Raw genomic sequence first — 71117 nt, 5'->3', positions numbered from 1 at the left:
AGAGATGTTAGGGGTAGGTTCTTTACTCAGTGAGTCGTGAGTTCATGGAATGCCCTGCCAGTAGCAGTGGTGGACTCTCCCTCATTATGGGCATTTAAGCGGGCATTGGATAGGCATATGGAGGATAGTGGGCTAGTGTAGGTTAGGTGGGCTTGGATCGGCGCAACATCGAGGGCCGAAGGGCCTGTACTGCGCTGTATTCTTCTATGTTCTATGTTCTATGTATACACTATCATCTGTGAGGAAACGTTGCCCCTCTGGTCTCTTAAATCTTTTCCCTCACACCCTAGTTTTGAACTCCCTGCCTTGGGGAAAAGACGTTTGCCATGATTTTATAAACCTCCATAAGGTCTCAGCCTCCTACGCTCCAGGGGAAAGAAAATCCCAGACTATCCTTATAACTCAAACCTTCAGTCTAACTGAATCCCCGGTGCAGAATGAGGACATTCAACTCATTGAGTCTGCATTGACCCTCCAAAGAGCATCCCACCCAGATCCCCACTCTATCTCCGTAACCCATTTATCGTGACCAATCCACCTAACCTGCACATCTTTGGACTGTGTGAGGAAACCGGAGCACCCGGAGGAAACCCACGCAGACACGGACAGAACCTGCAAATTCCACACAGTCGCCCGAGGCTGGAATCAAAGCCAGGTCCCTGCCGCTGTGAGGCAGTAGCGCTAACCACTGAGACACCGGTAAAACTTTCTAGCACAAATTCCAGTTTAATAACACCATGTAAAAGTTTCAGATATTTGCATGAAGTATACATATTTGACCGCCATGTACAATTAATGAAGTTATCTCCTGAATAAAAAGTATTCCGGTAGATTCGAGTGGCACAGACTATCTCCTGTTTCTAAAGTTACATGGATATTGCTGTTGGGGTCATTTAAATCTCCTTTACCATACACCTATTACTAGTGTGTGTTGTCTCTTTCACCAAATGAATCATACACAAAAAAAAATCGTGCTTTCTAGCAATTTAAAAACTGGTACCGTTAAACTTACAGTGAACGAAGGTAAGAACAACGAATGAGTGAAATAAGGTGGGAACCGACAACATTTCATCTTCTGTATTAGCTTTTCCCATGTTGGCACCCGTCTTCTATTTACATGTATATTACTATAGGAGCGACAGTCGTATTGTGTGCGCCTACCTTCAATAGAGCATAGATACCTTCTTCCAGGTCCCGCAATTTGTCATACACCCTGTCTGAGGTTCGGAAAGCCCTGCTGTTCTGAACGGAATCGAACCAGGATCGAATGAGAAGCAGCGAGTACAGTAACAGCTCCTTATCCTGTGAGAGAATGGGAACAAGAGTTTTTGTTCCAATCACGTCGATACCGCTTTGTTTCTAACTTTGAACTTTGAAGCAAGAATTCAGTGGAAAATCTAAATTCCGTTACCATTTGGTTTTGACTATGTGTGGGGGCCGGTTAAGTAGTGGCTTAAACTGTGCAGTCACCAGGATCATAAACTGCCATTGCTGCACCAGACACATATTCCCCTCTTTCCTTTGTCAGCATTCCACAGGAACTTTAACCTCCGGGACATCGTTTTCCACTCCTCATCCACTCTCAACAGCTCCCCACACTCCCATGGCGCCTTCCCACGCAATCACAGAAGGCGTAACTATTCCTCCCCTCCTCACTGTCCAAGGGCCCAAACACTTCCTCCAGATGAAGCAGCGATTCACTTGCACTTCATTCAATCTAGTCTGCTGTATTCGCTGCTCTCAATGTGATCTCCTCTACACCGGGCGAATGCAACGCAGACTGGGCAATCACTTTGCAGAGCACCTGCCTTCTTTCTACAAATATGACTCCGGAATTGTCTGCCACTTTAACACGCCCACTATATTCCCTGGTCAACATCTGTGCCTTGGGCCTGCTGTAGAACTCCGGCTAGAATCCGTGCAATCTGGAAGAGCAGCTTTTCCTTTTCCGCTTGGGGACCCTGCAGCCTTCAAGACTCAATATCCAGTTCAATAATTTTAAGCCTGAACACCTTCTTCCATGTCCTTCCCCTGCCCCGCACACCTGGTCTTGTAATCACATAAGGTTTTCTTTTTCTCTACAACCAATCCATTTTCAGCGACTAATGGTGTCTATTAGCAAATTTCCTTTCTTCCGGCTCACCATTATCCATTCCTTTGTTGTAATCTCTCTCATCTCAATCTCCGCATATCATTTACTTCTTCCACCCGCACACCTCCATCCCTCTCCCACCTCCAATCCCATCCTATCCTCAGCACGTACACTAACCCTTTCCTAGCTACAATCAGAACTCGTAGAAGGGTCACTGGACCCCCAAAAATGTTATTCCAGCTTCCTCTCCACCAGATGCTCCAGCAAGTTCTGTTTTTGCTTCGCATGTAGTAAGGTGACATATTGTATTGAGGACAATTACTGTTTACCTTTGTTCAAGTGACAGAAGTCTTTGGCAAAGTATAGTGTTAAAAGTAAAGGGATGAATGGTGTTTGTATGTGTTTGTTTTCATTACCGATCGTTGCTGGGCATCCTCCTTGCCCGTTGGTGCTGGGATGGTTTCAGACTGGCAGAAAGCAGAGGGTGAACTCTTGTGAGAGTGGCGCTGCTCTTCCGGGATATATTTTCGTTCCTGTAGAAGAGGCAAATGAGACGCATGTCAGTGGTTGGTTTCTATAACAAGCTAATTGCTGCGGCTAATGATGCTTTAGCATAGGGATCGCTACGTACAAAATCCTTGCAGGTTTCCGCGGCAACGAGATGTAGATGCTGTGCCCTGTGCACAGCTTTGGCGAAAAGTTCAGACAGAGGCAGCAAAGGGTACGCTTCCAGATCTCTGGGGTACAGCATGGAAACCCACATCAGGGCCAAGGCAACGGAACACAGTGACAAACCTAGTGAGGAGGGGGAATAAAATAACAGTGCTAACTAAACTGAACATGACCTTTCGCGAGAAATACAGTGGAGAAACACATCAAAATAATCCGCACGAAGTCAAAGAAATGCGAAGAGTTACCAGAGAAAGCACGAGGTTACCTCACTGATTTTACTCCTTGTGTCTGAAATGGTTGGTTATGGGTTCAAGTCCCCTTCCTGAGGGGTCTTGTGGCACAATGGTGGTGTCCCTAATCCTGGGCTGGAGGGCTGGCTTCAAGTCCCACCTGCTTCCGAGGCAGGCCGTAACATGTCTAAATAGGTTGATTAAAAATAGCCACCCTATATTGTAAAGCTATTGTGTGACTTTGAGAAGGAAGGCACAAGGATTCCACTGCAAGCTTTGGTGTGGTTTAAAGTTGTTCACCAAGGAACTTATTCAATAAAATAGGAGCCTAATCCTGCTAACACAACAATGGATAGCTTAAAAATAATTTCCAGCAATGTTCAAGATTTTGATGGGCCCACACGTCTACATTGTCGAATGCTGTATTATCAACAAGTTGACTGGAAATTGATGGAAAGTAAATAATCAAGCAATAGTTTGGTGCGACTGGCATAGGAATAAAAATTGAAACACAACAGATACAGTTAAAACTTGGCAAGGTCATTGGAAGAGAAACTTGCGGAAGATGACAAAAAGACTCAATAGAAACTTTCTGTTAAAAGGATTTAAATCCCAAATCAAGCAGAAACAAGATAAACCAGGAGATATTACCTGAAGCCATCCTATCAATTTCCCTGTAAGTAACGAAAAAGATGCAAGAAACTATAGGCAAGCTTGGTTTGGACAATTGTAACATTGCCTTCTATCGTCAACATATATATCATATGAAATCCATGCATAAATTGAAATTTAGGCAAAAAAACAAAATGTTTTGAAACATAATGCATTTTTTTAAATGATTATGGAACTTTGGACTATGCACTTCCTAAACATGTTATTAGTAACACGACCCCTAATTTGTTTGTGTGTTCACGTCACTGTCATCTACCATCCACTAAATAAGTGAAAACATTGCACTTTAGTTCTGGTAACCTGAACTGATGACAGTAAGAAAAACACAAATCAGCATGTTTTTATTAAGTGATGTGACATGACCAGTGTTTCAACTGTGTTTCATATTGACCTGTAGAACAAAAACCCTCACATACTAATTGGTAAATATGTCAATGGTATACATTTCACAGGGTGAGAAATGAATAAGGCATCAATACTGAGCTGAGCTGGGTTGTGCATATGAAGTTTCAACAGCATCTTACTGCTTTGACATTTCCAATCAACCTACATAAAGAACATAACAATCAGAAATAGATGTACAACATGTACTCTTATCACCTTTGCATAAAGATATTTATAAAAACAAATTCACTGGAAGTTTGGACCACGTAGTGGGGCTGTATCTCTCACAACCATTTTGTGCCAAATCTTTTATCCCTTTTTGTAACCATTACCTGCACCAGTTCCTTTAAAAGAAAGTCAACATAACGATGTGTTGTTAAGACAACTCCACACCAGGCATCATGGACATGTTCAGTGCACGAAGTATTTTCTGCTTTAGACATTTAAAAAGTTATATTTTTAATGAACATTGTTTGAAAATCACCATGTATTTTCTGAACCATGACAGATGGAATTATTCTTAGTGTATTTTTGTAGTCCTATTTATCCCAACACCAGAAGTTACAATATAAGAGTGTTAGAACATAATATGATCTTTGGCAAAGAGGCTGTCTTATTCTCAAAAACAGAAATTGCTGGAAAAACTTAGCAGGTCTGGCACCATCTGTGGAGAAAAAATCAGAGTTAATATTTTGGGTCAAGTAATCCTTCCACAGATGCTGCTAGCTGAGCTTTTCCAGAAATTTCTGGTTTTGTTTCTGATTTACAGCATGTGCAGTTCTTTTGGTTTTTATCCCGTTCTCACCTTTGTTGCTGAGGTCTGAGCATTTTAAGTGTGCCTGTTTTATAACAACACTCTGGCTCCACCCAGGCATTTAAACATTATATGATCATATAACAACTCTATGTTAAGAAAAAAAAAGTTCTCATCAGTCACCTAAAAGATGCAGCGGAGACAATTTAATCTGTGCATGAAGTGAAGTCTATAAAGAGAGATCTGTTAACTATATTTCCATGCAGATCAGACTTGGTTCAAGTTGTGTTATATAGCTAGTCTCTCCTGACTGCAAACTACATTCAGCAGACCCTGGTCTTACTTTTGCATTAATTTTAGCAATTGAATTCTGGTGAGCAAGTCTATTTTCAACTGATGTTTGGTGTCTCTTTATACAACATTATAATGCATGGGAAAAACTGGACAAAAACTGGCCAAGACAAAAACTGGATACTTTTGGAGTCAGATATCAAATTGAATGTAGAACACCAAATTCACCATGTAAATTTGTCTTTAATCTACAAGAAAATAACTCTTCAGAAGGTTCACACTCACACAGACTTTTCTCAGTATTGTATTTTTATGTAGTTCTTTGGAGAAATCTTTCATTACATTCGTGTTTTGCAGCTCTAATTGAAAACTGCGGTTACTAGTGAGTGGAAAATTAATACAAACTTTTAATACTACAAAATGTACATGAAATGAATGAAGTGATAGTTATTGTTGCATAATTTAAGAAATATAATGCAAAGGGAAACTAAAATTAATAAATTCCTAATAATGTCATGATTCTGTCTGCGTTAGCATCAGTAGTTTACCATGATTAACATGATGCGGAGGTACTGGTGTTGGAGTGGGGTGGACAAGGTCAGAAATCACAAGACACCCAGGTTGTAGTCCAACAGGTTTATTTGAAATCACAAGCTTTTAGAGCGCTAACCCTTTATCAGGTGAATGTCTGAAAGCTTGTGATTTCAAATAAACTTGTTGGACTATAATCTGGTGTTGTGTGACCTCTGACCATGATTAACATGAGCATTAAATTATTCAAATTTAATACATGGATGGGCAATGAGTAACATTTACCCTGATCAATTCATTAGTTAGGAAGGAAAATGAGGTGGGTATCAGAGTTGACCATTAGACTAGAAGCAGGGTTAAATACATAGTCTGTCCAGCTTGCCATTAAATATGATTATGGCTGATCTTCTGACTCAACTCCACATTCACTCACACATCCCTTAGAAAAGATATCTGTGTGAGCCCTTAAAGTATTCAATAATAAAACATTCACAACTTTCTGGGGTAGAGAATTCCAAAGATTCACAGCAGTTTGAGTGAAGAACTTCATCTTCAGTTTAGTCTGAGACTGTGTCCCAATGTTTTAGATTCCCAGGCAAGGGAAGTATTCCTTTCATTGTGTTTCCTGCTAAAAATCTTGCATTTTTCAATGAGATACTTTTGACTTCCAAATACCATAGGATATAGGAGCACAATTATGCCATTCAGCCCATCAAATCTGCTCTGTATTCAATCATGACTGATATATTTCTCAACTCCATTCTCCTGCCTTCTCCCCATAACCGTTGATCCCCTTACTAATCAAGAACCTACCCATCTCTATCTCAGATACACTACATGACTTGGTTTCCACAGGCCTCTGTGGCAATGAATTCCACAGAGTCACTCTACTCTAGCTGAAGAAATCCCTCCTCATCCCAGTTCTAAAAGGCTGTCCCTTCAACCTGAAGCTGTGCTCTCAGGACCTAGTCTCTCCCATTAGTGGAAAGATGTTCTTCACATCCACTCTGTTTAGGCCTCTTGGTAGCCAAAAGGCTTCAATTAGATGCTCCCCCTCACCCATTCTTCTAAACTCCATCGAGTACAAACCCAAAGTTCTCAACTGCTTGTCATATGACAAATCCTTCATCCCCGGGACCATTCTTATAAACCTCTGCTGAACACTCTCCAACATTAGCACATCTTTCCTTAGATACAAGACCTAAAACTGCTCATAATATTCCAAATACTGTCTGACTTGAGCCCTTTACAGCTTCAACAGTACATTCCTACTTTTTGTTTTCTAGCATTTTCCTTCCTAACCGCCAACTGAACCTTAAGAGAATCCTGAACTAGGACTCCCAAGTCCCCTTGTGCTTCAGATTTCAGAAGCCTTTCCCCATTTAGTAAATAGTCTACGCCTCTATTCTTCCTTACAAAATGTATAACTTCACACTTTCCCACATTATATTCTGTCACTTCTTTGCCCACTCACCTCGCATGTCAAAGTCCTTCCACAGCCTCCCCACTTCCTTAACATGACCTGTCCTTCCATCTATGTTTCTATAATGTACAACAGTGCTCTCAGTTCCTTTGTCCAGATGCTTAATATATAATGTGTTGTCCCAACACTGAACCCTGCAGAACTCCAGTCACCATCTGCCATCCACTTTACACTCTGCCTTTTGCCAGTCAGCCAATCCTCTATCCAGGCCAGTACCTTGCCTCTATTAAAATGGGCTCTTAGCTTAAATAGCAGCTTTCTGTGCAGCACCTTATCAAAAACTTTCTGGAAATCCAAATAGATCATATTCACTGGTTCTCCTTTGTCCAACTTGCTTAAAGAATTCTAGCACATTTAAACCATAGAACATAGAACATTACAACGCAGTACAGGCCCTTCGGCCCTCGATGTTGCGCCGCCCTGTGGAACCAATCTGAAGCCTATCTAACCTACACTATTCTATTCTCGTCCATATACCTATCCAATGACCATTTAAATGCCATTAAAGTTGGTAAGTCTACTACTGTTGCAGGCACCATCTCACCTTGATGAAGCCATGCTGACTTCACCCCATTTTACCATGCACTTCCACATATTCCCCAATCTCATCCTTAATAATGGTCTCTAAACTCTTACCAACAACTAACAGGCCTACAGATTCCTGTCTTCTGTCTCTCTCCTTTCTCAAACAGGGGTGTTACATTAACTATTTTCCAATCCTGTGTGAATCTCCCTGACTCCAGTGATTCCTGAAAAATCATTACCAATGCCTCTACAATCTTCTTAGCTATCCCCTTCAGAACTCTGGGGTATTTTCCAACAGGTACAGATGATTTATTCGACTTCAGACTTTTCAGCTTCCCAAGCACCTTTTCCCTAGTGATGGCCACTACACTCACCTCTGTCCCCAGACTGTCTTGAAGTTCTGGTTTACTGGTGGCAGTTTCAACTGTGAAAACCGATGCAGAATACTTATTGAGTTCCTCTGCCATTTCTTTATTCTACATTACTTCTTCTCCAACCACATTTTTCAGTGGTTCAATGACCATTCTTGCTCTCTCTTACCTTTTAGATATCTATAAGTTTTATTTTATCTATATTACTAATTAGTTTGCTCTCATATTTCATCTTCTCACCCCTAATTACATTTTTAGTTATCCTCCGCTGGATTTCAAAGGCCTCTCAATCCTCTGGCTTCCCAGTTTTCTTCACCATATTGTATGCTTTTTCTTTCACTATTATGCTGTCCCTGACTTCCTTTGTCAGCCATTATTGCCTGTCCTCCCCTTGTTGTGCTGTGCCTCCAAAATTACCCCCAGAATTCTTGCCATTGCTGATCTACCATCTTCCCTGCTACGCTTCCCTTCCAATTACCTCTGGCCAGCTCCACCCTCATATCTTTTTAATTACCTTTACTCTATTGTAATATTGTTACATCTGATTCCAGCCTTTGTCTCTCAAATTGCAGGGTGAATTCTATCATATTATGGTCACTGCCCCCTCGGGGTCCCTTCACCTTCAGTTCACTAATGTCTGCCTCATTACACATCACCAAACCCAGAATTGCATGTTGTCTAGTGAGCTCTACCTCAAACTTCTCCAGAAACCCATCTTGTATTCATTCTTTTTCTTGAGATCTGTTACCAACTTATCCAGTCTATCTGCATAATCAAAGACATCCATGAGTATAAAAATGGTGCCCTTCTTAGATGCCTAATTGGTATAGGGGAAATTTACTCAGCCTCTAATTCTAGAGCACGCTGTCATCTTATGGGCAGAATTAATGAACATCACTATTCCGCCTCCAAATTAAATATATTCTTGCCCAAATATGGAAACTAAAACTTTCATGCAGTAAAACCAGGTGTGGTCTCAACAAAGCCTGTAGAATTATATCAAGATTTCCTTATTCCTGTACTCCTGTCTGCAATAGGGATCAAGTGGACATTTATGATGACCATTTTTTGTTCATTGTATGAGTGTATCCATGTCTCTGAACATCAATATTATAAATCATTTGACTTTTACATATGTTATGTTTTTCTATTTTTTTTCCTTTTCATCCTAAGTTCTCTAAGGCAAATCAAATGCACATGTTATGATCTCGACCATAAGATGGGCAATGAGGTAGGCCCTGAATCCATCTCAATTGGAATGTGTAGCAGTAAGTCCAATTTCTTTCCATCACATTGCTGACCAGGAATCTCCCACTCTTGCCATTTGCTATTGGCATAAATTGGAAGAATTTGCAGAATAATATTAAAACTATTTTGCCACATTATGAACATACCTTTCTTGAACAAAATGTCCTGGTTTGGGATTTAAACCCAGGGCTTCAGGCTCAGAGATAGGGATGCTACGCACTGCATGTTAAGCCCTCCCCAATAGTGTTATTACCAAAGTGAATAATCTCAAGCTTTCCCATTGTATATGCCACCTGCCACCATGGTGCTTAGTTACTTAATCTGTCTTTGTGTCTTGAAATAGTGTGTCGAATAGTTGTCAGAAGTAGTTCCTTCTGCAGGAATCAGACATATCCTATTTAATAGCTGAATAATTGCACCTGGCCTTTGGCACATACCCAGCTCTTACCTCTTAGATATGGTAACATCCAGGAACTGAATTGGTTCACAAGCCAAACCACTGAGGGTTAATTCAAGGCTCATGTCCACATGTAAAGGGAGAACATTTATTTCCAACCTTATTGCAGGTGGAGAACAAAAGCTGCCTTGACAGAGGTAGTAGAAAAAATGACATTCTTCACTGCAGCAAATGGGATTTGAATCCAAGTCCCCTCAGCCCAGAAGTAGGAACATTTCCACTGTGCGACAAGGGCCCTCCTCATTGCCAGTTACCTAAAATTGCCAAACTACTGGGAACAGATGTGCCAAACCAAGGGAGTGGGACAAGTCAAATGGGGCCCACATCCATTGTAGTCAACGCACATTGATATATAGTTTGAAGGAATGTCTAAGACCTAACGCAATGAGGGAACAGGTAATGGGTATATTAATGAAAGAGTAATTGGGAGTGAACTGGTTGCATAAATATGGGAACTAGAAATCAGTGGGGTGTGAGTTTTATGGGGTGTGGCTAACAGTAATAAAGGTTTCATTAACAGTGTGGACTCTAATTCCGTTTATATACAATTAACTTTTGAGTAGAACATCACATGCAGGTGCTTCTTGTGTGTCTACCTCACCAACTCTTTCACATGCATTGAATTTTATCTCAAAGTGCATTCCTTTGTTATTTATGCACACATTACCGTGGATTGTAGACATGATAAAAAGAAGAAGAAACAAGAACTCAGCTGTTTGGAATGTATGAACACTTTTAATTGTACAAAAGGATTTGCCCAAGAAGCAAACTCAACTTGTGACATTGTTTCTTTGAAAAATATTTTTTATCTTTTCCTTTTTCAGAAAACATTTTGTGGCATTTGCAAGTTTGAAAACACTCCAGTTCTGAAGCTTCTTTGCCATATGGTATGCCTTTTTATTTTAAATGCTAACATTATTCTAATTTCCTTTGTAAGACTGCTGAGTTTTTGATGTTAGATGGAATGTCGTTTCAGTGAAAAGTGCATGGTTTCTTTAAATGTGTTATATTGGATTGAATTTTTCCAAAAATTGGCTGTGTTAATTTCAGGGAGTTTAATGGATGGTTTCTGTTCTGTTTCTCTAGGAAGTTATCTCACACAATTATCTACTTCACCACATCTCTATGGTACTATTTTTGCGCTATCTTGCTCTTGGACATACCACTGCCAGGACTTTCCGAGAATTTCCACCAACAATGCCATATTTAAAGCTCTACTGTCCACTAGATTAAACATTTCCAACCATGAAGAACATGTCACACGAAGGCAAATGGCAAAAAGTTTCTGGGGACAGATAGGTGACATTTCATGCTGAATAGAAACTCACATTCATAAATGCATTGCCACTTTATATGTGATGCATCTGTCCTGAGGGGATGACCACCATACATTCCTAGGGAGCTAAAATCACATCTTCCTACTAAGGATACCCTCAATTCTGTTGTGTGGAACTACCATCATGTTGAATGGGATAGATTTCAAACAGACTCAGCAACTCATGGCTGAGCATCCATGAAGCACAGACAGCCTTCAGCAGTAGATTAGATTAGACTCCCTACAGTGTGGAAACAGGCCCTTCGGTCTAACAAGTCCATACCGACCCTCCAAAGAGAAATCCACTCAGACCCATTTCCCTCTGACTAAAGCACCTAACACTATGGGCAGTTTAGCATGGCCAATTCACTTGACCTGCCCATCTTTGGACCGTGGGAGGAAACCGGAGCACCAAAAGAAAACCCACGCAGACACAGGGAGAATGTGCAAACTCCACACAGACAGTCACCCAAGGCTGGAATCGAACCTGGGTCCCTGGCGCTGTGAGGCAGCAGTGCTAACCACTAAGCCAGTAGCAGAACTATATTCAACTAGAATCTGTAACCTCATTTCTGGCATATCCCCACCCTACAATCATCACCAAGCCAAAAGACCAACCATGTTTCAAAGAAGAGTGCAGGATGGTATACCAGATATATGTAAAAAGTTAGGTGACAACCTGGCGAAGCTGCATAGGATTACTTGCATCCAACCAGTATAAGCAGTAGGTGATTCTCAGAGCTACATAGTTCTAGGAACAATAGATCAGACCTAAAATCCAGCACAGCTAAGTGACCAGCTAAGAAATCATCAAAATAGAAAAGAGAAAAAATATGTTTTTAAAGTGTGGCTGATTCCCAATGAGTCTGCCCCAGTCAAAAACAAAGACCTAACTACTCTAATCCCATTTTCAGCACTTGACCCAGAGCCTTGTACACCTTGGCACTACAAGAGCACATTAGATATTTATTATACGTTATTAGGATCTCTGCCTCGACTCCCTCACAGGCTCTGAGTTCTAGATTCCCACTGCCCTCTGAGAGGAAAACAATATGTCCTCACATCTCATCCAAAACTGCTTGCCCCTCACCTTAAATATATGTCCTCTGGTCACTGATCCCTGCACTAAGGTGAAAAGGTTCTTCCTGTTTATTCTGTCTATGCCCCTCATAAACTTTATACATCTCAATCATGTCTCCACGTCATTCTTCTCCGCTCCAAGGAAAAGAACCCCAGTCCAACCAATCTCTGTTCATAAATAAAACTTGCTAACCCAGGCAACATCTTGGTAAATCTCCTCTGCACCCTTGCCAGTGCAATCACATCCTTCCTATAACGTGGATTCCAGACCTGCAAGCAATACTTTAGCTGTAGCCTAACCAATTTTTTCTCTAGTTACAGTCCAGTGTAACTTAAGCCAGCTTTCATCTACAGAGTTTATGCCTGGGACTGAAGGTGGTACAAGTATGTAACAACAGGTAATTTCAGTTTATCCAAGTCTGCAAAACTGACAACATTACCAGTGAACAAGTCAAGAGAAAATGTAAAGTCTGATGTTATCTGTTCATGTTGCAGCTAGCTCATCCCAAGAAACAATATATAGATAAAGAAGAGAGGGAGGCTGAAAGCACATCCTTTGGGAATCTGGGAGTAACAGTATGTGGTGAGAAAAGCCATTGCTGGAGTTGCCTTGACTATAATTGGATGGAACCAAGTAACAGAGGAAATATAATGGAGGATAGTGTCATGATTCCAACAATCAAAACTCGCAGAGAGGTTGAGATGGCTGAGAAAAGATAATACATCATAATCAGTCACAAGCAATATTTGTGACTTATCACCTATTGCAGGTCAAAATCTAATTGCATACTAAGACTGCAGGATAGATAGGTGTTAAGTATTATGTTATGCACTCATTATTTTAAGAAATGAATGTAATGTTTATTTTTCATTTGTCTTGGGGATAGCTTGGTTTCCATAAACAGTACTAAACATTAGTTACCTAAAATATTAACAAGATGTTTTTTGGCTGTAGTATTTGAAAAAAAAACATATGAAATATTCAGATTGCAACTCTTAAAAATGATTCAAAATATTTTATACACAATGAATTATACTGATAGTGTTTATTGTTATATATCACAATAGCATTTTACATTCGTTGTACAAATTAAGTTCAGAAAACCAAATTAATTTTCTACTTTTACTTGTAATTTCTCATATTTAATCAAGAACTATTTACTTCACAATTCCAACTATTGCACACCATTTTCTAAAGAAATACGCCGAAACACAGCAAGATTTACAAATATCATGAGAACAAACAGATTAATTCAAATCAAGATGCATATTATTAAGAGACAACTGTGAAGCTTTATACATAAAAGTTATTTAAAGGAAACTGTAAATATAACACAATTGACCTGTATTATTTCTTGATGTTAAATTACAATATTTAACGTTAAAAAATACAGATGAATTTTGCTTGTGGAAATTTTAGTGATGAGAACTACCTGATATAAAGGGCTTCATCAGATGGTCCTGAACGATTCCCTACAGAAGGCAATAGAGATCAGATCAGTTTACACAATGAAACATTTAACTAGGAGAATGGATTTTTGGCTTCTTACATACCATGACCTTTTGATCTGAACTTAACCCTTTTGTGTGTACTTCCTTCCATACAATTCCAAGGATACATTTTATTATCAGATGGAGTGTTTTGGAATGAGGGTGGGAGTGTGAGGTGATTACAAGGATGCTGGTAAATTGCATTTAGAATGCTGGATATCTTTTATTAGTCTTAATGATCTTTTGTGCATTTAAAAGAAGAAATAGCATGCATTTATAAAGCACTTTTCATATCTACAAGCTATCCCAAAGCACTTTACAAGGACTGAATTACTTTTCTTGTGAAGTCACTGTGAGTCCAATTATACATGGTAAGGTCATACAAACAGGAATGAGATTGTTAAATTATCTTTAAAAACTGCAAAATATTGTGGATGCTGGAAATCTGAAACAAACATAGAAGATGCTGGAGAAACAGCAGGTCTCGCAGCATCCATGGAAAGAGATACAGAATTAATGTATTGAGTCTGGTATAGATTTCTCCAGCATTCTCTGAGATGGTTAATAAATCCTCTGCTCTTTAAACACTATCTGGAATCTCAATAGTATATAAAATCAAAGCAGGAAATGCTGGAGAAACGCATTGAGTTTGGCAGCACCTGTGGAGAGAGACCAAGATTTCAGTCCAGTGTGATTCTCCTTCTTATGTTTACCTGAGTAAGCAAACAAAGCCTCAACATATTAAGACAAAGACAAGGGCAACAGACACATGAACAATTTCACCTGAATGTCTCCGCCAGGCTATACATCATCTTAATTTGGAACTTTATCACTGTTCCTTTAATATTGCTGCTTCAGGAATTGAGAACTCACTTCCTTAAAACACTGTAGTGTACCTACAACACTTGGATTGCCGTCGTTCAAAAAGGCAACTCATCTTTGCCTTTTCAAAAGGTAAATTGGCATGAGACAACCATAGTAGCCTTCTCAACAAGACCTGTAGACAATAACCTTTTTTTTAAAGGACAGAAGTCCTCTTATGGTGCAGTAATAGTGTCCCTACCCATGGACCATGAGGTCTGGGTTCACATCCTACTATTGTAGAGGTGTGTAATAACATCCCTGAATAGGTTGGATTAGAAAAATAGGATAATAAAATAAAGGACAAAAGCTCCTTCAGTTTTGCACTGAACTGTCAGCTTTAAGTTGTGTGGACAATATTGTGAATGGATTATATCCATAACTAGTCCATGTCAGAGATATGAATGCTAATATTAAGCCAGTCTGACAAGTACTGATTTGTCTACGTCATTGCTTTCCCATCACCTTTTTTTTGGTTGCAGATTTCTAATTACCAAATTAAGGCCAACAACAAACAATGGACATGGATATAGTTCTATCAGAAGGTGGAAAACATATCAAAGACTTGTGCTATTCATGAACATTTATAATCATAAAGAAAACAGCTGCCAATATCCAAATTGCAAAGCAAAAAAACACTCTAGTGGATTTTTGCACTTACCCTTCAAGACTTGAGTATAGCACATCAAGTATAGAAATAACAACTGAGGAAATCTTTGAAAAAAGCGTTGTTTAGAAGAAATTTAGAAGAAGCTGTAGTCGCATGGGATGGAGGCTGAGTGTCAAAACAGGTGGAATGGAAGAATTGTTGCTGTTCTATCCCCCTATAACACCATAGGGCCCATTGAAAAGAACCTTGTCAATGGAGACCATTTGATTTCTGCTTTTTGATGTTTGTGAGCAGTTGTCACAGGCAAGTGGGATATCAAATTCTACTGTTGAAGGGGTAATGGTCTAAACATTAAATTGCCTGCCCGACCAGCCGAATGTTTCCAGCTTTCTGTTTTTGCTTCAGATTTTAGCCATTGTTTTATGCCAAGTATATAAATAAAACACTTTAAAACAGGCTTGCAAACAAAATAGAACTTGAAAAAGGAAATACATCTGGACTTTCAGACATGTTATAAATTGTTTTAGAAAGTAACTTTGCTACTTGAAAAATCTCGTGATTGTTTGACATACCTACTTACGCTTGAGAAAAATAAACTCTTATAAAGGACTCAATCTGCCATTTGTACAGGTTTCAAGAATGCTGGAAACATTCGGCAGGTCAGGCAGGCAATTTAATGTTTAGACTGTTGTCCCTTCAGCAGAGTGGAATTTGATATCTCACTTGCCTGAGATGGTGTTTAATTTAGATAAATGTGAGGTGCTGCATTTTGGAAAGGCAAATCAGGGCAGGACTTATACACTTAATGGTAAGGTCCTGGGGAGTGGTGCTGAATAAAGAGACCTTGGAGTGCAGGTTCATAGTTCCTTGAAAGTGGAGTCACAGGTAGATAAGACAGTGAAGAAGGCGTAATTGTACGCTTTCCTTTATTGGTCAGAGCATTGAGTATAGGGGTTGGGAGTTCATGTTGCAGCTGTACATGACATTGTTTAGGCTACTTTTGGAATATTGTGTGCAATTCTAGTCTCCCTAATATGTGAAGGATGTTGTGAAACCTGAGAGGGTTCAGATAAGATTGATAAGGACTTTGCCAGGGTTGGAGGGTTTGAGTGAAAGTGAGGCTCAATAGGCTGGAGCAATTTTGCCTGTAGTGTCAGAGGCGGAGAGATGACCTCAGAGGTTTATAAAATCATGAGGGGCCTGGATAGGGCAAATAGACAATGTGTTTTCTCTGGGGTGGGGGAGTCCAGAACTAGAGGGCAGAGGTTGAGGGTGAGAGGGAAAAGATTTAAAAGGGACCAATAGAGTAACGTTTCCACGCAAAGGGTCACGTGTGTATGAAATGAGCTGCCGGAGACTGGTAAAATTACAACATTTAAAAGGGTACATGAATAGAAAGGGTTTAGAGACATACTGGCCAAATGCTGGCAAATGGGACTAGATTAGATTTGGATATCTGGTCGGCATAGACAACTTGGACCAAAGGGTCTGTTTCCATGCTGTACATCTCTAGGATTCTAATTTCTTGTAAAACTGTATATTTTAAACAGAAATTTTATTTTGGACACTGAAATCCTGCTTATAAGCATGTGGCACTGATATCTACAATCGGATTCAATGATTGCTGGATGAAAGTGAACACTGGAGTGAGATTTTGTATTTTAAACCAACCTTTTAACAACTGACTTTTGAGAAACTTTATCGCCCTCAGCAGATTCCAGTTGATAATCCATGGTAGAATAAATTGATACAAAATGGTGACGACAATACCTCTGAAATTGCATTGTGCTGACATGATGGAGTTCAGTTCATCACAGCAGAGTTTATGCTTGATGCATGGCAATAACTAACAATGGGTTTGTATCAAGAAAATGCTTGAGTCAAGTTATCAACTTGTCTATTTGCAACACAGGTGCTGCCCAGCTCGTTGTGTCTTATCAGCACTTTCTGGTTTTGTTGTTGGTTTTAAATGAGTTGCTTGTTAAGTATAGGTTGGTGCACAGAAGCTATGGGCAATTGTGTTAATTTTATGCAAAGTGCACATTAACCAGTAAAACCAATTACAAAGAGTGGAAACATTGAAGAAATATTTCATGTTTTATAATTTATTCTTTTTAGGATTAAACAATTTAAACATAAACATCAAAACAGAATACAGCACTGGAATTCTGTGTATTTATTAAGCTAAAAAAGCTTAATTAATACATTTTTATTTACCTTTGAGTAGCTTGACTGGATGCTTGGTCTGCTTGATGCTGTCTCTTGCTTCTTAGTGATTAATTTTTTTCTTCATCTGTAAATTGGAATTTTTTTTGCTGGCTTCTTCCTCCATGTTTGATGCTGTGATGAGTGTGGCAATTGTAAAGTTACCTGATCAGAATGCACTGTCATTTGAGCACAGTTTCCTGAGTGGTACAAATGGGCATTAAATACTAGGCTGGTGTGGATTAGGAACAGGAGTGGGATAAATTTACTTCCTTATATAGCACCTTAATTAATGCTTAGAATGTAAAGTCCTTGATCCATGTTGTATAATCTTTCTTGATTTCCTTAATAAATTCATCAAGTTTTTTTTTCCGGAACTTTATAAGAATTTTCTTCTAAAGTCAATGCTGTGATTAGGGCTATGCTACTTGGAGCATTGCAACCTGGAAAAGTGTGAAGTCATTGGTTTTGGAAAGATGAATTTGAATACAGATTACAGGGTTAAAGGCAGGATTCTTGACAGTGTGGAGGAACAGAGGGATCTTGGGGGTCCATGTCTATAGATCCGTCATACTTGCCACCCAAGTTGATAAGGTTGTTAAGGTGGTGTATGGTGTATGGTTAGCAGCGGGATTGAGTTTAAGAGCTGCAAGATTTTGCTGCAGTTCTAGTTACACCATACTTGGAATATGGTTTTCGGTTCTGGTCGCCTCATTATAGGAAGGATGTGGTAGCTTTAAAGAGGGTGCAGAGGAGATTTACCAGGATGCTGCCTGGACTGGAGGGCATGTCTTATGAAGAAAAGTTGAGGGTGTTAAGGTTTTTTCTCATTGGAGTGAAAAAGGATGACAGGTGACTTGATAGAGGTGTACAAAATGATGAGGGGCATAGATAAGAGTGAATAGCCAGAGACTTTTTCCCAGGGCAGAAATGGCTATCACAAGGGGGCATAATTTTAAGGTGATTGGTGGAAGGTTTAGGAGAGATGTCAGGGGTTGGTTCTTTACAAAGAGAGTGGTGGGCACATGGAAATGGCTGCTAGCAGTGGTAGTAGATACATTAGGGACATTTAAATGACTCCTGGATAGGCACATGGATGATAGTCAAATGAAGGGGACGTAGGTTAGTCTGATCTTAGATTAGGATAAAATGTCGATACAACATTGAGAGCCAAAGAGCCTGTACTATGCTATACTGTTCTATGTTCTATGATACCATATAAGCTTGGTCAAGACACAACATAAGCTATCAGGGAAAACGGTATCCTGCAATTTTGTTAAAGACTGGAAAACAAGGAACACTTATTAATTGTATGTTAAGGGTCTTGGAGAGAGACATTATCTAAAGAAAATAGCATCAAGTGAATGCACAGCAGAAATTTGCTGAAAAGAGATAAATTACAATCATGACAACTGAGCAAGAGGTTTTAGCAGGTGGATAGATTGACTTCACTGAGATTTGATTATCTGTAATGTTATTGCTAGGGTAAAAGGGATTATTAATATACTTAATATTTGTAATGAAATTGTTTCAAATGTGTGATACAGTTTGATTTTTTTCCATATGTATTAATGTTTTTTGTTAATAATACATGGTAGCCTCTTGTGAAGTTGTTCAATGACTGACATTTATGGTATCTAAAATTCAAAGTAAAACTTTTAAATTATTGAGCCAATTTCTACATTGGGATGTATCTTCTCCAGTATTAGCATCAGCTAAGATCATAACAAAGTGGGACTGTCTGTGGGATGAAACATCCTTGAATTTGAGAATGTTTAAAAAAGTTATGTGGAGGTAATGAGAATAGAAACAGAATAATTGATTTGAAACAAAAACAGAAATTGATGGTGAAACTCAGCAGGCGTGACGGCATCTGTGGGAAGAAAGCAGATAGGAAAAACTGGTAGACAGAGAGTAAAAAAAGAGAGTGTCTGTGTTTCATCATGTCCACACTGTAAACAGGATATCCAGTAAACTAGATTGAATGAAGTATACATAATGGCTGCTTCACCTGAAAGGCAAGATGGTGAGGAGGTAGGAGATAAATGGGCAGACATTACATCTTCTGTGATTGTGTGGGCAGGTGCTGTGGAGGTGTTGGTGTTGCAGGTGGAGTGGATCAGAGTGTCCTGGAGGGAATGGTCCCTGCAAAATGCTAACAAAGATGGGAGGGGAATGTGTGTCTGAATGTGGCATTTGGCTGGAGGTGACAGAAATGGTGGCTTATGATCTTATAGATATGGATGCTGTTGGGGCGGTAACCGAGCAGCAAGGGGACTCTATTAATATTAAGAGAGAGAAGAAAAGGAGTGGAGGCAGAAGAGCAGGAGATAGGTCAGACACAGCCAACGGCCCATTGTAGCAGGGAATCCTCGGTTGAGGAAAAATGTGGACATTTCTAAGGCCCCTCACTCCCTCCCACCCTGTGGAAGGTGGCATCATTGGAATAGATGCAATAGAAATGGAGAAAGTGGGAGAATGGGATGGAGGTCTGACAGGAAGCAGGGTGTGAGGATGTATGGTGCAAATAACTGTGGGAGTCAGTGGGTTTATAATGGATTCTATAATGAATTGATACTTACCATGAGCTGGAATTTTAGAATATTTTTGACTATTGCTAATATTCTTTTGGGAATAAATGTTGTGACAGTGGATTATTTGAAATCTTTGACTAAGTCTAAACTGAGTGAGAATTACCAGATAAATGGAAGGTAAAAATGAAAAGGATAATCTTGTAAGGATTTGGCTAATATTTAGTTAGAAATGGAAAAAAAATGAAATTAAAAGAGTAGAGCCTGAGAAAAACAGAAATGGAAGTAAGAAAATTGCAAGATATGAGACTGAAAAACAAAGAATCTGGATGAGGAGAAAGAAAAATAACTTTTAAGAGGCTAGAAAATTAAAGTGGAGAGCCTAGATAATATTTGGCAAGAGGAAAGGTTAGCGTAAAGAAAGAAAAGATAAGAATTCAGAGGATGATTTGGATTACAATGAGTGATTTGATTTAATTAAAAATCTTCAGTTTAGTGCTTAAATTTAAAGGATTGATTTGAAAAGATATTTAATTTCATTTGAAAATATATCTGTGTGGTTGAAATGGGCAATAGATGCTCTAAACTTAATATTACACCGTGTCCTGATAAAGTCAGCCAGTATATCAGAAGGGCAGTCTGCAGACTATTAAGTTGTTTAAAAGGGCAATACTCAACGATTGTCTCAGGAGGCTATCATTTAAACTGCAGGATTATAAGAAAGAAACCAAACCAGACATTTGTAAAGTTTAACAGAGACAAAGAAATGCTGTGGTTTCATTGGTTTTGCTCACTGAAGAAGTTGGAAAAGTTGAGAATGTGAAAGAAATCACCATTAGGGAAGAATTCCAAAAAGAATTGTGACAACCCTCAGTGTGTATAGATAAGTATCAAGTCTCAAATATCCGAGAGTTTCACATGTACACTGAGGAATCAACAAGCAAACTGCTGAAATAGAAAGGCTGGTGATAGTAAAAAGTATTAGGTTAAAGAAATAAACACCAGTGCACCAAACCAATAAAGTAAAAAGGCTAGAATCTAGGATTGATAGAAAGAACATAACATGCTTATATTGTAATAAGAGTGGGCATTCTAAATTTAATTGCTAAAACTGAATGAGGGACATATTGAATCACAGGAATACCTAAAAGAAAGGGTGTATTAGAAAAGAAAATTAATATTAAATCTGTAGCAAGTGGCACAGATGGAATGTGTTTCACCAGACATTAAGAAAAAGGAAGAAGTGATTTCTGAGAGTTAAGAAACAGCTTTCTTGACTAATACTAAAGAAATTAAGAACACTGGAGGTTCTGAATATGTATTTTTCAAAAGCAAGTGATACTTCCTTATTCTTCTAATCAAGGGGCAAATCCAATAAAAATATTGAGAGATACTGAAGCAAGTCAGTCATTGATGCTGTCTGACAAAACGATCTACTTTCCCAGTGGAACCACTGAAGGAGAAAATATTAATTGCAGGCATATATGGGAGTGCAAAATCAATTCCATTTGACTGGAGAATGTTTTAGTGGAAAAGTTGTAGTTGTAGTGCAACTAATCTTTGTCAAAAGGATGAATTTATCTTGGGGAAATGGCCTGGCCAGTTCACAAATATTGACCTCACTCAGGAGCAAATGGAGAATGCAAAAACAAACAGGGATGTGCCAAAAGGAACATCCTGGATTGTTTTCTAACTGTGTGTTGTGATTGAATGGATTCTGATATCCAATCAGACGGGAAGAGAAACAATCCATGCAAAAGAGATGTAGAAAAATCAGGTCAGCTGATAGGTTTTTAAAAAAACGTAAATGAAAATGAAGATAAAACAATGATTCTGACAGGCTAAACGTGTCTGCCTAGCTTCTTTAACAGAAATACAAATGTATTCTGAGAGAACTGTAACAATTTACCTACTCAGAAATTGAATCTGTGATGATACTATGGCTTTAAGAGATGTATTTTGTCCCTGGTTGTTGGTTTGAAGAGAGGTTTTAAGACAGGGGTGACAAGCTGTTTATTTGAATTCAAGAGAGTAAGCAGTTTGTGATGCTTTTGGGGTGTTTTAAACAAAAGCCTGAATGGGTGAAGCAAGCACCTCCAGAGACTCCACTTCCAACCTATGTGTTGAGTTTCAAACAGAAATTAACCAAAGCTTGTTATGTGGCCGAAAAGATGCTCAATAATGAAAACTAGGAAAGGTTAATAAAAACTAGAAGAAAGTGAGGACTGCAGATACTGGAGATCAGAGTCAAGAGTGTGGAGCAGGTTAAGCAGCATCCGAGGAGCAGGAGAATCGACATTTCAGGCATAAGCCCTTCTTCAGGAATGATTTTTAAAAATCCCAAGGTTCAAAACAGTGCCTTAGAGATAAGGTGCCTTATTGTTACTTGTTTCTATGGAACCATTAAAAACAGTGTTTGCTGGACTATATCGATTCAAAGAAAACACCCCAATAATGTGAATCATGCAATGAGTACTCCTGACAGAAGGAAGGATCAGCGAGTGTGTCATGTTGATGTTAAACCAATACTATGACCAGGCAAACTATTCGAAGAGAAGTATATTTATAGTAGCTAAAAAAGTAGGGAGTGAAATGAATCAGAAATTAAATGTCAACCCTGCAATAATCAGATTGGATAATACAGAAGTGATGAAATGTTGGATGAAATCTTATACTCTTGCCCAGAAAACTACGGAGGTGACTTAACAAGCTAACACTTGTCTCATGAATCCTTTGTGCAAAAAAGTAGGGGAAAATATCTTTGGCCTACATGTAGGCCAATGTTGAATTGCATTACCCATAAAGAAACAGTTTTACGGACTTATCCCAGAGTTTTGCTGAAGTGAGAGCAGAGAGCAAGCTCGTGATAGGAAATTACATTATTGAACCATGTCATAATATCTGGAATTCACATTGTGACAATGTTGAACCATATAGATCACAATGACATTGCACAAATTATTGCAACATCAACACAGTAACATCAGAGGACTGTATTAGAAGGATTGGACAAACATGGATTTTTGCAAAAAATAATTTAAAGAAATTTGACAAATTCCATTTATTGGTACAAAGATCTTTCATCTACTGTGACCCCAAATGAACTTTATCAATGTAAACTCACACAGTTTGGATTGAAAATACACCAACACTTTTAAAGCAATTAAAGAACAAGGCCATTGCAGGCTTATTGAACTGTCCTGTCTACATCGATGATTTGGCTATGTTCAATCATAAGTGAAAATAACTTACTTGGATCAAACTACAGTGCCATATCATCCAGAGAGGCAAAAATATAGGCTATCTTGGATTTTCCTGCGCCCAAGACAAAAATGAGAGGCATGAGTGGATTTTATTGGAAATGTGTTGTGATCTTTAGCTCCATGAACAAGCTTCTTAAAGAATGTCGAAAAGTTAGAATGGATATAGGAATGTCAGTGTGCCTTTGAAGGCATGAAAGTTGACGTTCACACTGGTTTCAGCAGAATTAAACCATGCCATTTATATTGATGCAATTTCATTACTGGAGGCCGACATGGGGACCAAATGGTCAGTCAGTTCCTTTTCTAAAAGAAACTGAATTTGTGCCAACAAATGTATTCAACCAAAAAATAATTTGATTTTGTCTCCAAAACATTTTGACAGTTAAATATCCAACTACTCCCCAGAGATTTACTTTCATGGATTATTATCTTCTAAAATGCATAACAAAAATCTGAGATTGTTTCATTGGAGTTTAATGCTATGTGCATACAATTTGAAAACCGTTCATGAAGAAGATGACATTATTTTAACAAGAACAAATATGGATGTCATGATCAAAATGGAGGTGCATGGAATTTGATGGATATGGAAAGTCCTTCCCCCTTTTGTATAACTGTATTGGTACTGTCCAAATAAATATGCATGAGTAAAATGGTAACGGTGATAAGAGGAAATTACAATAGGAAATGAAAATATTTTTTCTGGGATGGTATGATTAAGGTTTAGAATTTTGTTATTTGGATCTAAAGCAGAGGAAAAATGGATTTTAATTTTTACTTTTGTAAAGGCATGACTTGTTTTTTTAATGTCTTGATTCCTGAGTTCAAAGCCACACTTCCAAGAATGGATTTGATTTTAGCTAAATAATCAGTAAGCCACCAGGAAAAGGACTGCATAAAACTTGAGTTCTATGATCCACAGAAACAGAAGCAGGGCCAGAAGCAGATTCATTCAGAGAGCAGTACTCCTTAACAGCAAAGGTAATGTAGCTGTGTCCAAGCAATCTTGGGTGGTGAGAAGCCCTGAAAAACTATGAAGTCAGTGTGAAGTAAGTTCCCAAAGCAGATGCCAGTGTTGGACTGGGATGTACAAAGTTAAAAATCACACAACACCAGGTTATAGTCCAACAGGTTTAATTGGAAGCACTAGCTTTCGGAGAGCCGCTGGTGGTTTTGGAACCACCTGATGAAGGAGCAGTGCTCTGAAAGCTAGTGCTTCCAATTAAACCTGTTGGACTATAACCTGGTGTCATGTGATTTTAACCCAAAGCAGAAGGCTGTGAACGTGTCAGAGAGAAAACATTCTACAAGACTGTTGAGGACATGAGTTTTAGGAATCCATTTTAGCAAATAAGTCAGCTCACTTCGCAGTTTATTTTAAGGGTTGCAGGAAGATACAATAACTAAATGAAATGGCATTGAATGAATGTAAAACAGAAATTTGCCAAACAGAAATAGACTTAAGCTGTTCCAGCTGAATAAGAAGCTTTAATATTGAGACAGGGTGAATCTTCACTGAGGTTTGAGACTCTGTACTCTTGTAATAATTTGAATAGGTCCTGTATAGTGCAATATAGTCCACATTTTATTCCTGTTGTCTATCAAACATTTATAGTTTTTGGTTGAAAGTAAATTGCCTGCCTCTTGCAAACATATGCAGTGACTGACTTCCACAATAAACAGAAACAAAAATAAAAAGTTATGGTCTATCGAGCCAGGTTTCACTTTGGGATCTGACTTCTTCAGTATTACCATCAGTTAGGGTAATAAAATTGTGCGGCAACACAAATGGAAATCACTTACAAGCTTCAAGTTTTTATGTCAGTGGAAAATTTAGACTGTCGTCTAAATTCTAGATCAGAATTTGACCACAGGTTGTATCTTTTAGCAGGTTGCAGAAATGCAATTACACTATTCTGCTAAAATATCCATTTATTTAAAATCTAGGATAGAAGTGCAGTAACAAGGAGAAATATGCTGAATTTTAAAGTTCCTGTTGAAACACTCAAATAAATTTGGTAAACCAAAATATGTCGATCAGATATTCCTTGAATTCTTTTGTGTTGATTGTATAAATGGATAAATGGTAAGGTTACATTATTTTAGAGATTGCTTTGCTTTGGTTATCCAGCAAAGATTTCCAGTATGAAAGTATTTTCACTTTAAAAGGATTACTCCAATTACTATCAAAGTTCCACCTAATGCACAAAACCAACACTAATAATTAAATCTATTTGAGTTCACTTTATCTCTACATATAGATAAATCATGATCAAAAGAAAGCCAATTGTTTTGCACTTACTAAGAGAAGCCATTGGAGTATGTGCTACCAGAGCATGATGAAACACTGCCTCCTACTGGCTGAAGTTACACTGAAGGCAGCGAAGTTAGGTGCATTTTTATACTATACCACTTGCGCCTGTTCACAGGATAGATATTAATCTCTGAGAGAAAACCTCTCTGTTTCTGCTAGGTTGCTTGTGAAAACCTGTTTTAATAAATTTTCCAAAAAGTAAAAAAAAATCCTGCATTGACTTTTATTTTGTCCCTGTGCATTTTAGCAAGCAGGAGCCAGCAGTGTGACATCATCACCAGGTGATAAAAGTCAACAATTACCTCATAGGAAACAAAATATATTTGCATTAATTTGTTTTTTTCCTGTCAGGTGAAGGTACAAAACTATGTTTCAACTTAGTAAACAATGTTCAAGTAAAGTTCCTTCATGTTAAATGTTTAATAGAAACTTTTTATCTACTTAGTTAACTCCTTTTTATCTATTGCAAAGACAAGTTGTGCACAAAATCACATTGACAGCAGTTTTAAAAATTGTTGACAAATTTAATTCAAATAAATAGCTTACAGTGATAAAGGACCCAAATTCCAGAGGAAGAAAGAAGAAACGTAGGGATAACAAGTCAAGTAGAACAATATTTTCATTCACAGTTAATAGATTCATGCAAATGATCAAAAATAATAATTTGAACAGATAATCTGGTATTTAATAGGCAATTATATGTTTTGGAGTGTGAAGTTTGACATGTATAAGATGAATTGACACAGCGATCTCTGAGAAGGGGGAATCATGCTTCTTCCCTTTAATTATTTTGTAAACTACAATGTAAGAAGGATATACACTAGCCTTATCTCTAAAGCATTGAGAGAGGAGGGTAAACACTATGTAAATTTTTATGTTGCCTGGAAAGAGTGGGCTTGATAAGCCTGATGTTCTTATCTACACCTATTGAGTGCTCACAAGAATAAAAAAAACAGTAAAGCATGAAATGATTTTCAATCATTTATAGTTAGGCTACACACAGATACCCTTTGATGAAGAGAATTTAAAAGCCGGTAAGTTATCACAGATACCAAGTACAGAACAATTCAACAAACTCTTTGAATTTTCAGTTTTCCATTGAATTCTACAACACAGAGGTGACTAAATGTGGCATTTACCTCAAGCATACATATATTTGTTAGTAACAATAGCAAGATTCTCACTGAATTATTTGTACAATATATACATGGTCAAATTCCCTTAAAATAGATGTCAACATCATTGATCAAAATCAGTTCTTCCTGTATCATTATTAGATAAATCAGCTGACTTTGTCACTAAACCTGACATGTGTGACCATCTGATAGAAAAGTTATTAAAACTGTCAAAAAATTGCTGGAAAAGAAATAACACTCTATAGCCTGTAATGCCATCTGTGTCTAACTTACAGAAAAACACAGATTGCTGTGTTTACAGTGTGTTTTTTTTCAGCATTGTTTTATCTTGAGCTTAAGATGACATGGACAAACCCCCCAAAAAGTGTCCCATATAGTTTACTGAGACCATGTTGAGGAGGTGCCGGTGTTGGACTGGGGTGGACAAAGTTAAAAATCACACAACGCGAGGCTATAGTCCAACAGGCTTATTTATTACTAGTTTTCAGAGCGCTGCTCCTTTGTCAGTTAGCTAGTGGGACAGGATCAGAATACAAAGAATTTATAGCACAAGATTATAGTGTCATGCAACTGGTACGATATATTGAACAAACCTGGATTGCTGTTAATTCTTTCATCTTTTAATTCCTACTTTGGAGATAGAACCAGTCAGACTCAAGATTGGGACACAGACAGACTGTAACTTCACATCTTTAATGCATTTCCTGAGCTGAGATGTCAGCTTTTATTAAACAAAACCTTAAGTTATCTCGGGAATGTGACTTGAAAGTAGTTTTGGGATTTACATTTTAAAGAATCAAAACATGCAATCCATTCGAAAAGATGAAAGACTTAACAGCAATCTAGGTTTGTCCAATAGATCACATCAGTTGCATGACACTATCATCTTGTGCTATAAATTTTGTGTCTTGTGATCTTGCTCCACTAGTTACCTGACGTAGGAACAGCGATCTGAAAGTTAGTATTTGCAAATAAACCTGTTGGACTATAACCTGGTGTCGTGTGATTTTTAACATAGATTATAGAATCACCTCAACCCTTTAAGTCTTTAATAACATGCCTCACAACAGGTGAAAATTTGTACAAATTATATCAGGATAAGTCTTAATTTTCCCCAGTTTTTGATCTCTGGAAAAAGATGATTACTTCTCTTTACTCCAATAGTCTCCTCCATTGTGCACATTATCTCATCTTGATCTAATAGAAGACTTTACACTTAGCTGACAAAATAAGAATGATCAAAGGATAAATGTTTAACTGGTACTATATGCTTCATTATTTTGGACATAATATGCACCAATTACAAATGCACTGTGCATATATTGATAATTTTCCTGACTATCCATTATGCTACATGTGACATGTGGTTAGTTAACAGCTCTGAGTTGATGAAGTATATCAACCCCTTGATTAAACTGTACAGACAATTTTTCTATAAATCATCAAAAGACATCTCCAATATTTCTTAAAAAATTATTAACCTCGTCACACAATTAAGCCTCAAATAAATCCTCCCAATATTAAAATATAAAGGCAAACAAAACAATTTATACATGTTTGTGGATAGGCAAGGGGTGATCTGCAAATGTTAGGGCTTATAATATTGCTGTATCATACACAGACTTGACTGAAGTGTTGACTGGGAACCACAATCACTTCTGTGAGCCATCTTGATCATTTTCTTCAAGTTGATTCTTATACCAGTAATATTATTTCTTCGAAAATATTGTTCAGGGAAACATTGTTATGGGTTCCTAATACAAGTGAGTAAGGAGGTGGCTGTGGAAGTTACTCCTTAGGTTGCTCGCCAACTGTCCATTTAGCATCTGCAGGTCTAACATTGCCGATATCTTCATACATGGCTGTCTGCATAACTTCCAAACCCTAAATAGAAACAAAATGGATTTTTTAAAAATAGAAATGTAAGTAACTTCCAATATACCCATATAAACACCTCGACTTAGATTTCATTGTTAAATCCAATCTATATCCACAGAGAAAATGTTAAAGGGTTTCTTGTGATGTTAAAGAGCTATAACAATATCAATAAGTTTGGCAAGTCCCATTTGCTGTGCCTCATCGAAACCACTGCGCTGTCCTTAATTCAACACAAAAAGGTTGTGTTGCCTGTTTCTCTTAAATAAGTGAAACATTGTTTAAAGTACCAAATTAAACAGCTCGTAAATCATTTAGAAGACTTGAGAATAATATGAGTAATTACAACTCAGTAGTATCAGTTAGGTTTGGATGATCAGATAGAAATTAAGATTGGTTCTGTTGGATAAGAGGCTTAGTGTGCTTGTACTAAATTGTCATCTACACAACTTTGAAGCAGGTGTTAAAACAGCAAGAAAAAACTTGGTACAAACATATAGAGTACAATATAAACTAAGAACTGTGTCAAACAGAATTCCTACCCTGATGTCACATGTTGTGACAGCCAGGCTTGAATTTCTTTGAGCTACCACTTTTGATGTCAACTCTAGTGATGATTCTTCAGTTGGATGCTCTCACTGGAGAAGTGGAGCTCACAATAAATTGGTCAATTGCTGTTAATTTTCCCTTCATTCATTTGAATGGACAGAAAATAAGCACTACACCTCAGGTTGAAACACCATTATGAACGTCAATCCCTACTAGTAAATCAGCTCTTATACTTACAACGTTCATGTACCTGCCAGTGCTGGCCATAATCTTCTGTGATGTAATTTGCAGTATAGCATTAACAATTATGACATAATATCTGCAAGCTTATTAAAAACTCTTAAACAGTTGAAATGTGTAAAATTCAATAGTACAGTACAAATTGTAACAAGATGTTTGCTGATATTCGTAGTAAGTTGAAGGATATAAGATTTTGTATGTTATACCATTAACATAGTGGATGACTCTATTGAATTGACTTTGTGTTTAATGTGACCTAGCTATTTAAAACCGTAACATTTCATTCTGCTGTATGGGTACTACAGGAAGAGAATTAGACACTAACTGGTATTATGAAAAGGAACTGGTCAGTTGATTGGCAGCTGCTTATAAATCTACACTGCAGACAGGATTGACTGTCAAAATATTCTAAACTCCCAGTCCAGAAGATGCTCATAAACTTCTGGTACAAAACAATCCTGAGTCACTGTTGAGGTACTGAGTTTCCTGTTTAGGGAGGGCAGTCAGGTAGGTGTGCCTAGACATCCAGGTGATAGTTTTCTGCCTTTAGACCGTACAGTGATACCTTTACATCAAGCCCTTTCCGAGATGATGTGCACAGGTGATATACTTCTTTTGCCGGATACACAGCTTCAATTGCAACTGGCAGCTTCTGGTTATGGACAGGGGGGTATCTGACTTCTTACAGGAATTGCCCGTCTTTTACCAGGAGCTGGTCAAGTACTGAACATGATTGCCTCATGCTGGAGCTCTCTTCAGCAGGAGTAGCTGTTGTCATCAGAGAGGCACTGTTTCTGAATCCACACCTTCATCAATACAGGTTTGTACATGCAACAGGTGAGGGGTTGCTCAGGCTGGTAGGGTGACCAGAGACATAGACGTGCTGGATGGCAGAGAAACGAGAGTTTGATGCCAGAATAACTAATATGGATCAAATGACTTGCTTGTGGGCAAAGCCAATCAGAGTCTGAGGAATGTGGTGCAAATGCCCTGATGGTACTCATGGTATAAAGACATATGATTAAGTTCTGCCTGATCCCAGCCTACATTCAAACTTTCACATTGGCCTCAGGTTTCAAAACATTCCTCAGGAACCTCAGCCCCACAGTTTGAACTTTTTGGCAGAAATCCTGTCAAGGGCATTCCATTCTGCACAGAGGGATTTCCTGTACAGCTTGCTGCTGTGTATAGACCCTTGTCGATCTGATCAAGATCTATAAAATTATGAGGACTGTAGATAGGTTGGACAGGAAGAAGCCTCTCCTTTGATTGTGAGAACAATGACCAAGGTAAGGTAAGGGACTGAAGGTTTATTGGAGGTATGAGGAAGACCGTTTTCACCCAGAGGGTGCTGAGAATCCACAATTTATTACCTGTAAGGGTGATGGAGGCAGAAATCTTCCTAACATTTAAGAAATACTTAGATGTACACTTGCAGTGCCATGACATACAAGGCTAAGGACCAAGTGCTGGAAGATGAGATTAGAATAGTTAGGTGGTTGTTTTTGACCAGCGCAGATTTGATGAACGGATGGGGTTTTTTCTGGCTGTAGATTTCTATGACTCTATTTTTCAAGACATTAAGATGTTTCATGTAATATTCCAATCAGCAGAGGCATAGCCATTCATAAACAGAATAAAACATGTTAATCTTTGCAAAGCCAAAACAGCAATAATTTTTGCTTAATAAATATTTGGCATCAGAAACAATTCAGTTTGCAATTTGGTGAAACCTTTAATATCACTTTTAATGCTGTTTAAGAGAGTGGGTTAGTGTAATGTTTCTAGACTTTGTGAATTGCTGATCTTGTATTTATTCTCTTGTGTCATGAAACTAGGGGTTGGACTAAAAATTAAATGCTCTAACATTGCTGTGGCATGTTTAGAACATCTGAGTGTTTAAATAGCCTACTCAAACTCAGATCGGGAATCCAATGAGCCAAATTCCATTGCTGATCAATAAATTTTGAAAAGTGAATTATTGATATTATTAAGCATGGAATATGTACATGTAATTCATCTGGTGAAAAGAATCACAACCTGAAATTGTTAACCCTTTCTTCACAGGTGCTGCGAATCCTATTGAGTATATCCAACAGTTTCTACGTTTGTGTCGGTTTTCCACCATCTGCAGCATTTTGCTTTTGTGTATATTTGCCTCGTTGTGCTTATGCTGCTAAAATAAGATGAGGTGCAGAATGTGAGTGCATTATTTCTTTACTTACTGAATGATTGTGGGTGTTTAATATCTCTCAGTATATATATCTGCATTGTGCAAGTGTGTGTCAGGCATTTTATCCAACATTTGTGGATGTAACCACGTGATGTTGCAATCTGCACAGTTAATGGCAAGTCACCAATTTCTATCGGCTGATTCAGAACAAGCCTGACTACCTCCACATTATAGATGCTTCATGAAACTGGAATATCTGGATCAAGATAGTTTGAAAATACCTCCAAAAATACAAATATTTTTCATATCACTTGCTTCAAGTCTACATTCTTGCTGGTGTAATGTTAATATTAAAATTTTCCACTTTATTAATTTCATACCTCATACATATGGTACGTCTCTATTTCTTCGGTCTTCTTTGTTCGATTATTCTGTGAAAAATAAAAGCGATAAACTTTCAACTCCCCTTTCTTTATCATTGGCTGATTTTTTTTAAACGTTGTCCTTAAGAAATGTTGGCATTCATACTGCAATGATATGCCCATTTGTTGAGCTTATAATATTTTGTTTCACATTGTGATTGAAGTATCAGCTGCAAGTGGAGATGCTGTACATCAACAAACATGTCTACTTATACTTTGTAGTTTCCTGCTAACTCTAATAATGATAGTATGGTAAACATCGCAAGGTTAATGTCCTCCAATGTTAAAAGATAGGTGTGCATGTTGGGCATTTTAGCACCAGACGTGTAGCTAACAACTATAGAAACGTAATAACAGAAGTAAGCCATTTGGTCAATTAGATCATGGCTGATATTCTACTCTATATTCATTATCCTACATTATCTCTGTATCCTTTGGTGTCATTTGTATTCAGAAATCAATTGATTTCAGTCTTGAATATGCTCAATAACTAAGCTTCAACAGCCTTAAGATTCACAATCCTCTCAGTCTTCAATGGCCTGCCCTTTATTTGATATTCCCTTACTCCATGTACTGACTTAAAAACAAATCATCTCCTTCATATCCATATCTTAAAAGGAAGTATATCAGATCTTTTGGCATTTTGGATAAACAAATGGTCCTATCAATGAGGTTAAGCTACACCAGAAATAGCTAGAATGAGAGTTTCTTCTCCCTGCTGGCAAGAGCTCTAATTTTAATTTGGATGATGTTAGTCAAGTTCCAAAAGAGCAATTGACCTGGCTATCTATTCTCCCCTCTGCAGTCAAGGGACAGAGGCTAGCTTTGACACCACAATATTTAATTCAGCTAACATAGCGCACTCAATTGTTTGGCACAATGAAAGAGCACTTATTTACTCAGTGTAGGTCACTGCAGGAATGGAAATAAATCCTTCCTGAATCAGATCATTTCAGAACCTGAAGGTTAGGAAAGTGAGCAGTTGATCACATTTATGGTACCAAACTTGCCTGAATATTCACAGGTTATGGTGACATAATCAGCCAGTTATTATGCCTGATGCTTTCCAGCATTGTTCTGCTAGAAATGTACTTCTATGTACTGGACTGGACAAAGCTATAGCCTAATAACCAATTGACACTCACTGACAATGGTCACATAGAAGAAAACTTGCCATTTAAATAGGAGAACAACTACATGCCAGCAAAGAACTAATACATTCAGGAGAGGGGGATGGAAGAAAATAGGGAAATAAAGGAGGATAAAGAAAATCAAATTTGTTTTCAGTGTTTTCATTAAACGTCTGGCAGGGAACACGTCATGTCTTGGTCTTCCAGTCAAAGGGTTGACCTTGACTTGCAACAACAATGTGGAAGCAAATGACAGCTGGTCAACAGCCTATTTAGTGGACTGCAATGGTTCAAGAAGGTAGCTCACCACCCCATCCTTGAGGCAAACTAGAGATGGGTATAAATTGCTGGCCAGCCAGTGATGACCATATTTCCACGAGTGGATAAAAAAAATTGCATTTCTTTTAAAGACTATTTCACGTTGAGTGAGCGGTAAAGCAAGTTACTGATTCTCTGTCACCCATTCTCATAAGGGAGCTTTAGTCAACCCAGAGATGAATATTTATAAAAACAGGAACTCATCGGTGGAAAGAGAAAGAAGCTAACATTTTGAGTCTGATATGACTCTTCTTCAGAACAGGAGGATAAAGGAAATTCACAAGTGGTAACCTGAATCATATTGGACTCAAAATGTCAACTATTGCTCTCTCTAAAGATGCTGTCAAACCTTTGGAGTTTCCCCAGCACTTTCTGTTTTTATTTCAGATTTCTAACATCTGTAGTATTTTGCTTTTGTTTATTATTACGATATTATCTATTCATGTTGCACTGAGCAGGTCAAATATAATCTTCAATACCTGAAAGTTGAGAATGGCCTAGGAACAAAGCATCAAAGATCTCTTGGTTTTCCTTATTAGATCTTGCTAATTGCCCTTATTTATGTCTCGAGCTGAAAATGTGTTGCTGGAACAGCGCAGCAGGTCAGGCAGCATCCAGGGAACAGGAGAATCGATGTTTCGGGCATAAGCCCTTCTTCAGGAATCCCATTCCTGAAGAAGGGCTTATGCCCGAAACGATTCTCCTGTTCCCTGGATGCTGCCTGACCTGCTGCGCTGTTCCAGCAACACATTTTCAGCTCTGATCTCCAGCATCTGCAGATCTCACTTTCTCCTCCTTATTTATGTCTAAATAAGGATTCAAATTGGTGCAGGCTTGGTGGACCGAAGGCCCTGTTCCTGAACCGTATTGAACTGTATCGTATAGGTAGAGAGAATCTACTTCCTGTGATGGGAGAGTCCAGGACAAGGGAATGATGTTAAAATTAGAGCCAGAGTTTTTAGAGCTGAAATAATTAAATGCTTCTTTATAGGAGGGAAATCCGGAATTTTCTCCCCAAATGCATTGAAATTGGGAACTAATTGAATATTTTTAAATTATGACTTTTGTTCGGGAAGGATATCAATGGTTTCAAACCATAGTTGGTAAATGAAATTAAGATGTGGAACAACCATGAATTGAATAACAGACTCAAGAGACTTACTTCTGTTGTTGTGAAAATTAAGTAAAGGTTTTTTTTATGTGATCCTTCATAAAAGATTATCCTTTCTTAGGTACTGCATAGGGAATCTTTAACACCCATGTATGAAAGGCAAAAATCTCAGTGATTCCAAACAGTCTACAATATTTACTGAAATGCATTAAATAGCTGTGAGGTTGAATTGCTGCTTACTTACTTTCAGAAACAACATTCCTGGCAAAGTCAGACACAGGATCAGCAGAACACCTTGAATTAAAATCAACATATCCTTCATTGTGTACATGGTATTTGGCTCTTCTTTCGGGAGGGTTCCTGAATGGAAAGACACAAAGTATAACTTTGCAAGAGACAACAGTATTTCAGTATAACTGTATCAAATTGTGATCAGGATCCATGTTAATCACTTGACTTGTAGCCTGATTCATAAGTGATTGATGACAGCAAGAGTGCCATAATGCCTTGTGCTCCAGGTATTACTTATATATAGCTTCACTAGATTACGTCTTCACTTGGACTGCATTATGTTGTATATTTGTTGGTTCTTTTCTCTTGAATTATTGACTACCATGTAATTATTAATTCATGGTCAATCTGGGTGGGTTGCAACACTTATAGTGATATATCCAGAATTGCTTGGTAGTACAGAGCTTAAACATGACTAAAAGTAAACAAGAAGTTGACGCTTTTTTTGCCTTGCACTTATCAAAATGGGCTTGAACATAGGGACATCATTTTATACTGCATGAAAATGGCTGTTGATTACTTAGTTACACATGGAGATGCCTATCAATCTTAATTCTCAGCCCAAGCAAGTAGATTCTGACTGGTTGGGTATTGCCATGGAACCTTCTCTTGACATATCATCATGGAGACCATCAAAAGATAAATTCACATTCAAGCTAAACTGATATCTTGTGCATAGCAGAGTACATTATGACATTATAACATTGCACATTGAAAGAGATTGAAATTAGATATCAAATGTTTTAAGGTATAGCTCTCATGGATTTTTCTCTATCTTCTGCTATAACCTCCATGGATAATCTGTACTGATGAAGGAGGAATGCCACAAATGGCTATTTACATCATATTCCTAGAACTTGCTTTACAAATGCCCATGATGGTGAGATTGGTGCAGGTGTAGATGGTGTGCCACTCTTCAAAGCTGGGGAAATGTTTGGAGGGCTTTTGCCCGAAACATCGATTTTCCTGCTCCTCGGATGCTGCCAGAACTGTTGTACTTTTCCAGCACCACTCTAATCTAGAGTCTGGTTTCCAGCATCTGCAGTCCTTGTTTTTACCTATTTGTTTGGGAAAGCCAGCAACCCATTCACCTACAATGACTGATGCATCAAGGAGCCTCGTGATTTTGCTGCTGAATTAAAGTGTTGAAAAAGAAGCAAACTTAAAAATATCTCACAAAGGTTTGTAATTGACTCTTTAGCTACCTGTACACACCAAGATGCTGCTGCCTCTTTGACTTCTCCAACCTCGAAGGCAATTACAAATCCAATCATGGCTGCCATCTGCTTTTGATTCTGCACCAGGAGCTTGTTTTGGATTAGATTGAAAAACCACTAGGTGGTTGTATTTAGAATTGAGGCAAAGTCCTGACTAGCATTTATAGTCACTATATCAGAAACAGATTAAACCGGCATTTCAGCCATTTGTTGGGCCTTGCTGTGCACAAATTGCCCTATATTTAACACAAAAACCTTCAGCTGTAAAGTACTTTGAGATATATCAGTGATGGGAAAGGTGCTGTATCAATGCAAATTATTTCTTTCTTCACCATGACAGGCAATGGACTTACTACATTATAATGGAGTTTGCAATATAAAATATATTATTTTACAGCATGATGCATTTAAACACTCCATAATTCATGCTTATATTTTCTCAGTATAGCCTGTGTACAGAAAATCCTGCCCTGTAACAGGAGCTTTAGTGCCAGCTGTGCTGACAGTTCTGTTTACACCATTAGTTCACTTGCCAAATGTTCTGTTCAGTTCCATATTCATTATTATTAGTGTTTCACTTTATAACTGTTTCTGTAGTACAGATGTGATTGCTGCCTTGTTACATTCACCAGTTCTGTCAACTTTATGCCTGCCAAGCCTTCAGTTAGTACTACAGAAGTCTAGACCAAGATTATGCTAGATTTTTGTGCCACTACAATTGCCCTCCTCGCAAACTCTTTGCTTCTAAGTTTCTTGTTAATGGATGAAGCATTCAAATCCTGGTGAGCATTTTGCTAATGCTCCAGGGATTACTACCAGGCTTCATGTGGCAGTGGGGAAAATCGGTGTGGCCAGAGATTGGTGAGGCATCCCATAATGATTTACATATGCAAAGGAGAAACATTTAAGGGAGAAGAAATTACACCGAATATACAATACAGAAACACAGCCCAACTGGTCTATGCTGCATTAAAGCATCCTTCTCCACCTAGCCCTGTCATCACCTCCTTCTCATTCTGTCTCCCTCAAATACCTGTATAGATTCCCCTTAAATGTACCTACATAATTTCTGTCAATCACTTCATGCGGCAGAAAGTTTCATGTTGTTAACACTCCCAGGGTAAAGAAATGTCTGTTGAATTCAATTTTGGTTTATTTTTGATTAACTTGGATATAAGAAAGTTTTTTTTATTCACTTGGGCTGTGGGCATTGCTGGCTGGGCTAGCATTTATTGCCCATCCCTGGTTGCGCATGAGAAAGTGATGGTGCACTGCCTTCTTGAGTAGCTGCAGTCCACCTGCTGTGGGTTGACCAGCATGCCATTAGGGAGGGAATTCCAGGATTTTGACTCAACGACTGGGAAGAAATGACAATATATTTCCAAGTCAGGATGGTGAGTGGCTTGGAGGGAAACTTGAAGGTGGTGGTGTTCCAATGTATCTGCTGCTTTTGTCCTTCTCGATGGAAGTGGTCGTGGGTTTGGAAGATGCTATCTGAGATCTTCAGCGAATTTCTGCAGTGCATCTTGTAGATAGTACACACTGCTGCTACTGAGCGTTGGTGGTGGAGGGAGTGGAGGTTTGTGAATGTAGTGCCAATCAAATGGGCTGCTTTGTCCTGGGTGGTGTCAAACTTGTTGAATGTTGTTGTAACTGCACCCATCCAGGCAAATGGGGAGTATTGTTGAGAGTGTGGTGCTGGAAAAGCACAGCAGGTCAGGCAGCATCCTGGGCATAAGCCCTTCATCAAGGATGGGGAGCATCAGATTAGATACTCTTCCGTATGGAAACAGGCCCTTTGGCCCAACAAGTCCACACTAAAGAGCAACCCACCCACACCCTTCCTCTACCCTATCTTTATACAATACTATGGGAAATTTAGCATGGCCAATTCACCTGACCTGCACATCTATGGATTGTGAGAGGAAATTGGAGCATCTCGTGGAAACCCACGCAGACACGGGGAGAATGTGCAAACTCCACACAGACAGTCGCTCTCAGCTGGAATTGAACCCATGTCCCTGGTGCTGTGAGGCAGCAGTGCTAACCACTGAGCCACCGTGCTGCCCACTATCATATTCCTGACTTGTGCCTTGTAGATTGTGGATAGACTTTGAGGAGTCAAGAGGTGAGTTACTCTCTGCAGTATTGCCAATGTGTTTATATAGTGAGTCCAGTTGGGTTTCTGTTTAATTGTAACTCCCCAAATGTTGATAGTAGAGAATTCAGTGATGGTAACATCATTGAATGTCAAAGGGCAGTTGTTTCTTATCAGTAGTGTTCATAGCTTTGCATTTGTGTGGCGCAAATGTTACTTGCCACTTGCCAGCCCAAGCCTAAATATTGCCCAGATCTTGTTACATTTGACTACTTCAGAATCTGAGGAATTGCACATGGTGCTGAACATTGTGCAATCATCAGTAGAGATCCCCACTTCCCCCATTTCCTGGAGGAAAATTCATTGATGAAGCAGCTGAAGATGGTTGGGCCTAGGACACTACCCTGAGGAACTCTTGCAGAAATGTCCTGGAGCTGAGATGACTGACGTCCAATAACCATTACTATCTTCCTGAGTAGGAGAAAGTGAGGGCTGCAGATGCTGGAGATCAGAGCTGAAAATGTGTTGCTGGAAAAGCGTAACAGGTCAGGCAGCATCCAAGGAACAGGAGAATCGACGTTTCGGGCATAAGCCCTTCTTCAGGAATGAAGAAAGTGTGACCAGCAAGCTAAGATAAAAGGTAGGGAGGAGGGACTTGGGGGAGGGGCTTTGGAAATGCGATAGGTGGAGGGAGGTCAAGGTGAGGGTGATAGGCCGGAGTGGGGTGGGGGCGGAGAGGTCAGGAAGATGATTGCAGGTTAGGAAGGCGGTGCTGAGTTCGCCATGGGGTGGTTGGGTTGGTTGGTCCGGGTGTCCCAGAGGTGTTCTCTGAAACGTTCCGCAAGTAGGCGGCCTGTCTCCCCAATATAGAGGAGGCCACATCGGGTGCAACGGATGCAACAGATGATGTGTGTGGAGGTGCAGGTGAATTTGTGGCGGATATGGAAGTGTCCCTTGGGGCCTTGGAGGGAAGTAAGGGGGGAGGTGTGCCAACCAGCAGCCAGTTTGCCTCTGATACCTGTTGATTCCAGTTTTGCTCAGGCTCCTTGATGCAAATCTTGATGTCAAGCGTTGTCAATCTCACCTTACCTCATAGCATTCATTTGCAATATCAACGAATGTATATCATACATTCATGTTTCCATAGAATCCCTACAGTGTGGAAACAGGCCATTTGGCCAACAAATCCACACTGATCCTCTGAAGAGTGACCCATCCAGACCTATTCCCTTACATTTACCCCTGAATCATGCACCTAAGCTACACATCCCTGAATGCTATGGACAATTTAGCATGGCCAATTCACCTAACGTGTACATTTTTGGATTGTGGAAGGAAACCAGAGCATCCAGAGAAAACCCATGCAGACACGGGGAGAATGTGCAAACTCCACACAGACAGACACAGTCACCCAAGGCTGGAATCAAACCTGGGTCCCTGGCATTGTGAGCCAGCAGTGTTAATCACTGAGCCACTGTGCTGCCCCTAAATCATTCCACCTCCAAGGGTCATCGATCAGTTTCCCCCTATTCAGAAATAATAGCCTGAACTTGAGCAGTTTTTTCTTAAAAGTATAACCTGTCAATTCTAGTATTACCCTTTTAAATCCTTGATATTATTTGTATACCAGGGAGAATGGGACAAGAATTTTAAACAGACATTGGCTAAAACGTGGTGCAGATGGGACTTAAAAATTGCAATCTTTGAGGCTATCCCAGAATTTTGATGCCTCTGGGACATTGTTGTATTTTCAAAGGGCTGTTATTAGGGATGAAGCAAGAAACACAGTTGGCACCAATGAATGAGTTCATCAGGCTGTTAAGGAGCTTATTATGAGCCCTGTCAGTTCACCATTGAAATTTTATCAACCTAGGCTGAAGAAACTTCACTGCATCCAGGACAAAGCAGCATGCTTAAGTGGCATCATATTCGCAAACATTCACTCCCTTCACCACTGGCCCTCAGTAGCAGCAGTGTGTACAATTGACAAGATGCACTGCAGAAATTCACCAAAGTTCTTAAGGCAACTCTTTCCAAACCCATGATTACTACTATTTAGAGGGACAATGGCGCATACATATGGCAACTGCACCACCTGCAAGTTTCCCTTCAAGCCATTCACCATCCTGATTTGAAAATATATCAGGAGAAAGTGAGAACTGCAGATGCTGGAGATCAGAGCTGAAAATGTGATGCTGGAAAAACGCAGCAGGTCAGGCAGCATCCAGGGAACAGGAGAATCGACGTTTCGGGCATGAGCCTGAAGAAGGGCTCATGCCCCAAACATTGATTTTCCTGCTCCTTGGATGCTGCCTGACCTGCTGCCCTTTTCCAGCAACACGTTTTCAGCTTTGAAAATATATCACCATTCCTTCACTGTGGCTGGGTTAAAATCCTGGAATTCTCTCGCTATCGGCATTGTGGGTCGACCTACAGCACATGAACTTCAGCAGTTTAAGAAGGCAACTCTGCACAACTCTCTCAAGGGCAACCAAAGATGGGCAGTAAATGCTGGCTCAGCTCTTGACACCCAGAACGTATAAATGTATAAAATAAAATCTGGTGTGCTGTAGTGCACAGTTGTCAATCTTACTGTGAGGCCACCAGAAACTTTCTCTGTGTAGATTTATATCTAGTCTCTCCTGAATCTTGGATTACTAGTTCCAGTGGTGCTACAGTAGTCCAGCCTGCATGGCCTCTTGCAATGCGTGATATGGCTTGTTCTATAGGGTGCTACTTTCTTTCTTGGCAAAGGCTCTGGCAGCACCCAACATGACTACCACCTGCCTGTGCTATTGATGCCAGACTAGCAGCACCTACCCAAAGGCACTCAATCCTTCTAATTGGTAGAAAACTTACCCCTTGCTTAAACAAAATAGCATCACAACAGTGATGGCACAGGCTCAGGACCCAAACTTCAAGCGGTTGAGTTCCTGACAGCACATTGAAGATCCAGACTCAACATCCTACGTACATTTACCAGAACTTCTGCTTTTCAGTTCTAACTCTCTTAAAACGAATCCCTTTCTGGATTTGCTTTTTCTGAAGTTATTAACGTCATCTGTTTTTAATGATTTTTGTATGTGTACCCCTAGATCCCATTATTATTTTTCATCTGACCTGAATGGATTCTAAATAGAGCAGAAACAATGAGTGGCTTGTGTCCAGGTTTTTCCCCTTTTCTAATTTTAGGTGGAAAAATGATGAAAATGCAGCAGAAAATATCATTAAGTCTCACACCGATGACCATCTTTGCTCCATATTATGATGTAATAGTGTCAAACATTAACACAAATGGACAGAACCTGTAATTCATTAAGTACTTCACAATCAAGACTTTCCTAATCACCTTGCATCCTTGTTAAACTTAATTTCATCTAAAGTACTGCTGCTAATATTTTAACTTGCATTAAGCTCAATTTCATTCATCTGACTTACGCACATTGGCCAACATAAACTCTTACCCACTAAAGTCTTAATTTTTATCCTCTGCTTCTTTTAATATCTTTCCATGACATCGAACCCCTTCTTACCTCTTCAACCTCCTTCATCCTTGCAACTGCTGATCTAGTTTCTCTCTTTGGTTCTTGAGTTCTATCACTTCGTTAGTGACAATTCCCTGACCTCTGAATTTCCTTCCTGCCTGAATCTACTGTTTTAAGCCATTCCTTTAAACTAACCTTTCTGATCTTTCTCTCCATGGATGTTGCCAACCTGCTGAGCTTTTCCAGAAATTTCAGCTTTTGTTTTCTCTCTGATCAACTCTTGTCCTAATAGCTCCCTTTGAGGCTCAAAAACAAATTGATAATGGCCATTTTCTGCAACTGCTAAAAATGGCTTGATGTAACATTTAGATGGATGATAAGGGTCAACCATATTGGTGTGGGTTGCATTTAAGCAGAGGTCTGACTCAACAAGAACAACAGGGTTACATTACTAAAGGATGTTAGTGAGCAACTTGGAGTTTTTTTGTTTTGTGATCTCTTTTACCAATATCAACTTAATAAAGGTGCTTCAGAACTGAATTCAAATTCTCAAGCGGCCTTAAGGATATAAATGCAAATTCTCCAGATCAGTCTGGTAACAAACACAACAGCCTTACCACAATAATACAATCTGTTCACCGATCTTCATGGAGAACAAGATATGGGTATAAGATAGAATTCTCCATTTGGTAACTACATTTACTTTTTGATAAAATTAGTAAACGGAGGAAAAAGGTTCTCATTGTCCACCCTATCTAATCCTCTGATCATTGTGTATGTCTCAATTAAGTCACCTCTTAACCTTCTCTCTAACGAAAACAGCCTCAAGTCCCTCAGCCTTTCCTCATACCATACCAGGTAATATCCAAGTAAATCTCCTCTGCACTTTTTCCAATGCTAGCCTTTATAAAGCTCTGTTTTTCAAAACTGTTAGTCAGGTCCTGTTATGTCAATTTGCAAAAAGGAGCTCCTGCCCAAAATAGAAAGAAAATTGCATTTGGCATTGATTTGGCAGTGCATTGGTTATTTATGTCATCAGACATGGATGCATCTTCCTGTGCCAGCTGCCTAACACGCACCAGCTGAAAAATTGCTGCACCAATTGCCCACCACTCTGTTCCCAGTCCAGTTCCCACTATTGTTTGAAACAAGTTACCAGTATATAACATACAGTAAGGTCAGTGAGACCTTGTGTTCAGCTGAAATGTGAAAAAAAGTAAAATTGGGATTATGTTTGCATTTGGCATTAACATGATGCCTCATTTTATTCAGTGAGCACTTGTTCAGTTAACTTTAAGAGTCATAGAGATGTACAGCACAGAAACAGACCATTTGGTCCAACTCGTCCATGCCGACCAGATATCCTCACCTAATCTAGTCCCATTTGCCAGCACCCGGCCCATATCCCTCCAAACCCTCCCATCCAGATGCCTTTTAAATGTTGCAATTGTACTAGCCTCCACCACTTCCTGTGGCAACTCATTCCATACACGTACCAATCTCTGCATGAAAAAGTTGCCCCTTAGGTCCCTTTTATCTCTTTCCCCTCTCACCCTAAACCTATGCCCTCTAGTTCTGGACTCCCCGACCCCAGGGAAAAGACTTTGCCTATTTACCCTATCCATGCCTCACATGATTTTATAAACCTCTATGAAGTCATCCCTCAGCCTCTGCCGCTCCAGGGAAAACAGCCCCAGCCTATTCTCTCCTTATAGCTCAAATCCTCCAACCCTGGCAATATCTTTGTAAATTTTTTCTGAATCCTTTCAAATTTCAGAACATCCTTCCGATAGGAAGGAGACCAGAATTGCATGCAATATTCCAAAAGTGGCCTAACCAATGTCTTGTACAGCCGCAACATGACTCCTATACTCAATACTGTGACCAATAAAGGAAAGCATTTCAAAAGCCTTCTTCACTATCCTATCTACCTGCGACTCCACTTTCAAGGAGCTATGAACCTGCACTCCAAGATCTCTTTGTTCAGCAACACTCCCGAGGTCCACACCAATAAGTGTATAAATCCTGCTAAGATTTGCTTTCCCAAAATGCAACACCTCGCATTTATCTAAATTAAACTCCATCTGCCACTTCTCAGCCCATTGGCCCATCTGACCAAGATCCCATTGTAATCTGAGATAACCTTCTTCGCTGTCCACTACACCTCCAATTTTGGTGTCTTTGCAAACTTACTAACTATATCTCTTCTTATGCTCACATCCAAATCATTTATATAAATTATGAAAAGTAGAGGACCCAACACCGATCCTCATGGCACTCCACTGGTTACAGGCCTCCAGTCTGAAAAACAACCCTCCACCACCACCTCTGTCTTCTATCTTTTGAGCCAGTTCTGTATCCAAGTGATTAGTTCTTCCTGTATTCCATGAATCCTAACCTTGCTAACCAATCTCACATAGGGAACCTTGTCAAATGTCTTACCGAAACCCATATGGATCACATCTACCACTTTGCCTCATCAATCCTTTTTGTTACTTCTTCAAAACACTCAGTCAAGTTTGTGAGACATGATTTCCCATGCACAAAGCCATGTTGACTATCCTTAATGGTCCCTTGCCTTTCCAAACACATGTACATCCAGTCCTTCAGGATTCCCTCCAACACTTGCCCACTACCGACGTCAGACTCATTGGTCTATAATTCTCTGGCTTGTCCTTTCCACCCATCTTAAACAGTGGCACCATGTTAACAAACCTCCAGTCTTCTGGCACCTCACCTGTGACTATTGACAATACAAATATCTCAGCAAGGGGCCCAGCAATCACTTCCCTAGCTTCCCACAGAGTTCTAGGGTACACCTGATCAGGTCCTGGGGATTTATCCACTTTTATGTGTTTCAAGACATCCAGCACATCCTCTGTAACATGGACATTTTTCAAGATGTCACCATCTATTTCTCAACACTCTATATCTTTCATGTCCTTCTCCACAGTAAACACTGATGCAAAATACTTGTTTAGTATCTCCCCATCTCCTGCGGCTCCACACATGGGCTGCTTTGCTGATCTTTGAGGAACCCTATTCTCTCCCTAGTTACTCTTTTGTCCTTAATGTATTTGTAAAAACCCTTTAGATTCTCCTTAACTCTATTAAACTTTTGAAAGAATGAAATTGAGAACTTCAAGCTATTTGTGATGACTGTTCTCATAAAACTTTAATTTAGTCAAGTTGACCAGAAGGTGAATGTCCCTGTAATGTGTAATCATACCTTTTAAGAAAGTTTGATTCAACTCGAGCTTTATGAAGGCTCGCATTGGAAAAGGTGCAGAGGAGATTTACTTGGATATTACCTGGTATGGTATGAGGAAAGGCTGAGGGACTTGAGGCTATTTTCGTTAGAGAGAAGGTTAAGGGGTGACTTAATTGAGACATACAAAATGATCGGAGGATTAGATAGAGTGGACAGTGATAGCCTTTTTCCTCAGATGGTGATGGCTAGTACAAGGAGTTATAGATTTAAATTGAGGGGTGATAGATATAGAACAAATGTCAGAGGTAGGTTCTTTTACTCAAAGACTATTAAGGTCATGGAATGCCCTGGCTGCAACAGTAGTAGACTCACTAATGTTAAGGGCATTTAAATGGTCATTGGATAAATATATGGATGATAATGGAATAGTGTGATTAAATGAGCTTCAGATTAGTTTCACATGTTGGCTCAGCTTCAAGGGCCAAAGGGCCTCTACTGCACTGTAATGTTCTCTGTTCTATAGTAAGGTTATGATAAACATATATAAAACATTGCTCAGCTTCAACTGGAATATTGCATCCAGTCTGGGAATCACACTTTAATGAGGATGTGAATTGTTGAGAGGTGTAGAAAAGACACAATACAGTATCACAAGATAAGGGAATTCAGTTGTGTGGATAGGTTGGAGAATCTAGGACTGTTCATCTTTGAGAATAGAGTTTGAGAGGAGATTTGTTACAGATATGCAAATCATGAAGGGCCCTGACAGAATAGATAACAAGAAGCTGTTCCTAATGGTGGAAGCATTGAGAACTAGACAACATAAATCTAAGCTAATTGACAAAACGAGGCAATTGCCCACAATATCACACTCCAATTAAATATTCCATTAAAGCATACATTCTAAACCAAATCAAATTTAACCCCACAACACCTGACGGCAGCTTCTGAGGCAGGGAGCTGTTTGACTGGGAAAAGGTATGGAATATGGGCACTCTTGCCTCTTCTGAATAAGTCTGGGTGAGGAAGCTTTCCAATCCAGATGCCAATGAAGCCTTATTTAATGCCCATTTTGGGGCCTCCCACTGCTGTTGGTATTCCAGGTGGGCAACTTATCATCAAGGGAGACTGTCAGCTCCTTACTCTCTCCTCTGAATCCCTTCTCTTACCATCATACCACCACCACTTACCTTTCTCAAAAGGATCCTATGATGAACTCTGAAGACCAAGTGAAATACCATCAGCAACCAATACTACTAGTGACACAACTGATGGGCCAGCAGTTTTTTTGGGCTGAGAGTTCTACAACAGTGAGATAAGACCTGGAAGTAGACGTCCCTGTGGAACAGAGACTCCAGCAACAGTATTCCCATTGCCAATTAAGGACATAATTCCCTTGGGGCCTCAGAGATTAATTGGTGTGGGTGCTAAGAATATGTAAGTGGCCACTGGGATTCTCGCAACCCTCGGTCCATTCTGTTCACTGAGATTACGGTGTTGTATTTTACACATTAGCTAGGAACATAAATCATATGCTGTATGAGTATACCTTTCTCTTGCCTGACAGCATTTAAACCATTGCTTTCCCTTTTTCATAAATAAATTTGCTAACTAGATTACTAGGGTTTGTGAGAGCTTTATGCAACACCAAAGACGCTGGAGTAACAGTTTGGCTCCCAAATTGTTATGAATGTGAATGTCTCTTATGGGAAGATAGATAGTTAGCAGGTGTTAGGGTGACAGATTGGAAACAAGCAATAACGTCAACACTAGGTAAGGAATGGCAGTTCAGGTGAACACATTGTCTGAGATATTAATTATTTATACACATATTTTGGGAGTGAAACTTGATCTTGGCAGAAGTGGGTGCAGAATAACTGCTGGTTACACACGCCATCCAATTTTGCATTCCAAAAGTTAAATTTTGCTTTCTGTGCATTTCAAAGCATACAGTCCTCCAATAAAAAAGGTATAAATATTTAGGACAGAAAAAATTAAATTTGACCTAATTTCTCAATTATATCATTATATTCAGTCGTAACTTTATCCTTGGTACTTTGCTTTCAGTTCCCCCATCAATCTAATTTTACTTGATATGCCAATGACCAGCATCATTACTTTGTCCATTAATTCTATTTACCTGGATAAAATGATCTTATTTGATGTCTCTTCCAAGTTTCTCATTCTTCAGTTTTCATGCAGGTTTATATTTGGACTTTTCAATGCAGTGAGAGTTTTTTTTAGCATTTAGCCCATTGATTTTTCAGTTTAACCTGTTTCTTTAGGTGCGACTCTAGTACTTGATGTAGTAAATTTAAACTTTCAAATGTTTTAATGAAGCCGATATAGATAAAACATTGAAGATTCTGTATTAGTTTGACTGATGGGTTACCCAGGATTACCCACAGGAGAAGACAGTTTCACAGGAAGTACATTGGCAAAATACTCTGATTTGAAAAATAGCTGCATATTCTAAATATGCAAAATTATATTAAAAATACAATCTGGTAATTGACATATGAAATGAAATTCTAAAATATACTGTTCAGTAATATTAAACAACATATTTTACAGCACAAAATATCTTGAAAGGTTTCTTTTTACTTACTTGTTATCACATTAATTTCTGTACCACACTGCTGAGTTAAATCGCTCTTCAAAGAAGAATTGCAGTAGTAAATCCCAGAATGATTTTTTGATGCATTCGAAATATAAAGCCAAGAACATGCCTCACCATTTCCAGTTGTTATTCCCGATATCTTATGTGCTTCAATGGGTTCTTTTCCAAATTTATACCATATGACATTTAACGTCTGTGGTTTTGCAGGATGTTCAAAGGAACAGGTTAGTTTTACCTTCTTTCCGAGCTTAACGGCTTGATAAGGTACGGAGTAATTAAAGACGAGCCCTTGACATAACGCACCTGCAATTAAAACCAATATACTGTAGATATACATATTTTAAACGGCAATTTCTTTTTTAAAGGAGTGATAAACAGGGATACTACTGCATAGATATCAGTAATGCAATTGAACTCTGTTAATCTAACTATAAGACAATAAGACACAGAAGCATAAGTATACCATACAGTCTATCAAATCTGTTCTAGCACTCAGTAAGGTTGATTCTGTTCTTACTCATTGTGAACAGATACACACTAATCAATAAGAAGACAAAGATTGGAGTCAGTTATGGGATTTCTCTACTGCCAATATATATTACAGTGGCCAGTTGTAGCACTTCAACTATTAGCCCAGTCTCAGTCAGTTAACTTAAATCACAAATCAAATCTAGTATCTTCTCATCAGTATGAATTTAGTACTTTACAAGGAAGTAGGACATAGAAGCAAGGCCATTTGGGTCTTCGAGCCTGCTCTGCCATTCAGTATGATCATGCTCGATCTTTTATCTCAATGCCATATTCTCCATTGCTCCTAGATGCCTTGAAAGTTGAAAATTAACTTAATCTTTCTTGAATATATTCAGTGACATGGCCTCCACAGCCTACTGGGGCAGATAATTCCACAAGTTCTCTACCCTTTGAGTGAAGAAAACTTACCTCGTCTCAGTCCTAAATGTTCCACCCTGCATCCTGAGACCCCTGGTTCTTGACTCCCCATCACAAGTAATGAATTAAAATAATAGAAGTTTGACAATTTTGCTGTGTGCTCAGAACCATTTGCCAAACAATTGGAATCAAATTGTACTTTCTAAATTATGAATTATCTGGTTAAAATAGGTCTGAATTTTCCTGCCTTTTTATGGCACTTGCACTTTTATACTTTAGTTGCTCCCATATAATAAATGGGCTGAGAAAAATAAATGTCCAAAACTCCTCCTGATAGCTTTATCAACGCTAAACTAAATTGTTCACTGGGAAGTGAGAAACTGACCTAGTTCTATTCCAAATGTAAAAGAAAATGTCCAGGGCCCAGATTTCCATCACTGAAGTGGCATAAGGTGGCAAGATGCCTGCTTCTGTCACTTGGTCAGTGGGAACTGGATTTGCCAGCAGCCATGGTCTTAATTGGTCCCCGGATGGACTGGCCAGAGCTGGGGGTGGAGTGTGGGGGTGTGGGTGGTGTACTGATTTCAGAGTGAGTAGGTTAACGAGGCTGACCTCTGGTTCTCAGAAACATCAATCCGTTTCTTCCAATGGAGTAACCAGCTTCGAGAGAGCAATGGCGATCTTGAGCTTGGCCTGATCTTTGACACGTGAGGCTCATTTCAATGCTCTTTTCTTTGCTGTAATCATCTGTTCTCTGTCGCCTGTTTGTGCTCAAACTAGAGTCTGGAAAGGCTGTGTTTCATTGGAATGCCACCTCTAAGTGGTACAAGGAGCGCACAAGCACAGACAAACCACATGGCAGTGCTAGTCATGGCTAAGTGACAGACACAGACTTCTAAGTGGAAGAATAGTCTATTAAGCCAGCTTTCAGGTGTCCAGTGAAATAGGGAGGGGCTGGAGAAGTGAATTTGGTGCTGTCAGAGCTTCCCCTCATGTCCAAATTCTGCATGGAGCCAATACCTCACCCTCCGCACCATGAACAGCTGCCTGACCAGCACAAGCTTTATGGCCTAAGTCTTCACTTCTAGCCATCACTTTAGGCCTCTGTGCTCATTCCCAGATTCTCAGATCTTGATACCCTCAGCTATGTGTCAGTGTCAGTTGTGCAAGTACAACCAGTGAAGTTATTACTCATGGAGTATGGTGATCTCAACACACATGCCAAAATTTATTTTGGCTTTGGGATGTTTGTTGCTGATAACTGATGTCACTGGGTCTGTTTTCTCAAGTGAAGGAGACCACGTTACTGATCATCTTTGCATTTATGCCATTTACTCTATTTTAGAAACGATTCCACATTTACAGCATTAATCCTTTACTTGACAGCTTGTCAGTTGGCAGAAGTAGCAATTTGACATAAATATGGCTTAATGGCGAGATACATCTTTCAATTACAATTTAGCATGGCTCATCTTGATGAGTACAACTCATGCTATGTTATTTTATGATGAAATGTCAAGGGAGCAAAAACTATTCTACTTAACTTTAAAATTCTTCTTGCCTCCAAATTGTGTTTAATGCCTTCATGTGTAAAATAACAACTACAAAAATTGGGTCGCTACCCTGATGATTAAAAAGACTTAAGTCATGGGCTGTTTATTAGCCCACAGTGATGTTAAGTACCTTGTTAATAGATGCAAGGCTGCTTTCCTCTTGCCGTTTCTCCTGAACTGCATAAAATGGTGCTGGATGGAAATGAAGGTAGGATTTCAGGCTGAGTCGCTCAGTAATTATTTTTGTGTCATTTCACTCTGTGTGGATGTGTTTCAAAACCACAAAATGCAAATCCCAGTTTCCAATTTACATCAAAATCCAGTCCTTAACCCGTCCCTGATGCTAGAGTTAAGTTTGGGAGCTTACTGCGGAGGAGCTGTTTATTTCAAATCCATAACCTGTCCATATGCTGACCCGCAGGAGGATCAATATTTACTATACAGATACATATTTGCTCTGATATGCAGAGAGTAAACTTTAATGAGAATGAGAAAAATAAAGAAAAAGATTCATTGTTGTCTTCTGATTCCAGAAAACCTTTGATAAAAATGCCTGTATTGCACCCTCTGATTACAATGTCAAGTTGTAATGCTATAAGAGACCTAAATGTTGAGATGGAGAAGGAAAATAGCTTTAGGATGCAGAGTGGGAGCTGGAAAACGTACAGCAGGTCAAGCAGCATCAGAGGAGGACGGGAGTTGACATTTCAAGTTGGAATCTTTCATCCTGGTGCAAGATTCTGACCTGAAACATCGTCTCCCCTTGTCCTCTGATGCTGCTCGACTTGCTGGGCTTTTTCCAGCTCCACTCTGCATCCACTCTGATTCTCCAGTTCTCACTATCTCCAAGCTTTAGGATGCAGCAGAGGAAAGAATTGATTTTTTTTAAAAATTTGATTGAATTGAATTTCTGTAATGACATTCTGTGCATTGGTGTTGATTGCTGCACTATTTGAGGATAAATTCTAGATTTATGCAAACTATATCCTATAATCATAGTTTATCTCCCAAAATATTGCTCATAGTTCAAAGAATGGAACTTGACAGTGTTCAGATAAGAGCAAACATTCACTAGCACACCAGGGTTGAAATTCACTATGGAGATGATTCAGTGGGAAACATGTAGGAAAGCCAAAGGGAGTGGATCTTTTTCCTGGTAAGTGGGTGGCCAAAAAGCATTTACTGCCAATCCTTCAGTTAAGAGTCAACTACATTACTGTGGGTCTAGAACTACATTTGGTCAGATCAGGTAGGGAGAGCAGTATTTCTTCTAATAACAGGTATTAGTGAACCAAATGGGATTTTATGACAATAGTTACAAGGTTGTCATTAGGCTAGCTTTTTATTCCAGTTTTGTTAAAATATACATCTATCAAGTTCAAATTTCATTATCTGCTATGATGGGATTTAAGCCCATGACCTTCAGAATACTAACCAGGCTTCTAGATTATTAGACTAGCAAATTTACCACTACACCCTGCTTCTCATCAACACATTCAGTGCTATTGTTACACATTTCTGGAACAAGAGGGACTTGAACCTGGGCCTCCTGCCTCAGAGATAGTATCACTAAAACCGCACCACAAGAGCTCCCATTGCCTTACCGCGTAATTTAAAAAAATTGTTGCAAGATGTTATGGCATACCTCCAGAAAAGCTGGGACTTGAACCTAGTTCTCCTGGCCCAGAGAGAGCAACACTATCATTGCACCACAAGAGCCCCACTGATATGCTCCTAATTAACCTGCATCAGAGATGTTATTGCATACCTTGAATAGAATGGGAATTGAACCTATGCTGCTGGTCTCAGCAGTAGTGACATTCCCACTGCACCATGAGGACACTTATCTCAGCATTTAGATGTTTTTTAATCAACCCTGCACAGATATGCTATGTCACACCTCTGGAGTAGGTGGGACTTGAAACCAGGCCTCCTAGTCTAGAGCAGGGACATTGCCACTGTGCCAGAAGAGACCCACCTTTGCCTTGTTATATTCATAATTCAGCATTTTTATTTATTAACCTAATTTTCTCAATAATCTGTTCAGAGATGTAAATATATGTTTCTGGATCACATGGGACTTGAGCACATGGCTCTTGGTCCAGGGGGAGAGACACTACCACTGCACCAAAAGTGGGTCCCCTTGGCCTCACTGTGGATGTCTACTTTTATAACCACCCTGTATAGAGATGTAATTACACACCTCTAGAGCAGGTGGGACTTAACCTAGACTTCCCAGTAAACAGCCAGAACATTATCACTACACCACAAGAGGGCTCTTTGCTTCAATGTGGAATTGATGTAACATTTTAAGACCCAGCTTTTAACAATGTTAGTTGTAATTGTTTTTGTTGGGTTGTGCGAGGATAATTCTCTCAGGAGCTGATAGTGACACTTTGTTTCTGATCCACTCCACAGAAAGAAATGATTGTTCAGAAAGGCAGTTAACCTCCTAATTGATTTCTGCAAGGCACCTTAATTTCAACTTCAAAACAACATCCCTCTTGCATTAGTAAGCCCTCATCTTTTCTCTGGCTATTCTTTAAGCCCATTTGGATCTGCAACTGGATTCATTGGAGCTTAAAGTAAAATCAGAAACTTAATGCCACCTTCTGGATATCTCTGTACTGTGACTTCATGCACATTAGGAAGTAATTTGTCACTGCCTCCTTTATTTTGTCTTTTCCAGTCACTACAGACAGTAATCTAGCATCTTAGTGGCAGAGTGAATGACGTCCCAGAAGCCAAATGAACTGGAGTCACAAGTCAGAATGTAGAAGATCTTTAAAGTTTGTGGTGTATTCAGATATCTACTACACTTGCTTCCTCTTTCTGTGCAAATGGACAGGAATCACTGTTTATTGAGCTGTGGCAGAATTAAAGCAACAAATAGTATCTCTTGCAGTACAAACCAAAATGCTGCAGGGAAGAAATTACTGTTTCCAGCAATATCAACTATGCAAAGCAGTATTTGCATCATTTTGTTTTTACTGCAGCCTCATCCTGATTGCTATAATTGTAACTTCCTCTCTTTGAAACACTTCACATGACATTGTTCTGACAGAAAACTAATACCCAGTGTTAACAGATATATATAGACTTTCCACAATAAAAGTAAACTGGAACAAGAAATTAGAAATAAGTGATTCGGAAGGTGCCATCCAAGAAATCTTGGCAAGTTGTTGCAGTGCAAATTGTAACTGGTACATGCTATAGCCATGTCGTGCCAGTAATAGAAGGGAGTGAATGTTTAAAGTGTTAGGTGTGTTATCATCATGTGGGTTGCGATATCCTAGATGGTGTCAAGCAACTTGAATGTTATTGGAGATTCAATCATCCAGAAATTGGTGAATATTCCATCACACACCTGACTTCTGCCTTATAGTTGATGAACAGATGATTAAAGTTCAGGAAGTGCCATAGTCACAATTCACAGTCTCTAATATCCTCTTGTTGCCACAATATTTGCTTTTGATCAATTATATCAAACACCCACCGCAACCCCAGTTATTGATGATAGCAATTGAATCCAAACAGATCTTCATTCAGTGTAGCCCAACAGTTTCTTCATGTCATGTGGGGTTAATTGAATTTGCTGATGACATGTCTCTGTGTTGCTGGGTACTTCAGATAGAGGCTGTATTAGACCATCTATCCAGAACTTAAGCTGATGTTGGTTGCATTGCTGACTCCACCATCACTATGGGTATGAATATACAGGTCCTCTGCTTTTTGTTAGTTATTCAATTGTTGCACTTTTCTCATGGTTGGATATCCCATGAATGCAAAGTTTTTGATCTAAACCATTGGTTGTAAGCTATCACATGTTCCTGTTTGTTGTTTAGTCAGCATGCAATCCTGTGAATGAGCTTCACAGTGTTGGCACAATGCTTCAAGGCATGTCTCTTGCTCCTACCAGGCCTTCCTTCACCACATTGAGTCAAGGTCTGTGCACTGATTCAATGGCAATGGCGGATTGAGGGACATGCTTGAACATGAAATCCAAGATTGTGGTTGAATACGATTGTGCTGCCCCTAATGATCCACAACACCATGTTTTGCAAGATGCCTTCGGAATCTATCCCATTTAGCACAGCCATAGTGCAATGCAACACAATGGAAGGTGTCTTCAATGTGAAGATAGGTCTTTGTCTCCACAAGAATTGTGCAGTAATCACAAATTGCATGGTGTCATGGGTAGATGCATCTGCACCAAGTGTATAGGTGAAGATCAAATTATTTCCTCCTTTTTGCTGATTTTCTCATCACTTGCTTGGCGTAATCTGGCAGATATATCCTCAGTCAGCTTGGTGGTGCTACGAAGCTACTTATGATAATGTATATTGAATTCTTTCACCCAGATTACATTCTATGCTCCTACTACCCTCAGAGGTTTTACCAAGTGGTGGTGAACATGGAGGAATATGAATTCATAAGTTGAAGAGGAATGGAAGGTTGTAATCAGCAGGAGGGATTCCTTGCCCTTGGATTTCACTCTTGGATTCAGAGTCACCATTGCACTGTTACATTTGGTGAGTATGTCCTGCCTGTATTACAAGACCCACACAGGAAGTTGTGATCGAAGTGCTATGGACTTTGGCAAAAAAGTGTAATTCAGTAATCATCACTATGTTAGGCTATTGCTGGACAAGTGTGTGGGACTTGTGCCAGTTTTGAGTCAAGTCCTTTGTGGAATCAATGGGCTGGACTTGGTTTTGTCAATGTAGGGTGGTCCAGATTTATTTTCTTCAATTTTACTATGAGTTTGATGTAATGGAATGGGCTGCTAGGGGTCAATTAAGGGTCAACTACAGTGTTGTTTCTTTGGAGTCACATGTAGGCCAGACCACATAAAGATAACAAATTTTCTTTCCTTAAAGGATATTAGTGAACCAGTTAGCTTTTCACAACAATTCACTAGTTTAATGATCTCCATAATTGAGACTAGTTTCTTATTCCAGACTTATTTAATTAATTGAAGTTAAAATTTTCCAGCTACCATTGGGGGATTTGAGCTCAGGTTTCCAGAAGTAATAAACCTCTCAATTTCCTAAACTAATAACATATTCATCATGCCACCATACCTGTGATTTATTGTGTAAAAGAAGCAGGAATAGTTAATTTGGCCTCTTAAGCCTGCTCCACCATTCAGTTAAGTCATAGTTAATTTGTGTTTAATTAATCTGCAGTAGCTCCCTATACCTGAAGATCTGAAGCAACAAAAATCTATTAATTCTACTTACTACTTAATTCTATTTGGCCAGCATCCACAGACTTTTGAGAATTCGAGATTTGATTTGCACTACTATTTGGGTAAAATTGTTACCTAACTTTCTCCTTAAATATGATGAATACACCCTTAACATTTGATTGCTTCCATCAGCAGAAATTGTTTTTGTGCGTATTTCCTGTTTAATCCTTTTAACAGGTCAAGCACTTCAGTCAGACCACCACTTCATCTACATTCATATGAATCCAAGAGAATTTCACAGAATCTGTCTCAATAATTGACTGTATAAGTTATTGTGTCATTTAGATTTATTGCCACATGTATATAAAAATACAATAAAAACTGTTTCTTCACATGCAGAATGCAAAGCGTCATCAAGCTCCAGCGCCATCTTGAAACACTGAATGTAACGCAAAGTTTTAGTGCAGAAGTGTTCACCTTTCCCTCTTTTTCTTGTTACCCTCCGCTACTCCTCTGTTTGCTGCTTAAGATCATCCAGGGCCTCTAATGGGCTTTGGGGTCTTGGTTATAGGACTACTTCCTCTGTTGCAACAACTCCTGCAACCACTGCATTCCAGCTGGAGCTTGGGCCTGGTCTCATGCCTCCTGATCTCTGTACAATGACTCTTCAGGCCCTGCCATCGGTATTCGGTCGCTGGAATCCTGGCTCCAGGCTCTTCCACTGTTGATGCTGGAGCCTCTACGCTGGCCATGGATCTGGGTCTGTGTGAGTCCTGGCTCCAACTGACTCCCCACAAAAAAACCACAGAAAGACAATGAAGCCGCAAAAGCACTGAATGATACGGATGTGTGAGATGATATAGATTTGGCTGGCACCGCAGCATGGTGCCCATGAACAGCCAAGCCCCAGGTTCTGTAGCTGAATGCTGCTGACCCCACCACTGCCATCTTGGAAATGGAGGTATGGCGACTCACAGAAAAAAAATCCAACAACTCCCAAATTGCATTGTAGTTCATTGGATTAGGTTAATTAGTATCATATATGAATTTGATTCATGGCAATTGCTGAGACAGGAATGAGAATTTGTGAAAAGGAGTCTACATCATTGGGATCAACATTTGAAGCCTATGAATTTTCTTTCAGTACCTGCTAAATCAAAGCCTACTTCTTTCTGTCATGGCCTAACATACAAAATGTCCTCTTCTTTTTTGTTCCTTTTGAAACACAAGCTAACTGAAAAATAGGTTTAAATTTATCTGAAGTAAACATTAGACAAGAACTTTAAATCTATCACTGCACTACAAAATATCCACTGGATTCTAAATGTAATTCCTATCTGTCAAAAAAATTATAGTTTTTTTTTCCTTTTTCCTTCTCCCTACAAGCCAATTTTGTGAATTTGAAAATCTGTTTGGTGCAGGAATGATATGCCATCTACAAGAATATGTATATACAAATATTTCAGCATGTCTGCCTCTTGTATGTCTCAGTTTTTGTTTTGAAGAGACTAAACTTCAGATGAAGCATCTACAAAAATTGTGACTTTCATGTTTTACCCAGCTTCATAACCCAAATACTAGGAAATTTTACTGAAGACTGAATTTCATTATCCTGGAACTGAAATCCCTTCAATTGTTGCTGCACTGTCCATGTTAAATATATCGGTTCTTGGCTGGGCTGCGAATTGGGCGATTTTGTGTTGATGTTCTGCTGTGACAGAGCGAAAGGGAAAATTGACAGGAGGATGTCTCTAAGCTTCTAAAAAGGTCACATTCAAGATCATCGATGAGCAAGAACACGTCCAGAACCTAAAATTCAAATTTCCAACAGAAGGAAACTTGGAAGGGAGGTGAGACGAAAAGTGGAGTAAGAGAAGAATCTATATAAAAAGTAATTTGTCCTTTTCTGGAAAGTAGTGTCCAGGGCAGGAATTTTCTTGCATGAAACACTCCTCAGATGAACAAACAATCGACATAGAATCTACAGTTCAACAGGATTCCAGTATGAAATGCTAACACATTTAACAAGCATTAAGTTACCTTTTGGAGACACAAATGGACTAAAGGTGAGCAGTGAAGAAATAACAACACGATAAAGCAACAGAAACAGGAATATTTGCTTAACTAACTATGTGTTACTAATTTTTGACAGGTTTGAGTATCAACTTATTTTTCTAGAATTCTTGCAAACCACTCCAGGAGAATTGAACAAAAATCAAGAAAGTCATTTAGCAATTCAGACAGAAACTACTTTCAGGTTGCTCTCCACAAAGTGACGTAAGACTAAACCACAACATTAAAAACAAAGGAATCTGAACTTCCTGTGTTTTGTAAAATTTAGGAAAGCATTACAATAAAATGGCCAAGAAAACCACTAAGAATACAGCTTCAACATTGTGCAATATCATTTTGCAAGAGTTGAAAAGATCTCTGAGTTTGACTCATGGCAGAGTGCTCCTCAGAACTGTAGATTTTAACAGAAATTCATGCAGAAAATCATTTGAAGTGATCCTATAAACATGTGCAAGTTAGACTGGAAAAAAAAGAATGTGCACTAATGCCTTCTTCAATTTCAGACCCCCAAATCCTAAAAGAACAATGAGTACTTTGGCATCAAATGACACATAGGAGAATTTAAGAAGGAACACTTACCGGTTGTAATGCTGAGTATAAAAAACAAAATGCTTGATACTGGTCTCGGTTTACCAGCACTGCGAGCCATTGTACAATTAATTGGAACAGAAATTTCAATGAGAATTTTTGTTCTGGCTGCAGATGTTCACACTACAGTACTGGTTATTTTTACTAAGTTATCTTGATCAAGAAACTTCAACCCTGTCCATTGTAGCTTCAGCTCCTATTGGTGAAATGCAATGAACACAGTTGAATGTTAATGTATGATTTCCTTTGTCATTAATTTTAGCTGAAACAGGAAGAACCCAGTCCCCAGACACCAGAATGTTTTATAGATACATGCATTTTAAAACAGTTACATTTTAGATTATGTTTTAACAACATTTTGAAAGTAATGTGCAATATTTTTGAAACCAGGATTGAAATTGCATAAACTGCAATTTTTAAAGAGTTTCACTTCATGCCATGTGGAGTAAACTATAACAAGTTGTATATCTTTTGCATATGCGTTTATCTCTACATTTAAATATAAATGTGATTTTTGTTTTGGAGAATGTATACTTTATCAATTCTACAGTCAACATTAAAGAGTCACAATGACCTTTTGTAGATTGAGAAATCCTGAATTAAGAGACCAGAAATGCATCTGAGAAAACTGTATGGAGGTGTATAAATATTAAATAGCATATAATAGTCAAATCAGAAATGATAAAGAGATACAATTTCCAACTGGCGAAAAACACATTTTAAACTGTTCTAAATTTTAAACAAAAGTTCCTTACACATACTCATTAAATTAGTTCCCTTCTAAGTAAGGTGGCTTTTTAAACATTTATTCATGGAAAGTGGGTGTCGATAGCTTGGACAGTATATATTGCTATCCCCTAAAAACCCAGAAGGCAGTTAAGAATAAACCACTTAACATTGATCTGGAGTCAAATGTAGGTATAACATGTTTGGATGGTAGAATTCCTTTCTTGAAGGACATGAGTGAACTCGAGTTTTACCACAATCATTCGCATTAGGCTAGTTTTATTTATCCCAGACTTTTTTTTGCTGAGTTCAAATTTCACCACCTGACAAGATGGCATTTGAATCAAAGTCCTCAGAATATTTAGCAATAGACTCTGGATTACTGATGTCATGACGTTACCAATAAATGAACACATGAAATTGCATTTACATAGCACCTGGCAGGACTTTGAGGCAACCCAAAGTGCTTCACAGCCAAATGAGTAAAAATAAGGTCACCATAGTCCTGGTCTCTCATTAGAGAGGGATGACTAGTGGTGGTTTAACTCGAGAGCCACCAGGTTCAAGCAAGGGGAGAGGATGAGAAGGAGAATCCTTCATGGCAACCTTAGCAAGAATTGAACCCATACTGACATCAGTCTACATTGCTAAACAGCCATCCAGCCAACTGAACTAACCAAATTAGTACTGTCCAAATATAATCAATATTACAACAGAGTATCCAATGTGCACAGAGCTGGATCCGACATAGCAATCATTTGCTATATCTTTTCAGAGTGTACTGGTTGAGGGATACATTTTGGCCAAGACACTGAGAAATCACCCACTTTTCTCTGAATCATGAGGATTCTGCAATCAAAGTTGAATTAAAAAATAATGGTGCAACAAATGAACAAACTGGAAAATATGCACAGGCATGGAGAAATTGCAGAGTTAGGGAGTGATAATGTCATGGAGGAATATGTTTGTAATGAGATCAGCAGTAAAGTGGCCCTGGTGGAACCCAAACTAAGCAGCAGTGAGCAAATTATTGCTAAGCAGGTGCTGATTGGTTACATTGATGATTGAGTGTAGAGTCATGGGGTAGTAATGAGTCAAGTTGGATTTGGCTTTTTTTGTCAGGACATGCTTGGGCAGTTTGTCATATTGCTAGGTAGATGTCAGTGTTATAGCTGTACTGGAACAGCTTAGCTAGGTGTGTGGCAAGTTCTGGAGCACATCTTCAATGCTATTGCCTGAAACTCATTAGGGCATATTGCCTTTGCAATATCCAGTGCTTTCAACCATTCCCTGATGCCATATGGGGTGAATTGGATTGGCTGATGTCTGGCATCTGTGTTGCTAGATGTAGTGACAGTGATAAGGTCAGCCAGGTGGACCTCATAGCATATGGGTTCCCTGATTGGGGCTGTTAACCTGTTCCAATCAGGGACCTCAGGCTGACAGATATAAATAGGAGTGTAAAAGGTTCTGTTCAGTTGAGGATTTGGTTCTGACCAGTGTCAAGTGCTATTGGTGTGCAAATAAGGGGCGACTTGAAGGCAGGATACTGACCTCTATGGAGTTATTTTAGGCGATGAGAGAAAAAATACAATCTTAAAGAAGTTCATTTGCAACAGCCATCTTTGAATTGGAGTAAATATTTCTGGCAACATGCCAGACACTTGACTTGGTAAACTTGACTTGTTCGAGTCTGTCATCAATGGCTGGGCCCAGAATGTGGAAAGAATATGTTATTTTTTCTGGGCAAATACCATTGGGACAGATGAAAAGCAACATGTAATTCTCCTGCGAGACCATTCGGTAATTTGGGATTAATGGTGTAACCATGCAAAAGCGCTTATTTACTGAAGCCTAACTGGACTTCAAACAGGCACTACGTCTGGCTTTATCATTGGAAAATGTGGCAAATGGAGCATATGTAATACAGGGTATGCTGAAGGAAATGGACAACCCCGCCAACTTGACTGAGCTTATGGGTATCATTTGAGTGAAGGTAATTGCGTAGCCTCCCTCAGGACATATCCTGAAAAGAGAGACTCTAGGTCAGCACACAGCAAACAACAAAAACAATGCCAAACTTTGGCCAAACCATTAAAATTTTCTCCAGAATCTGGGCCAGCAAGCCATTGTAGTTGCTGCCAGTATGTGAACTCAAGAGAACAAAAGAGTCCCAGTAGACCTGAACTGAGTAAGAAAATTCACAGGAGAGTGCACTTCCGGGAAAGCCTGCCTAAATCTGTTTTGGAACAGTTAAATTGCTTTGTGACATCGAAGTCAGAGCCAATCAAAATGAATGTCTGATTTAGTGGTCACTTGGTTCTAATGGAGGTTGATACTGACGCAGCTGTATTGGTGATTGTAGAAGCAGTCTTTAACAAACTTTACTCCGGACTCCAAACCTTAAGATTGATTACGACCTCAGTTAGATTGAGAACCCATACCAGGGAAACTTTGCAGATTAATGGCACAACATCGGTTCCAGTTTCGTACAAGAAGCAGCTGGTTCAGTTACCGCTGATTGTAGTAAAAGGTTCAGGTCCAAGGCTGATGGGATGGAAGTGGTTGAGAAAGATTCACCTTGATTGGCTCAGCATTTTTCAATTTCAAAATGGCTGCCTGAGTGAAGTCCTAATTAAACACCCTGAAATTTTTCAGCAAGGTCCAGGGACTATTGAAGAAATTGAGCCATCTTGTATATTGACCTGGGCAGCACCAGTTGTACTGATCGTGAAGTCCAATGGGTGGGTTTGTTTTTGTGGAGAAACGGTAATGGATAAATACCCAATCCCTCACACAGATGACTTATACGCAAACCTGGGGAAACTGTCCTTCATGAAGCTGGACATACTTGCTTTGCAGTTAGATGAGGATTTCCAGAAGTATGCTACAATTAATACCCATAAGGGTTTGTACCAATCTGCGAGACTGTCATTTGAGGTATCATCAGCCTGTGCCATTTTTCAGCAGATGATGGAGAACATTTTATAAGATCTACACCAGGTTGTTATTTACCTGAAAGACATGCTAATAACAGGGAAGGTCAATAAAGTGCACTTAGAGAACTTGGACATAGTCCTTAGACATTTCACCAAGGTGGGCATAGGCCTTAGACGGGAATAAATTGTGTTCCAGGCATCCCAAGTGACCTATTTGGATTACAGAGTCAATAAGACTGGGTTACACCTGTTGGAAGATAAAGTGAGGGCAATAAAGGATTTCCTGGCTCTCATGACTAGACCAAAGCTTAGGTCTTTCTATGGGTTTGTGAATTATTATGGAAAGTTTATATGTAACCTGGCCTCCATTCTGGCACTGTTATATCTGCCATTGAAAAAGGATCAGCCATTGGAAATGATCTCGTAGCTGAGACGAAGCCTTTAGGGAAGTGAGGAAGCAGCGAACATTGTTCAAGGTGTTAGCACATTATGATCCCAAGTTAGATTTGGTGCTGATACACAATGCCTCCCCATACAGTATCAGGCTAATAGATGGCCCAGTGGAGAGGAATGTCTAATAGCATACGCTTCCTGGACTTTGGCTGAAGTGGACCGCAAACAAGCTAAGGTAAAGAAGGAAGGTTTGGCAGTCATCTTTGGTGTGAGAAAGTCTCACAAATACCTTTGTAATTTTGTAATAGTGACAGGCCACAAACCTCTGCTAGGGCAATTCAAAGAGGACAAGGCTGTGCCATCCATATCTTCAGGTGGAATTCAGTGGTGGGCTCTCATTCTAAGTGGGAATATTTGCAGGTTAGAACACTATCAGAAATCCAAGTTGCAAATGCAGATGCCTTGAGTCACTTCCTGCTGGCAGACACACCATTGATGGTGCTATCACTGTAATAGTCCATTCTGGTTTTAAGGTTTCTGGAACACCCTTCCAGTTATCACTGACAATATTAGACTGTGGACTCAAAATTAAAACAGCTGGTGGTGGGGAAATAAGAGGGCCATCACAACTAGAATTGAAACCTTTTGGACCCAGCAAGATCAGATCACTGTAGGGGATGGCATTTTTATTACAGGGAGCAAGGGTGATTGTCCTGAGCAAATGTCTCTGCCAGACACTGACTGAACTCCACCAGGGTCATCTGGGGCGTCCAAGATGAAGATAAAAATCACACAACACCAGGTTATAGTCCAATAGGTTTATTTGAAAGCACTAGCTTTGTGAGAACTGTTCCTTCATCAGGTAACTAATTCAAAAACATTGACATCAAAACCTGGGGAGCTAACTTCTTTGGGAATTGAGAGCAAGGAACATTATTTTATGACTGATAACTACAATATAGCTAATATCTCATCTTCATACTCCCTGCTCATGTTAACTGCATTTTTGATTGACTGGACAGATCAGTCAACATCATAAGGGGCTAACACCACGTGAAGCTAGTCATTGGTGCTTAAGGCTAACTTATACCTCTTTACAGGAAAATGCATTGTAGGTGGAACAGGTTCCTAGAGGGAAAGACATAAATCTGACCAGGGAAACATCGAATAATGGTAGAACATGGGAAACTACAATCTCCAAAACCTTTGGAGACTGCATTGGAGGTTTTGTGGAGAACATTGAAAGGAAAGATATAATGTAACCATAGGAGATAATGGGAACAGATCGTCACAAAGTCAATGCTGAAGGCTAATCATGAATGGGGTGCAATACAGCACAATGTTCAATGTCCTCAAGTGAGTGGTCAAGGTCAGTGAATGCATCTTTAAAAGGCATACTCCCCATTGTAATGGATCAGACTAGATATCAAGAAGGCAGCCAAGACCCTAACTTTTTTTGTTTGAAAGGCAACTGTAAAATGCCATGTTCCAGATGTAATGCTGTTTTAAAAAAATTCTCAAGGTCAGGTTCGTAGGAGAGTAGTCTGACACAGAACAAACGACCAAGAGGCGAGACTGCTAGAATATGGGCATTTTATTCCCCGCAGTGTCGCACAACGGGTCTGGCTTATACTCACTCTACATGTTACAAAAACTGGGAGCCGTCAGTTCTCGTAGAGCGGTTGCCAACAACCCACGCTCGGCGGTTAAACGTAACCCCGGAGCAGACTCACCGAACTGGAGACTTTTCCAGCTGATATACTCTTTTCCAGATATAAACATTCATGTGAACAGCAGAGCAAGGCTAAAAAACACATTCCATTCTGGTTACATACAGATAAGAAGATTCACACGGGGAGGTGTGTAATAAGATTCACACGGGACTAAGCAACACCTCCATTCCGGTTAGATTCACACATGTATTGGGACATAATTTTTAACCGTTTCACCACAAATGCGACTGGTCAAATTACTAGATGTTAATCAAAGCATAATTTATTTAAACACTATAGTTAAAATACAGCCAAAGAAAAAGGAATTTAGAATAACAACTCTATTAGAAAACTTAACCAAATAATAGATATAGTAACTAATACTAATTAACTGTTTCAATATAGTAACATCCCATAAATATACCCCTTGGCAAACGCAGAAAACTCAGAAAAATAGATTTGTCTCACAGGTAACCCAGCAGCAGAGAGAAACCCCAGCTTCTGGCTGTAACCGAGGGAGGGGAAAAAATGGCTTCTACTTCAAGCCCACAACAACTGCTTAAAGCTAAACCTAAAACTGAAAAAAAACCCTCAAAAGCCTGATCTGAGAGAGTTGGCCTCAACAGCCAGGCTGCTTCCATTCTTCCAACTATAAAAAAAACCCAAGGTCTCACAAGCTGTTTACCCTAGTGGTTTTGGTAGACTGCTCAATATCTCTGCCTTACAACCTCTCTTGGGGAAAAAAAAAAACTAGGACAAATAATCTCTTAAGTCCACAGCATCGTCACACTATCATTTGCAATATCAGCATTAAGCAGCATTCACTTTACTCCACTTCATCATTCACCAACAATCTCAAATAATCATGAGTCATATTTAACATTTGTAGACCCCGTGCACCTTCAACAGAAAGCTGTTCACCTAAATTACATTATTCCTTATGGTTTAGGCATGCATGTACTGTCAAATGCAAGTTTATTACTCAGAGAACAACAGCATAACAGCATCATAAGATCTATATACCTCATTCTATCCACCCATAGTGATCAGTGTTGGCTTCTGGAGGCTGCACTTCTAACTGTTCAGACAATTTAACCTAAAAAGCCTGTTGTTCTTGTGTCTTCGTAATTGTGTGATTCGTCATCACACACCATGCCCAGAACATATCTTGGAGTCAGCTTCCTATTCAGAAAACCTTAAATGCCTACATCTTCACTGTTTGATTGTTAGGCATTTGTTCTATATCTCCTATCTAACAACAGAAAGGGATAGTAGAAAGAAAGTTTGATGATTGGCTTATTGTAAAGAAGCTCCACTGTTCCTATTACCTTTGATATTAATATAGATTTTTACCTAATATTCACATTTAGATTTGATTCAATTTGATGGAACATGAAGCAAGTTTCAACCCCCTCCTCACATACATTGACCTGCTGTAAGCCTCACATGTACAGTTCACAGTTTGCACACACTGCCAGATATTAATTCATGACTGTGATATTGCCTAAAAATATTGCATAAAACTCACTGACACACTAACCCCATTTCCACATGGCAAGGTAGGCTCAATCAAATGGGTGCAGGATGCCTACGTGCCCTATTTACCTTCAAGATGACTGTTGAAACATCGATCACTAAGGCAATGTTTGCTGCTAGGACTGAAGATGTTGGTACCCAAATATTGTTTTTCTCATATTGGCAAACCATCGTAACCCAAATTTGCTTCTAATTTATGAACTAAAGGTGATTTAAATGTTCACCTCTTATAATTCCATTCCCACATCACAGCTTTCCTCTAGTAATCTTTCCCGTTTCAGATTTCCAAAATGTGTAACCCAGCCAGACAATAGAGGAAGGACATGATGATGATAAAGAGACATTTGACACTTGAAGGGTGGCACGGTGGCTCAGTAGTTAGCACTGCTGCCTCACAGTGTCAGGGTCCTGAATTTAATTCCAGCCTTGGACAACTGTCCGGAGTTTGCGCGTTCTCCCATGCCTATGTGGAGTTTGCACATATTCAGTGTCTGAATGGGTTTCCTCCAGATGTTCTGGTTTCCTCCCACAGTCCAAAGATGTGGAGGTCAGGTGGATTAGCCATTTGTTCTAAATTACTCTGTAGTGTCCAGGGATATGTAGGCTAGGTGGGTTGGCCATGGTGAATGTGGGGGTGGGGAGGCTGGGTTTGCATAGGATGTTCTTCACAAGGTCAGTGAGGACTCAGTAGGCTAAATGACCTCTTTCTGCACTGCAAGGATTCTAGGATTTTAACTCTATACTAACCCTGTTTATAATTTAGAAGCTAATGCAGAGGCAGCGTGAAGACATTGGTCAGCATCCAGGGCAAGGGGTGACGAGAACATAGCCATCAGCTCACCACTGAGCAACATTCCATCAACTTTAGCTGCTGAGGATCAAAGTGAGAACTTTGATGGGCAGACCAAGGGGCAGAATGGTGGGTACGTTCAATGCTGTAACTGGCACACTGGGAAACCTGCTAGGAAGCCAACATACAGGAGTTTGGAGGAAGTCTGGAAGTAACTTGGCAGAAGTGCTTAGTGCAGAACTTGGAACTCATTCCTAGTAAGTAGCATCCAATTTTGTTTGTGGCTCTAAATCATGATGCAGTGTCTATGGACAATGCAGCCCCAGCAACAATCTCCTTACACAAGAGTGCTGTAGTGAAAGCTCCAATTGCTGTCATGCAAGTTGGGCTTGTTGCCATGGAAACCTGGACCACTGATATTGTGGCTTTCGAGTGCAGTATGGAAAGGGTTCGCAAAGGTTTGAGATGTCTGGCTGACAAGTCACAGCCAGCGAACTGGTGGATTTTGTGGGGGGTAAGAACAGGAAATTTAAGTTTGTGATGGGGAGAGCGGGCGAAGAAATGGGCATTCTCCTGGGATGATGTCCTAGCAAACCTGCTGAAGCATGTCTGCGACATCTTGGGACTATGAAAACAGGAAACCCGTTGCTTGCCGTCTGGGACCTTGAAAGGCAGTGGTCTGAACCTCCAGGAGAAAGTGAGGTCTGCAGATGCTGGAGATCAAAGTTGAAACTTTATTGCTGGAACAGCACAGCAGGTCATGCAGCATCCAGGGAACAGGAGATTCGACGTTTCGGGCACAGGCCCTTCTTCAGGAATCTGAACTTCCACTGCAGCACTCAGATCTTTGATGGAAGCTTTTTGCGCCACCATTGAAGCTTTTGACATGTGAAGTGAGTGCTGAAATGGAAGCTGCCACATTGATCTTCAAACACAGCAACTGCACAGAGCCTGAGGAGAACGACCATATCGAATCATAGAGTCATACAGCACGGAAACAGACCCTTCGGTCCAACCAGTCCATGCAGACCATAATCCCAAACTAAACTAGTCCCACCTGCCTGTGCTTCGCCCATGTCCCTCCAAAAATTTCCTATTCATGTACTTACCTAAATATCCTTGAAATATTGTAACTGTTGCTCATTCTCTATAAAGGCCTGAGCAATGAAGGCAAACATGCTGGAAAGAATGTACTCCAAGTTTTTGAAAAGTCCACTAATATGTTGAGGTTGGATTCCTTAGTGTTCCTCGAACTTGGTTGTTCTATCAGGTTTTCTAGTGTACCAAGTATTTTGGTGTATTTACACATTATCCTTCCTCTGTACACTTATTGAACAAAGAGCCATGACTGTATTACCTGTTTGTTGTGCACTTATGCCTGGTCCTCACCACATACATATTCCTTCCTTATGTGGCATAGATGAACTGATGACGAGCTGGTGACTGAAGGTGCAAGTTGGAATTATGTCACCTCTTCATCTTAACTGTCTTCCTTTTCTTTCGCTCCTAGTAAGAGAGTGGATCTAGGGTAATCAAACTCAAAGGTTAATAGATCATAGAATCTCTCCAGTGTGGCCATTTAACCCATTCAAGACTACACCAATCCTCCAAAGAGCATCCCATCCAGACAAAGTCCCCCACCTTATGCCTGTAATTCCACACTTATCATGGCTAATCCACTTAAACTGTACATCCCTAGACTGTGTAGTGCAATTTGGTATGGGACATCCACCTAATGTGCAAATCTTTGGACTGGTTCAAGGGGTATTTGGGCTGTGGTGAGGGGAAAGGAGAAAGTAAGTAGTATGTGGCTGTGCAATTTATAGCTTTTGAGTCAGAGACGATTGTGGGACACAGTAGAAGCAAGAAAAGGGAAGTGAAATTGGCTAGACAGATATCCTCCAGCGGACATGACCTCAATTTTGCCATTTCACATGATGACCCGCACTGTCTCCTCCACAGGATTGAAATGCTGCTGATGTGCTTATCCAGCTCTAGTTCCTTCCTGCTGCCTCCTTCATTGAATCAGCTTCTCCTGCAAGAAAGAGTGAGTTGAGTCAGTGAAGTGTTGCACCATAGCTTTATATAGTTTAATAGCTGTCAGGGGGTGCTAGTTGTGAGTTATATGTGTGAGGCTGGTCTCATGCACTCAGTGTGTGAGGGTGAAATAAACCATAGAGGTCACCAGATGATATACTGCCCAAGATCAATTGCTGTTAAATGGTTGATGGAGCGTAGTGAATTGAAAAATAGATGAGGATGGTGAATCAGTTGGTAGGAGATATTTTCTAATCAACCTCCTCAGAGATGTTATGACACACACCAGGAGCAAGTTGGTCTTGAACCTGAGCTCTGAGATGGGCACAATACTACTGTACAACAAGAGTCCTATCAATTGGTGGGATATGCCTCTTGAATATTCACTTCACCTATTTGGGAATGTGTGAGATCATTGAATGTCTTCCGAGATTACATTTATGTTCCTGAGCTGCCCTCTAACATCGTCCACCACAATTGCTATCTCTAGCTGGTTCCTGAGCATATACCTAAAAGGTTTCTTATCACCCCCCCCGAGAATACAGAATGTCTCTCCTGACACTCTCTTATACAAAGACCTCTGATCCATTATCAGGTTTTCTTCCACGTTGCAGTCACTCTTCAATCTTTCACAAAATCTTGCAGTTGGGAAAAGACTCTTACAACTTCAACTTGACACCACGTACATTCGCAATCAGAGAGCTGGCAGTCTTTAAATGGCAACAGGCACCCACAATATCAGGTTCCTAACCAATGCATGCAGCCAGTGAACTGTGCGGGAAATGAAGGTTGCATAGAGCAGTCATGCAAAACAGCAGAAAGCCTGAATTTAACGTTTTGCCGGTAATGTAATGAAAGCACAAATTAATTGCCCACCACAATCTTAAACCAGGTTAATTGCCTACCACAATCCCATTCACCTGTGTGTAGAGAGGGGTTTTTCTGCTTTAATGTCAATTTTGTGCAGCCAGGATGTATTAAGGATGTGCTGCCCTTAGTTTTACATTCATTGATTAACGCTGTCTTGCTTTCCAGTGGCCTCAGGGGTCGGATTTCCTCATAAGTCCAGGTGGCATCTGCATGAAAACAAGCCAAAGGAAGTTGCTCTGACATGGCCCTCCTGTAACCAGTTGAATATCACCCTATTCTATGTATTAAAATATGGCACTTGATAACTAATGGAATAGGTCTTTGACTTAGTGCTGCAGTTCTTTAATATTATTTCCTCACGGCACAAGGAGAGTTTCAAAGGGGGAGGCCCTTTAATATGATGGTGCTTTCTCGCCCTTCCTGCTCCAAATTAGACACAATAACAATAGTGCAACAACATGTAAGGGGCTTGCTGAAATTACATTTTATTATTGGCATAAGCATATTAAATTAACAAAGCTGAATAATAACCAATGTATCCACTGTAAAATCCTGGTGAAGCCAATTTTAATAAAATGCGGCAGCAGCAACTGGAAAAAATATTAAGTCCAACAGCTGTGCACTTACTCACCCCTAGGGGTTTAACTAATTGAGCCATGAAATGAGGTTTTATTATTTTTTTCTATAAAAATAGTGTAGATTTGACTTACTTTACCAGAATTGAAGGGATAATTTCAATTTAATTCACCAACCAGAAAATTCACAGCTTTTCACACTTTATCACATTTATTCTCCATTAACATCAGTTTAGCGTAAGACTCACATTACAGCTGATCTTGTCAGCTTCCTTGGGCTAAACTTTTATTCTTGGAGGATTGAGCTGAGAGGTAATTAACTGGAGCAGCAGCTGCATACCAAGACCCTTGTTTTCTGGCCTCCACCAGAATTAGGTCTTAATAGTGTAAAGGCTCATAGTTGACGTCCCTGTCCAGTTGTTAATTGAGGTCATTAAGTGGCAATTAAAGACCATTCAAGTGCCTCTTCCTGCCACCATTGTGACTGTAAGTAGGTCTGTTGCCCAACAGAGTGTGCCCAATAGATCAGCACCTAAGGGGTGTGAGGGAGGGGTCCTCAATTAGAGGCACTAAATGTCTGATCAAGAGATTGAGAGAGCCTGATTGAAGCCACCCTTTCCCTCCAACTCCAACCCAAAAGCTGTGGAGTGTTATTATACAAATTTGTAGCAATTAGAGGGTTTAATGATTGAGTGTCTATTACCAATGGGCTGCCTTCTCAAGGCTTGCAACAGCTTTATTTTTTTTTTCTTACTTTTTGGTTAATTTTTTTTTCTTTATTTTTCTTATTTAACCCCCACACTACCGTCTAACTGCGGTAGTGCTTATTTTTCCCCAGCACCCATGGTGTGTGTGTATAGGTGTGAGACATAGTGAGAGACACAAGGTGCACAAATCTTTACTCAAATTCCACCACCAGGAAGATAGGAAAAACACCCGGGTGGCCAGTGACAAACACTGCCCTTCACATCAAAGGGCAGTGCTGTGTGATCAAAACAGTGAAGGGGAGGATAGGGACTAAATCAAAATAGAGTTGTAGGGAGAAATAATGCACTCCACTCCCTGCGGCGCCCACCTCTCTCTGAACAACTCCAGGGTGTTGGTGGACACCGCGTGCTCCTTCTCCAAGGACACCCAGGCCCTAACGTAACTGCGGAAGAGGGGCAGGCAGTCGGCCCTAACGACCCCCTCCACGGCCCGCTGCCTGGACCTGTTAATGGCCAGTTTGGCCAGGCCCAGGAGCAGACCCACGAGGAGGTCTTCAGACCTGCCCTCCTTCCTCCGTACCGGGTGATGCAACAGCTTTATGCATTTGTTTGCTCATATATTTCATATGTACAATTATCTAAAATGGCCCATGCACAGTCATGTGATTTTTAAGGAAGTTTACAATGGAAGAACTCACCTCAGTCAAGGGCTTCATGCTGCACACATATTGCAAGTCACAATTTGATGCTAAAATCCCTTTGAATGCATTGCAAACTGAAATAAGATTGTACCGTCACTTTATTATTAGGAAGACAAAGTTCTGAGTACTCAAAAATATGATGGTGCTGCAATCACCGCCATCTAAAACAATTGACATTTTTGATGCTACTCTTTATGGTTTCACTAGACCTTTTCACAATTTAGAAAAAAAACCATTAAAGTGTGGTTTTATAACTTGTTGTTCCTCTACTGCACCTGGTGCGATGGTCAAATATTGAATAACCATCTGCTTGAACATGATGCTTACCAAGCATCAGATCACAATCAGATTAACAACTCACAAAACCAGATTGCATCAGATTCCCTGCCAATGTAGTATAAAATCTGTGTCACATCAATACAAGATAACTGTTTGTTCACATGAAATCAGTTCATTCCAGCTATTTTAAAAATGATCGTAAGCAAATCCTATATGTGGGGGTGCAACTTTCTCATTGTATTCATGGTTAATCATTGTTGAAGGGAAATACAAGATATTGACCATACACCGCTCTGCATCATT

The 71117-nt window shown here is 39.5% G+C and overlaps 2 protein-coding genes and 1 long non-coding RNA gene across 4 annotated transcripts in view; all 3 read right to left on the bottom strand.

Annotated features, from left to right (window-relative positions):
- The window catches only part of LOC122539993 (somatotropin), a 6991-nt gene extending 3281 nt beyond the window's left edge, over positions 1–3710 (bottom strand). The window contains exons 1-4 of the mRNA XM_043675258.1: positions 3646–3710; positions 2724–2887; positions 2509–2625; positions 1162–1302 (exon numbers count right to left, since the gene is read on the bottom strand). Coding sequence (XP_043531193.1) covers positions 1162–1302; positions 2509–2625; positions 2724–2887; positions 3646–3655 — 432 coding nt within the window. The 5' untranslated portion in view covers positions 3656–3710. The remainder of the gene's footprint in view (positions 1–1161; positions 1303–2508; positions 2626–2723; positions 2888–3645) is intronic.
- Positions 3711–13461: 9751 nt separating this feature from the next.
- LOC122539680 lies at positions 13462–25482 on the bottom strand. The gene is made up of 3 exons (XR_006309150.1): positions 25369–25482; positions 17285–17407; positions 13462–13578 (listed from the first exon to the last, which is right to left on the bottom strand). It is a non-coding gene; the product is annotated as an uncharacterized LOC122539680 (long non-coding RNA).
- Positions 25483–27064: 1582 nt separating this feature from the next.
- On the bottom strand, positions 27065–57760 carry cd79a (CD79a molecule, immunoglobulin-associated alpha). Of its 2 annotated transcripts, none has more exons than XM_043675248.1 (5): positions 57541–57760; positions 47245–47559; positions 34579–34694; positions 31734–31784; positions 27065–28400 (listed from the first exon to the last, which is right to left on the bottom strand). In XM_043675248.1, exons 1-5 carry the CDS (start codon positions 57608–57610, stop codon positions 28305–28307), a joined length of 648 nt encoding a protein of 215 aa, XP_043531183.1. In that variant the 5' UTR covers positions 57611–57760; the 3' UTR covers positions 27065–28304. The 2 variants fall into 2 exon arrangements, with proteins under 2 accessions (XP_043531183.1, XP_043531184.1); XM_043675249.1 differs by having other exon boundaries at positions 47371–47559.
- Positions 57761–71117: the final 13357 nt, after the last annotated feature.

Source organism: Chiloscyllium plagiosum, chromosome 33 (genome assembly GCF_004010195.1).
Source record: "Chiloscyllium plagiosum isolate BGI_BamShark_2017 chromosome 33, ASM401019v2, whole genome shotgun sequence".
Classification (NCBI taxonomy): Eukaryota; Metazoa; Chordata; class Chondrichthyes; order Orectolobiformes; family Hemiscylliidae; genus Chiloscyllium; species Chiloscyllium plagiosum.
This window is presented reverse-complemented; position numbering and strand designations above follow the sequence as displayed.

Bases quoted from the DNA above. Each gene is read 5' to 3' on its own strand.
- cd79a (XM_043675248.1), bottom strand. From the start codon at position 57,610: ATGGCTCGCAGTGCTGGTAAACCGAGACCAGTATCAAGCATTTTGTTT. The intron at 34,695-47,244 runs GTAAGTAAAAAG...CTTTCCATTCAG, and splicing joins AGAAATTAATGTGATAACAA to GAACCCTCCCGAAAGAAGAG. The intron at 31,785-34,578 runs GTAAGTAAGCAG...TATTTTTCACAG, and splicing joins CAGGAATGTTGTTTCTGAAA to AATAATCGAACAAAGAAGAC.